Genomic DNA, 72,089 nt, shown 5'->3' with positions numbered 1-72,089 from the left:
CATTCAAACACAACACTGATTCCCATTTCACTCAAACCGAAAACAAACCCACCACAAAACAGTCAAAAACTTACTCTACCTGTTATACCACATACCTGTAAAAATCTTTCCATTTGTACAGGATAACGATTGGTCTGAGAGCACACTCAGGCAAACCTGGCTACTGTCCTCAAGATCATGGGATACTACAGTCCCTAACATTTTCACTCCATGAGTTAATTCCACATGCAACCAGTGGCGGCTGGCTTGTACCGAGAGTGGTGCGCTGGGGTGAGCATAAAAAAAAGAATCACTTCGCTTCGCAGGCAGTGCGACGTCGTCCTTCCTCGTGTGTCTTCCAGGAAGCTCCCGAAGCAGGAAACTGCACTACCCAATCCTGGCACTGCTTTCACAGCATGAGAGCAGTGCCAGGATTGGATAGAGTGGCCACTCTCATCGCTCCTAAGCTCTCTGGAGGCCTGTGCTTTCTGTAACCCAGCTGTCTAAGACAGCTAGGTTAGAGAACTTTAAAATATGCCTGGCTGGCCATCTCAAGATGACCAGCCAAACAGACATGCGCATTTTAAAGTGCACAGCTCTCTTCTGCTGCCACTCTGCAGCGCTGGCCCCGCCCCGTCCTGACACTTCTTTCAGGACTGGTTGCTGAAAAATAAAACGGCAATAAATAAACTTTATTACTGTTTTATTTTTCAACTAGCTCTGGGGCTTGTGGGTCGATGATCCTCCGCTCAAATGGAGGAGCCGCCCCTACATGCAACCTCTAACAACAAGGCACTTCTGTTCTTCCACATCCCACCCATGGGGTACTCCCCATTGCCCTTCTCATTCAGGATGCTCATTTCCCCAATTTAGCACACCATGGGCTACTCCCCCAACACAGTTTGTCATGATACGATACTAAACCCTTCCTACTTCCCATAAGGTTCCCCACCATGCAACCTCTTACATCATGGTGCAACACTTACCGAACTTTGCATACCATGAGGTAATTGCCTCACACAACCTCAAGAGAGTTCTGCTGTTTCCCAGTTACCACTAATGCACACACAAGTGTACTACACTTTTCTCTCTTACTACAGAGTACTACTCTTTTAAACATTCTCACTCCTTGAATATGCACAACAGCACACAGATGAGCACTAATGTGTATATTTTAATCAGATCCTCGTCGCCAAAATGTTTGTTAGCTAGTTCCTGTCAGGCCTCCAACCTCCCTCTAATTGTCTGAGCTTCTACTCTAGACCACATAGCAACATTCTCTTACATCATTAATTCTGTGCATTCCAAACAACCTATTCAGACATACAGGGATTGGGGATACACAGGGTACTATGGGGCCACTTTACCTCAGCCTGCCAGTAGATCCCGCCTCAGTCATGTTTTCACGAGGCAAGATGCTGTAGACATGGGATAGGGTCATTTCAGCTTCATGTGTTCCAGCCCCCTAGCTCCCTTTAGTCTTAGGTTTTGATGCAAAGCCAGGTTAGGCCACTACTGTTAATCTACCTTTGTGCCAAAACCTAAAGGTCCACCCCACATATTCCTCCTATGCAAGCATTAGTAGGGGGTCAACTCTTTATGGTGCATAGCGGTTTTGGAGCGGCGCAAGAATCCAGTTTAAACACTGAGAATCTTTGAGCCAGATGTACAAAATTTACATATAGAGAAAAGGGGTTGCAAATTGTGCACCAACGTTTCGCAAATGGACGAACGTTTTGGGAACTCGCCTATACACTGAGAGGTTGTTTAACAAAATTCCAAATTGTACAACTACGTAGTCCGTAACTCATTAATATTGGATGCCATCACATGCTGTGGTTAGCATGTGTGTGATAGTTATAGACGAGCCAGTTTGCTCCACTTTGTGTGAAGCAAACTGTTGTATTTGATCACGTTATTTATGGTTACAGTTTTTGTTCCATTTTCCCTAATTTCCTCCCCATTCTTATTGTTTTCCCCACGCTACCTTTTCCCCCAATCCCCCCTCCCATGTTGGACAAGTGGTATAGCTTTGGAATGTTGATGACTTGTTTATTCTATTACTGATGCCAATCTCAATGGAAGCCCACGTTAAATAAAGTACCCTGCTTTCCACACTTACCCGCTTCTAAGAACATTTTACTACACAAACCTTTAGTTTAGTGTTTCTTAACCTGTGGTCTGAGGGCCCTAGGGGGTACACCACTACTAGTCTGGGAGGGGGGGGGGAGGGGCGTGACTAGTTAGAACGTAAAATAACATTAACAGATGAGTAGGTCGTATATAAATAAAGGAACAAAATGTAAAATTGACCTTTTTAAAACGTTCTGTAAATGGGACTAAACATCTAAAAATTAATTCGGTATCGAGCAGTGCAAGTGTATCAAACAGAATATAATACAGATGATGGGTGGCTGCAATTGCATTTGGAAAAGCTCCATTATTCCCATTAAAATTTCGAAATTTGTTGTATTCGTTTTAGAATTAACTATTTAAATTGTTTTTTTTTTTATTTGTTTGCGGTTAAACATCAAACATTTTTAGATCGTGGTCCACGCATTTCAATAAATGATCGAGAGAGGAGGGAGACTGTGTCTGTGTTTTTTTTTTGTTTCCTCTGAAATAGAAAGATCTTCGCCACAAATCTGATTGGAATTGATTTGCACCCGGTAGTGTCGGGAGATGGTAGCGACTCGTGGAGTACCATGACATCTTTGAGGGGTTATAGTGTTGGAGGAGAACAGGGGATCAGACCAATTCATGTCACACTTTTAACATTACGGAGGGGAAGAAAGATTATTAAATAAACTAATTTTTGCCAAAATTCTTATTCTGAACGGGGGTGGCCCGTGTAGGTCTCTGAGGGAGTAGATCTCGAGTATTAATGTGACGTGGAAACTTAAGACACAGGAAGGCTGTGAAAGCTACGGAGAGTCAAACTCGAAAAGAGAAAGTACAACGGAGGTGCGAGAGAGGTGTAAATTAAGGAAGAGACAGATACTGGTCGGAGATGGGGTGGAGGGGGGAGAAAAAGAGGGCAACAGGGAAAGAGAAGGAAAAGGAGAGCAAGTATGAGAAAGAAAGTAAGCGAGAAGAACGGACAGAAGCGACAAGGAAGGGGAAATACTTTATAAATAAATAAATGAATGCTGAGATAAACGTAAAAGAAGGGAGGCGTGGCTCTGGAGAGAAAAAGACGGAAGAAATAGGGGTAAGAAGTGGAGATGAAAAGAATGTGGGTTTGAGAAAAGAGGAAATGAGTCGCCAATGTAAAGGTTATTGATTGCACTGGTATGTCTATCACGGAAATTCGGTACTTCCTGGGCTGTTTGTTTGGGTTTGTGATTGTATCATTAATAAGACAATGAAGTGCATTGTGCTGTGTTTAATGCAATGGATGTTTAAGTACGCACTATACAATTTCCTGCAGAAGAATTTATACAACTGTATAATCTGTACATGACTGTAGAGGGCAGCAGAGACGTCGTCATGTAGCCAAAACAGGGCAATCGTAGCATGACAGTTTCCGTAGTGTAGTGGTTATCACGTTCGCCTAACACGCGAAAGGTCCCCGGTTCGAGACCGGGCGGAAACATCACTTTTTTCAAATTTTTTTTTTTCAATTTGTGATTTAAAGTTTTATTTTGTAAATACATCCATCTGTCATTTAAACCTTTATTTTCACAACGAACCCTACTGTGAGCTGAGCTGCCATGATATATTTTTAATGAAATGTTGTGACTATTTTAACAATGTTTTAAACTGATTTTAATACGCCATTTATTCATTGGCTGATATGTAAATATTGATTTAAATGTATCCACAAACAATCTAGCATGCAGAAGGCTGTTAAAAAGAACATACCCTTTTTGAAATGGAGACAAACTTTTCATGCAAGGATAATTTGAACGGAGGAGGGCGCTGTAAAACCATCAAAGAGAAATGAAACCATGAATATGTGTATAAAGATTGATTTTTTTTAAACCACAAGAGCGTGTGAATCTTGCTAATGGAGTGTTATTCGCATACTTTATAGGTTTTATAGGTTGTCCTTTGAAACCCCATCTCACTGGACAATTGTTTTTTTGTTGTTGTAAAAAACCTCATACCTAATACATATAGGTAGAGGGGCTTTTGATCAGAGGACTTAATCCACTGGGCTGTTAAATTGGCTTTCACATATTTGCATACCTGCCAACTTGAAGAACAATCTCGCCGTGTGAGGAGGGGGCGGGGTCTCAAGTGCAGAGAAGTAACTAGGAGGCACTTTTGAACCCCACCAGCCCCAAGCCCCCCTCCTCCTAAAAATAAAAAGGTTGCTGAGGCTGTTGCCGATGTCCTGGAGTGTTTTTACACCCCTTAATGGAGTCGGTAGTTCAAAGCCTCGGGAAACGAGCTGGAAAACCACTATTTACAGTGGCTTTCAGCTCGTTTTTCCTGCCACCCTATAATATCGCCTCCTTCCCGGAAGACAGTGTGATGGGAGCAGATATCGTGTGTCACACGGTGGCACTAGGTGATTTGACAGGTATAATATTGCTTTCGTCCAGCACAGAATAGGGAAATGGGTCAGTCCACTTTACTCACTGGCTCTCGTGACTTTGAGTGACCACAAAAAACCTATACACATTGTTTACATCCTTCTAACAAGCATTGGAAAAGCCAAAAGGTCTTGCCTTGCTATTGGCTTTACCAATGCTTTGCATCGTTGGGGCCAAAGCAATTTTAATTTTCGCCCTGCCAGGGAGCATTGGCAAAACAAAAAAAAACAAAAAAATGATGCAATGGCATGGCCTCTGCTGTCTGTCATGTAATTTCACTTGCCCGTGAATACATGATTCATACCTGCCAACTCACACAATATTGGTTCCCATCACACGGTCTCCTGGTGAGAAGTGGATATCCAGGGTGAGGTTCTGGACTTTTAAGAGTCCAGAGGTGTCAGGGAAACAACACCCGAAGACCCCTGAGTTCCCCCTGTCCCGGTGTACAAATAAACAGAGACACGGGCTTCTCGATGGCGGCGTCAAAGACCAAGGTTTATTTACTGCAGGGACACAGAAATCATAGGAACCACACAGAGGCAGAATCTAGGAGACTGTTCGAATTGCATTAAGTGGGTTGTTTCTTAAATACAAGAAAAATGTCTTGGGGCAACATTACACGAATATTTCTCATGCCCAACCCGGTATCCCAAACAGATAATAAATAAATATCAAACAATGATTAATTGTAGGTTTTCGGTATTCGATCAGGCTCTCTTGTCAGTTCTTCATTCTCTACTCCCCATTGTAAAAGCCCAGAAAGAAAAGAGCAGAGCCAGGTGCAAAGGATTGAAATGTAGGATAAGAGGTGTTTATGGATCATAAACGGGCAGGGCAATCGTCTTCGGCCTTTCAGTCAGGACAACGGACACGAGAACCAGTATAGCAGGACTGGCCTCAGGCAAGGGAGGCAGCTTGATTCTGCCTAGTCATGTAGCGTCAGTCTTTCTCGGGGCTCGAGCTTACGTGTCCTTAACAAGGTGATCCTGCCGGGGTCATCGTCCGTTCATTGACTATGTGAGGGCAAGAAACAAAATGGATGCCGTAACTAAAATGGGTGCCATGACTTTAGTGACAGAATGCCCTATTTTCCAGTGAATTCATGCTAGTTGCGCAGCGAAAACACTGTCATGTATATAATGGATCATTTGCGGTTCATTGGTACCAAAATCGTGTCAGTACTACGATACCGAATTCACGGGTTCGGATCGCTACAGAACCTCAGACCGTCCTTTTGCCCTTACATAGGCAATAACTCACTCTATGTCAGAGTCCATTTCTATGTTCATTAGGTCACTGATATGTTGTTGTAGCATTACTTTATCTCGTGGTGCATCTCCGAAAACAGGTGGTCTTCTTACGCATGATGAAACACAAACGCTACATAAGGCAGGGCCACACTGAATAATGAGACAGCACGAAAATAAAAATACTAACGTAACACCAATGACCATTAGAACCTTCCACCCCCATGCAGATAACAGATTCCAGAACCATCCCATTAGTGACCAGTCACCTTCCTCTACGTGAATGGAGTCGGAGATTTTGTGTAACTTAGAGATGGCCTTGTATACTGTTGGCGCATTATCTGGGATAAAAACGCAGCAACTTGATTGGATCATCTTGCATACCCCACCTCGATCTGCAAGTAACACGTCAAGAACCATACGGTTCTGTAACGTCATGAGGCGATCCGCTTGAAGCTCAGCTGTCAGGTTACTAAGGGCACCTGTAGTTTCGATAATGGTGGATTCAACTACTCGTTTTAGTTGACGCAGGTTTCTACTGTTGACCATAGGCCCCCAGAACGGGAGGAAACCTTTGAAAAAGTCTCCTGCTTCTTGGCCAGCAGTATCCTCTTTACTGAATACACCTCTCACAACTCTCGTTTTGTGATAGTCCGGTGCAGCAGTGTATGTCGGAGGTAACAGTTGAGCGATATAACATGAGCCTGAGAAGTCAGCGGGCAGCCATGTATATGCTCTGTCTTGACAAACAAAATAGGTACCCTTAGCGGCTAAGAATGCAGGGGAAGATTGTGACGGGAACACGTATGTTTCAATACAGTCACTCTTCCCTAGTCGAGCTTTCGGATTCCTCCCATTTCCTTGCAAACAGACCTGACCTTGGTGGGGTACGACCCAGATCGGAGTTGAGCTCTTACGTTTGTTCTCACCCAGAGTAATGCCGTATTCTGTAATATTCCAACCCATGTAAACTCGCAACTCATCCTTGGGAATGTACGGAGTATTATTGACATCTCTCACCATATCAGTGATTCCTTTTACCAAGGCTCTATTAGCAGAGTTATACCGGGTGGAACGCGGAGGTCGTGGAGGGTAGGTCTCTAGAGCATAGGCGAACATGGTCTGAAATGCCCAGAATGATCCATTATAACTGAAAGGCAGAACCAAATAAGGGATGCCCTTGTCCATGGTATGTGGTATCAGGCCACATACCCAGCAGTTTGTTGTGTTAACCACTAGTTGATGTTGGTGCAAGAGCTGAATGAAGGTGTTATTTATAAACTCAGAGCGTCGAGCTTGCTCGTGGGCAGGAAAAGGGTGAAAAGAATGAATAGAACCAATAGTCGGAGAAACAGAAATATGGGGAGATACTGTAGACGTAACAGGTGCAAAGATCAATTGAATACCAAAAATAATTCCGCCTACCAGAGTTATAAAAACAATCAGAAGTGTCAGGGCACATTGCATTAGGAAACATTTACTATACAATATGTCATATAATTTTGTCTTGTGCACATTTATGACTTTAACCCGTCGTAATTCAGGAAGCTCCATCTTCTACAACCGTTCGCAACGGATGGTTTGTACCTGTTAAAAACTTACCTCTGTTTAACCTGGGAGTTCCCAAGACAAACAGAAGAAACCGACCTAATGTCTGATTCCCTGTAAATTAAAACAAGGCACACGTTACGACCCTACGGTAACCCAGACGGCAAGGTAAGAGGATAGCAAAAATAAAAGCAAACTTCCTGACTGTACGGGATGCAATACGATCAAAACAGTTTTACAGTTATCAAACAGAAATGTAATAATGCAATGTCATCAGTTCATCACATGAGAACGTAGATTATATCTGTACTTTCCAGGTCTTGTTTGGTCTTGAAATAGCTGGTCCACAGGTGCAGAAATGTTCGATTCCACAGGCGACAAGTGTTCACTTTGTACAATACTCGGTTCAGGATTCAAAGGAGCGGTTTCTGCTGAGGTGTCAAAGTTCTGCGTTTTAGTTCGTGGATGGTCCGTTAGGTATTCTGCATCACTGAATGGGATGTGCCTAGGAACAGGTTCTGTCTCGGATACACCAATTCCCTGTCTAACCCAGTTGTCATAGGGGAGTGGAAGAGGGACACGCTTCGTGTGGCTGGCGTGCACCCAATTTTTCCTGCCAGCTAGGCGTACTGCAGTTCTGGTTACGAGGAGGACCTGGAACGGGCCCACGAATCTTGGCTGAAGGTTTCGAGTACGTTCAAAGTTCCGCACTACAACCTGGTCGCCGGGTTTCAATGTATGACCTGGACTCTCCGGCAGTTTAGGCAAGGATTCGAATACCTGTTGATGAATAAGGCTCAGTTTAGCAGTCAGATCATGAAGGTAATCAATCAACATTGGGTATTCTATCTGTTTGAATTCCTTTGGCCTAGGGACTCCCCAAACATTAGCAGGGCGGCCGAACACAATTTCATATGGGCTAAGCCCTACTCGAGAGTGTACAGTCGCTCTGGTGGACAGTAAAGCTATAGGCAGTGCGTCTGGCCAAAAGAGACCAGTGGAAGCTTGAATTTTCGCAAGCTTCAGCTTCAGGGTGCCATTGTACCCTTCCAGCAAACCTGCTGACTGTGGATGATTCGCACTGTGGAATTTTTGTACGATTCCTAGACCTGCACACACACTCTTCATAACTTTCCCTACAAACTCACTTCCGTTGTCTGACCAAACAATCCGTGGCATACCATACCTAGGGAAGTATTCTTTGAGGAGGATTTTGGCAGTGGACATGGCAGTGTTATCCTTTAATGGGTATGCCTCAATCCATCTTGAAAAGGCACATACTACCACTAGGACATACTTAAGATTGTTACACCTGTCCATGTGGATATAATCCAATTGAATCACTTCAAAGGGATAAGAAGGGGGAGCAAAATGACCACTTGGGGTTGGGGTTCCCTTGCCAGGATTATGCATCAGGCATACCATGCAGTTTTTCACCACTCTTTCCGCACACTTAGTAATTCCATCATTCTTCCATACTGGAGCTAACATTTTACAGATCCCTTTCGAACTGATGTGCGCCGCTCCATGCGCCATCGTGACTACCGCAAGTACATATACGCATCAGGTAACATCCAACGTTGCTGCTCAGACAGATCAATCCAACATCCACTTGGATCCATTTTACCCGTTTTCTCCTTCCATTCATTCTTCTCATTTTCAGTTGCCTCATTTTGGATTGCTTTCACACTGTCAATCGTATTCTCACACATTCCTGATTCAGCAATCCATCTTGCAGACGTTGCAACATACATTCGGCTCGTCATGTTTTTGGCCGTTTCTTTAGCGACCTCATCAGCAAACGCATTCCCTCGGCCAACATCATCCGTAATCTTTCGATGTGCACTACACTTCACAATCGCAACTTCATTCGGTAGGGTCAGGGATTCTAATAGATCGTTGACTAACTGTCCATGTTGGATCTTAGTTCCATGGGACGTGAGAAAACCTCTTTCTTTCCAGAGACGCCCAAAATTGTGTGCGACGCCAAAGGCGTACTGGCTATCAGTAAACACATTCACTCTCTTTCCCTCAGCTAAAACACACGCTCTTGTCAATGCAATTAATTCTGCTGCTTGGGCAGAATTCTGACTCACTCTTGCAGTCTCAACAATCGTACTCAAAGTCGTAACTGCATACGCGGCCGTCACATCACCATTCTGTAGTTTAAAACAGGACCCATCGACATATAACGTGCCGTCTGGGTCTGATAACGGAGTATCTTTTAAATCAATTCTACCTTTTGTCTCTTCCTCAGTTCTGAAACAACAATCATGGGGCTCTGAATCACTCGACTCCTGAGTAGTCGGCAGCAGTGTTGCTGGATTCAATATGTTACATCGCTTGATCTGAATGTGACTTGCCAAAAGCGTCAGCTCATAGCCTGATAATCTAGCACTGGTGAGGTGCTGAGTTTTCGTTCGATTCATGAGTGTATCCACAGCATGTGGAACCATGACTACTAACATGTTGTTCATGACTAGTCCAGCAGACTGTCGAATAGACACTGCGGCTGCTGCCGTGGCTCTTAAACAACTTGGCAATGCTCTGGCTACCGGATCTAATGTGGATGAAAAGTACGCACAAGGCCGTTGTTTGTCGCCGAATTGTTGTGTTAATACACTTAATGCACAACCTTCTCTTTCATGAACATATAGTGTAAACGGCTTACTGTAGTCAGGAGTACCCAACACAGGAGTTTAACACAGCGCATCACGTAAGTCGGAGAAGCTCTGTTGACATTCATCAGACCTTGGCAAAGGGCTCAGAACACTTATTCCAGTCAGGGCTACCAATGGTTTCGCCATGAGAGAAAAATTAGGGATCCATTGCCTGCAGTATGACGTAATACCCAAAAACGCACGCACTTCTCTTTGTGTGCTTGGTACAGTCATCTGTGAAATTGCTTTGATTCTCTCTGGGGTCAACCTTCTTCCCTCCTTTGACAAAAGATGACCTAAGTAGGTCACTTCTTGGCAACAATATTGCAGTTTAGAAGGTGACACCTTGTGATGTAAGTCTGACAAATGACGCAATAAAGAAATTGTAGCTGCTTTGCAAGTTTCCTTGTCATCAGCAGCCAGTAAAAGATCGTCTACGTATTGGATCAGAGCAACACCATGAGGAAGTACAAGAGCGTCTAATTGACTTTTTAATGCTTGGCTATAAATTGAAGGGTTTTCACAATAACCTTGTGGAGCGCGTTTGAATCTGAAACTGCGTCCTCCTAAGGAGAAACCAAAAATGTCTCTACTTTCTTCTGCTATGGGAATGCTGAAAAATGCATTTTTCAAGTCGATCACCGTAAACCATGATGCCGATGCAGGAATCAACGTCAATAATGCAGTGATATCTGGTACCACTGGGAACTGTGGAATCACAATTTTATTTACCTCTCTGAGGTCAATCACAAATCTGTAAATTGGAGGTTTGGAAGGGTCAGTACGTTTCAGAATCGGCAGAACAGGACTATTGCAGACGTTTCCTCTAGTTTCCTCTATCACATCTTTCTGTATCAAGTCTTTTACAATCAGCAAGAGTGCTTGTTCACCTTCGTTTGAAATACGATACTGTGGGATTCGTGGAAATTTAACATTCGCTTTTAGACTTACCACGTAAGGGGGAATTTCCAAGAGGCCTACATCGTTGGGACCAGTTGCCCAAAGAGTATCAGGGAGAGAACGCAGCTCCGGTGGGAGCTTGTCCATCGATATGTACATCGGGGAGATGACTCCTTTACCTAATGTGAGCTGTACTCCCGAAGGAGAACAGTACAACGTCGCATGCAGGCGTTTCAACAGGTCTAAACCAAGCAGATTCTCATTACAACCGGTTGTTAAGATGAGGGGTGCTTCTAGCTCGCATGGCCCAACAGTGATAGATAAAGGACTGGACACAGGATTGTGAACAGGGGCGCCTGAAAAACCTACTGAAGTGTTCGTTAAGCCGGACAAAGGTGCGCCAGGGAGTTTCGCGCGCATGATTGAACTTTTTGCCGCACCAGTATCCAACAGAAACGGTTCGACCACGCCTGAGGTAACTACTGCGACATAAGGTCCACTCTGATCAACTGGAACTGATACTACTCCCTCTCTCTGCCTGCGGCTGTCCTATTGTTCGCTTCTTTGAATCTCTTCATTATGATCATAGTAATCTTCAACATGATACTGTGGAGATCTACCTGGTTGCGTAGGTTGTATATTCCGCTGGTCGAAATAATTCGATTGGCGATCAGCCTGTGGTGTCATCGTACCACGCCCTCTACCTCTAGGAGCTTGCATAAACCCAACATTACCTCTCTGAGCTGGGACACCACTAGTTTGTGGGTGTAGTACTGGACACTCATTCTTATAATGACCCTCCTTTTTACAATAGGCACACTGATTCCATGCTAACTGTTGTCGGGGAAAACTATAATTAAATCTTTGGGCCGTCCCTTGCTGGAATGGTGGCTGTTGCTGAAACTGGGGTCGCTGCTGTGATTCTGACTGATTCGAACGAGGCGGATATGCCTGTTGCAAAAGAACTTTGGTTTTTAAATCTTTCGTTTTCTTTTCTGACTTTTCCTTCTCTTCTTTCTCTCTATTCTCGTAATACTGAGCAGTTGCAAGTATCTGTGCTGTCGTCGACACTGCCCATGCACTTTCAGCATCCTTTAACTTGTTACTAAGCTCAGGTAGTAAATTAAACACGAACTTATCAACAAACAATCTCTGACCTCCCTCGGTACTCATATCTTGCCCACTGTGATCTACGAAGGTCTCTTCAAATCTAGTGAAGAAGTCAGAGACGCTTTCGTCCTTCTTTTGCTTGCATGCTGATAGTTTATCCCAATTTACTCGTAACGCTGGCATCAGCGTTTTCATCAGATTAATTATTCTGCCAGGTAAGTCAGCAATCAGAGGTTCAGGTTTAGCTCCACCAACCTGCTGTGCGTCTGCCGCTACGATAGCTGGCCAATCACCTCCTAAGGCGACTGGGTGGTTCTCTTGCCGAATCTTGGCCCATATAGGCTGTGGCACTACATTACCAAATAGCATTTCAATGTCTGCCAAATTCATGATACACGCTTGGACTGTCTGTGTTAATTATTTGTAATAACCAGCAGGATTTTTACGAGGGTCTGGTAATGCTTGTTTTACTGCTAATACTTCAGCCCGTTTCCAAGGAATGTGAATCCACACTCTCTAGAATTGTGCTGGAGCAGCTGCGATACCCAAGTTCCCATCAGCGGCAACTGCTTCGCGCCATATGGGCGGAACTTCTCTCATCGGATACTGACCTCGTCTTTTCCTAGTTATCGGTGTACCATCAGGGTCTCTTGTCACCCGAAAAGGGGACTCATCCCTATAAGCTAAAATTAATCCTATCGCTCTCCCTACTTCTGAACCTATCACCATTCCTGCGGCAAATTTCTACTGAATATTTATTAAATCAGAAGGGACGGAATCTAAGTCATCATCTTCCCATTCCTCACGCACAAGAGAACACATCACGTCAAAAACATAACGTTGAGTTGGTTCATTCCACTGCATAAATGTGTCTAACACTCTTCGTGCATCATACTTCGCAGCTTTCGACATCCACCTAAGAGCTGTCGAATCTAACGTCTCTCGGTCCTCGGGACCAGGAAGCTGGCTACGTCTCTGTATAGAGTCAGAAACGGGTGTCCCAATTAAGGACCTGTAAAGAGGGGTTAAGATATTAGTTACAGAGTCGGTTATTTTCCGACGAACGGAAAGCGGAGTCAGAATGACAGGGCTTGGGGACAGGGCAGCTGAAGCAGATGATACAGTAAGGGTAGGAGTAGTAGGTAAAGCAGTTTGCGAAACGATAGGCAAAGACGGAATAGGCGACCCAGGAAGAGGGGGTGCCGTAAGATCATTGATCACGGGAAAGACAGGAGCTGGATTCAAAGGAAGTGGAGCACCTATCCCAGGCTGACCAGCAGCTGGCTGTACAACAGGTAGTAACTGTGGTACTGTAATACCCTGTGCATACGGTGGAGGTGAACTCAACAGGTAAGACAACAGAGGATCCTTTTCAGGGTCCTCTATCGGCTTAGCAGGACAAGATGGCAATACAGGGTAACATTTATCAATTGCCAAATTATGTTTTCTATTCGCCATCTCCATTGCTTTCTCGGTCTCGTTGACATGCAGCTGCCTAGCAGACTCCATTAAAGTCAACCCTTTCTCTTTCTGTTCTTTCTTTGTTTTCCTAATTTCTCTCTGTTTGGCTTCTTTGCGCCATACGCGAAAAGAATCAAACATTGCCGGCCGGGCTTTTCTCTTAAACAACTTCATTTCTAAATTATCTAGAATTTCCGTTTCGAAACTACCATGCGGTGGCCAACTAAGGACACCATCTTTCTTGGTATAACGGACCCATACTTCATTATACGTAATAGGACCCACACCATGTTTACAATAGAGCTCATATGTAGGAGTCCCAATCGGAGGAACCGAACACGAATCCTCCAACCGTGAATCCCCGTTGCAACGTAACCAGGACAAAAAACAATTGTTACCCTTAGTCATGACAACAAAAACAAATTCCAACCAAAATGCGCAGAGAACTTAGGCCTACCAAAATGAACCAATACCAAATACAAAGATTATCTTAACAAGAGCAACCAATGATAATCTACAAATCCAAAACAAACGTATCCAAATAACCAAACTGAGCACAACCCACTTAATACTTAACTGAAATGTGGAAGACGTCACCAAGGAGAACCCGTCTACGTCTCGCCGTACTACGGTCTGCACCTCGGGTCCAAGACAGGGCGACAGTCAAGGCAGCGGTCCTCTGTAGCCGTCTGGGAACGGGAACCCTCGTGGAAGAGATCGTCGGGCCACTTTTACGACATGCAGGGATCGATGAAGCGGGGTACCTCCCTCCGGAATCTTCACACGAAACTTCTCGAACTTTTCAGGCTTTGGACCGGTACCGTATGACGTCGCCCCACGTTGGGCGCCAATTTGAGGTTCTGGACTTTTAAGAGTCCAGAGGTATCAGGAAAACAACATCCGAAGACCCCTGAGTTCCCCCTGTCCCGGTGCACAAATAAACAGAGACACGGGCTTCTCGATGGCGGCGTCAAAGACCAAGGTTTATTTACTGCAGGGACACAGAAATCATAGGAACCACACAGAGGCAGAATCTAGGAGACTGTTCGAATTGCATTAAGTGGGTTGTTTCTTAAATACAAGAAAAATGTCTTGGGGCAACATTACACGAATATTTCTCATGCCCAACCCGGTATCCCAAACAGATAATAAATAAATATCAAACAATGATTAATTGTAGGTTTTCGGTATTCGATCAGGCTCTCTTGTCAGTTCTTCATTCTCTACTTGATCCTCCCCGTCATAAAAATCGTAACCTCCCCATTGTAAAAGCCCAGAAAGAAAAGAGCAGAGCCAGGTGCAAAGGATTGAAATGTAGGATAAGAGGTGTTTATGGATCATAAACGGGCAGGGCAATCGTCTTCGGCCTTTCAGTCAGGACAACGGACACGAGAACCAGTATAGCAGGACTGGCCTCAGGCAAGGGAGGCAGCTTGATTCTGCCTAGTCATGTAGCGTCAGCCTTTCTCGGGGCTCGAGCTTACGTGTCCTTAACAAGGTGATCCTGCCGGGGTCATCGTCCGTTCATTGACTATGTGAGGGCAAGAAACAAAATGGATGCCGTAACTAAAATGGGTGCCATGACTTTAGTGACAGAATGCCCTATTTTCCAGTGAATTCATGCTAGTTGCGCAGCGAAAACACTGTCATGTATATAATGGATCATTTGCGGTTCATTGGTACCAAAATCGTGTCAGTACTACGATACCGAATTCACGGGTTCGGATCGCTACAGAACCTCAAGGGCACAAGTCCTAAAAAAAGAAGTGGGGAGACTCTCCAAGTTAGGCAGTATCACAGGAAGGGACATCACGGCACGTGGCATCGCAGGAAGTGACATCACAGGAAGTGATATCACTGCGTGTGACAGATTCCTTTACCAAAGGATTGACAAACTAACTCTGCTGCCAGCCTACCCCAAAAGGCGTAATATTCCATGCGCAGCAAATTTCCATGTATATGTGATTGCTTTAGCTGCCTGGTGGTTAACACATTTGATGGAAAGATCTGTTTTTGTCTAGTCCTAATTTTGACTTAAAGTAGCATACAGGGTTAATGCGCCTCCTGCAAAGCACATCATGTAACATGCAGATGGCAGATTTTATTTTATGTAGATAGGTAAGTGGGTTACTGCTTTGAACACAGAGATCCTTTTGTTACACGCAGTTGCATTGTAATCCTGAAGGATGATATGTGACTCCCACACCCATTAACCCTCACTGTCTTATGTAACACATCCTGGGCAATGATTTGCAAACTTGTGTGATTTATTGTCAATATAATGTGTATGTTTGCTGTAAAGTGATCTGACACCCTATATTGGGATGAATAGCGCTGTAAAACAAATAAAAAATACTGGTATTTAAATTGTTATTTTGCACTGGGACAGAGTAACACGTCTGACATTCTTACAGTGCATGAATATCTATTAGATGTGGGGGTCACAACAAAGTCAAAATCGTGCCTCTCATATGCCTCTTTGAAGTGTTAACAAGCTGCTGCTTTTGTTTCCCTTCCTCTGCATGTACATCTAGGTGTGAGGCTACAGGCAGCACCCAGCCTGGATACTCGGACAAAAGAAGGCTAAATGGGCCCTTAAGATTGGCCGTTGTTATGGCCCAGCAGGAGTCTTAAATGACAAAACCCCCCTCCCCGACTGCACGTTGCTGCTCGGAAACAAAAAGCAGATAATGTGCAGGCGCTGTTTAACGTGTCCCGGTGTCTCAAAATTACACCGGGACAAGTTCAGCATATTTTAGAGTGGGGCTCAACTTCTTGGCAGGGTGGACAGCGTCCACCCTGTGAAAAGAGTGGGTGGACGCCGTCCACCTGCGTGTACCCCTGACCAGTGGCGGCTGGTGACATTTGTAAGTGGTGAGGTGGAAAATGAATTTCATAGAGCACCCTAGCGAGCGAGCATAGCGAGCGAGCCTGAAAAAACAAAGGGGGGCTAGGGAGGGATCTCCCCCCAAGAAAATTTTGAAAAAAGAGTGGACAAATGGTGCATTTTCAAGCAAATTTGAGAAAGGAGGAAGGCCAATAAAGCAATTGTGAGAGTGCAGTTATTACATTATTAAAGAGAAGTCATATAACACAAGTAGGTGCTTATTCAGTATAACCACAGAGCTTCATAACAGACTTTGAGAAATCAGTGATTTGACCCTGCTCCCTTTAGGTACAGTCGAGTCGCTACCGCCCTGGACCAGAAAATCAGAAAATAAGCATAATCCATAAAACACAAGCACATACAGCAGAACAAAGAAACAGGGTCATAAAAACTAAAAGGCCTGGGACCCCAATAGTAAGCCACAGGTTAGATGCCACTGTAACTGTTGATTTTTAAAGAGGTTGCACGCTAATGGTTGGTCAGTTATACAGTGAGCCGCAGAGATGTGAGGATTCATGCAACATATTTTGCATGGGGCCACAGTTTTCCAAACCGCCTGTGCAGCATGTGCAGGGCAAGTGATGTGCACGGTCAATGTTACAATGGAATTGCAAAGGATGAACATGTGAACTGCCAGGTTTGCTGCTACAACACACAGAGACGGAATCCCATTGCTCCTTGAGGGAGTTTGAGTTGCAAGACCTCACGTTATCGTACATAAACATCATGTATGCCATCACCTTTTGCATAGTGTGCAACTTACTCAGGGCTTTAAGTGGGATGAAAAAATGGGGGGGGGGTCTCTCAAAAGGCGCAGCCAATGTATTTAAGGGCTTGGCATAAAAACACGTAAGGTAAAATTCTGTGCTTAGCATAGTGTGCTGCCCAACATGTATTTTGCTGTTTTTTTCATTGCATCCTGATATACGATACAACAAGTAACATCATACCAACAGCAAGTCTGGACTATTGACTTTGTCAATGGGTGTTGGTTGCATAAGATAAATAAGCAGCAACTGTGTGTTGTATATAGTATTGAAAAAGCTTCCTTTTAAAGCCCTGGTGACATCACAACAATGTTGCTGCTTCTGAGTTTCAAAAAGAGAAGGGAAATCCAGAAAGAAAATGACTCTCTTTAAAAGGATTTCCCTTCCCCTACAACGCTCACCTGGCATGACTTCATGCCGTAACTTCTCCACTAGTTAGAAGTGGGCAGTGTGAGCATGCGCACAGAATGTGACTGCAGCCCGGAAACAATGGACCGCCTGTGCCAGGGCACAAAACAGCCGTTTCGAGGCCTCCTTTAAAAAACTGCCTGTGCTCAGCACCGGTGAGACCCGGCCAACTTAATGCCCTGAAATTACTTATATCAAACAGGTATGTGCAGGTTTTTTGGGCAAATAACGCTGACATCTGGTGACCCATGACATGGAGAGCCTCTTAACACCCAAGAGGTACCCATCATATAGGAGTCAGAATGGGAATGGTAAGACTTTGTATTTGGCGTTTACCATCGTTCTGATTTGCTGCATTTAGGCAATATCTGGGTGTAACAATATCGATCCTCTTGTCTAATTTCGTTTAGATGTTTTGTGTAGCTTCTCGTGTGTTAGCAGTGGCTGCATAGCCAAAGTTAAGTGTCTTCACATAAAACGCACACACCGGAAAGGTAGATGCCCAAGCTTTGAATGTGCACTTTAGAGAGTGCAGAGCAACGTTAACATTATCAATTCAATATTTATATATCTATATACCTCTGAGTTTGACCAGCGGCCCCGTGTGCCCCTAGTAAAATGGCCTCACTAAATTTTAACATTATGCAAAAACGGCACTTCAACATTCTCCAGAAAATAGCCACAATTCAAATGTACTGTGGAATGTGTGCACGCGGGCAGTACACCTTTTGAGCAAGAGAGCAACAGGCATTTCTTGGTGGGTTTTTTTGGTGTGGCAGCACCACGATCTCCATGCATGTCACCGTGGTATCAAAAATATATTCCCAGATAGCGCTTTCCTGTATAAAAGTCCACACACAACAGTTAACATTTATTGGACGTGTGTTCATGCTCCTGTAATAATCCATGATAGTGGATAGTGGTGTATTGATTAGGTGGTCTCGGCGATATGTTAGCTTGAGGGATGTCTTTGATTATGATTACTGGGATTTGGGATGGAAGCTTGGGATTCACTACAGGGGTTTTTGTGATGTATGATTCGCTGAGTGATTCCACTCCAATTGTGGATAGGGGGTTAAGCGCTCGGTAGTGTCTGTGGAACAGGCAGCTCAAGGGAATGGAAGTCCAGTCGGTGTGCCGGCTGTCTCTTAGAGATCCTTTATTGGGAGTCCATTTCTCTATTGTCGGAGTGGGATTGCGTGTTGACTTGGTCTGCATCGCAAGGTTGTTTTTTTACATGAGGAATGTCGTTAGCCTGCAAATCAATTTGTTTTTCTATTTGGATAAGAAACAGGTTAAGTATGTTGGGGAGGATTCCCTTTCCATATGAGGGTGGACCGGCAGCAGGTCCCATGTCTATAGACAGAGAGTGGTCTTCAATAGAGGGTAGGCAGGTGTCAACGAGTTTGGAAATGGAGAGGGTTTACTTGGGCTGGGTGTGCTCAAAACTGGGAGTCCGGGAAGTGCTCGAGTGGGGTTCAGTGGTGGACGATCTTGGGTTAGAACTGGCGATATCATGATCAGTATGTACATCAGGGGGCTGTGTATCGGTGTGGCTGTTAGGGTATTTGCACAGGTGTTTTTCTGATTAAGGTGTGCATCGTGGGGGAGGCAATTGTGCAAAGTGTGGCAGTAGAGTACTGGAGGCAAATAGGTTCAAGGTTGAAGATCTGTGGCAGAGGGAAGGGGGTTGTGAGGGCAGCAGGATCATCTTGTGGCAATCAGGCAAAAGTGACGGGAAGTGTCGGACCAAGGTGGAGATATGATGGTCCATCACTTGAATTAGAATGTTCCCCGTCCTGAAGATAGATTTGACGATCTCCCTCTAAAATGCTGGGAGGGGCTAGTGGTGAGTTTGGTTCCATGGGGAATTTTGATTGTTTTAATAACTTGTAGTTGGAGAAGGAAGATTTTTCTCCAATTTGCAGGGCGTTTTGAGTAGAAAATGAAGTCAGTCTTTGTTTCGCTGTTGCTCGCGATGTAGTAGGCATCAGCTATTAGTTTCTCCGGAAGTTGTTTGAGTAAATTGTGTTTGAACTTTTTTCTTGGATTATTTGAGAGATTTTTTGGATAAGTTATGCTTCAGTAGTTGGGGCCATATCTCTCAAGTGCAGTGTCATGGGATTTAGGGTAGGAGAATGTCATCGTGGTTGATTCCTTATAATCTGGCCCCTGCAGAGATGAGATGTAGAACTATGTATTACAGTGTAATCTAGGAAATGCCCTGGTTTAGGGTCAGTGTCCTGGGATGTAGGGGGCCTGGGTAAGCAGCGTAAGAACAACGGGTGATTAGTTATTCAGATGGTCGATAGTGTCTTGAGATTCCTGTGTTTTCAATATCCTGTTCAAGTTATATTTGTAGTGGGATAAGGGTTCAATTCTATGGTTATAGATGTTAATTCTACAGGGTGAGAGCATACACAGTCCCTTGTTGGTCTTGTTTTATTTTCACTCCTCTTACTGTCGAGGGGAGCTTATTGAATGCAATGTCTATGCTTTGTTAGACCTTTTTTCTTTTTTTCTTCTTCTTTCACTACTCTACGCTGTGTGAGGCTTGGGGTAGTCCTCTTTTTCTTGATTATGATAGGTGTGCTCTTACTGTTGAGAGGGAGCTTTCTGAATAAGATGGCTGCCCCTTGTTAGTCTTATGTTTGTTTTCCTTCTCTTCGCTGTGTGAATCTTTGAGTAGTCCTTTTTTAAAATTTTATTTTCGCTAAGTTGGGCATCCTCTTTTGCAAGTGTAAATAGCGCAGAGGACACGCTCCTGTGGGTCAGGCATAGCTCCAAACCCTAGTCCCTTCAGCCACAATACAAGTGATGTCAATTGACAATGCAGTGCAGCAGCTGCATTGAGATCACCGTAGAGAGCAGCCAGTCGCTACACTGCCACTGCGCTCCCGTCAGTGGTTTTCAGCGATGGGCAAATTGTGTCAGGCGAGAAGGACATAGGCTATCATTTGATAGTGCAGCCTGAGAGCATCCCCACTCTCTTCTAGCCCTCCTGCTTGGCAGTCGGATGTCTAACTGTAAAATGGCAGTATCAGATGGATTTAACTCAATCTCATCAATTACTCAAATATTGAGTTAAGAGTCTGTTAGATTTGGGGGTCTCTAGTTGGCAGAGGTAGGTACCTCTGACAAATAGGGACCCTTGAATCTAATCAGGGTAAGGGGGTACACTCCAAAAATAACCCCTGCTCACCCCCTTGGTAGCTTGGCACGAGCAGAAAGGTTTATCTCAGAGGCAGTGTGTAAAGCATTTGTGAACACATACAGTAATCAAGTGACAACACTACAGATGGACACCACCCAAGTTTTATATCAAAAATAAGTATGCTTTATATAGACTTATCACAAGACCACAAACGACAAAAATCCACAATACTGTACTGAGTGGTAGAATTAGCTTAGTTCTCTTAAGATGGTAAATGCAATACTCAGAGTTCAATGTACCTTAAGATGCGTAACGCAAGACAACGAAAGTGTTGCAAGGACGGTGATGCGTTGAAGATCTGATGCAAAGAAACAAAGATGGCGCTTTCTTCTTGATGCGACACGGTACCCGGTGATGCGGCGGCATCTGCTGCAACGTTGATCCTCTTCTCTGGCGATGCGAGATGTTTCCACACGATGCGAGCCGCGACAGGCCCTGCAACACGCTTCCCAGTGATGTGGCGGCATCTGCTGCGACATCGATCCTCTCCCCTGGCGATGAGCCGCGACAGGCCCTGCGACACGCTTCCCGGAGATGCGGCGGCGTCTGCTGCGACGTCGATCCTCTTCTCCGGCGATGAGCCGCGACAGGCCCTACGACACGCTTCCCAGTGATGCGGCGGCGTCTGCTGCGACGTCGAACCTCTCCTGTGGTGATGTGAGGCGCTTCGGTGGCCCTGCTATGACTCAACGATTCTTCTGCGACACGCTTCCCGGTGATGCGGCGGCGTCTGCTGCGACGTCGATCCTCTTCTCCGGCGATGCGAGGCGCTTCGTGTTGTGAAGCGGCAGCGGCAGTGCGGCGACATGCTTCTTGCTCGTGAGTCGCGCTTCCAGCTCCTTGCGACACGCAGTCCCTCAGAAAGCCTCGCAAAACAGCAGGCACTTCCAAAGAACTCCTGGGGAGCTGTTGGGTGAAGTCTGTTGTTCCTGAGACTTCAGCAGGAGGCAAGTTCTTTTCTCAAGCCCTTGGAGATCCTTCACAAGTTGAATAAAGTACACAAAGTTCCTTTTCTCCTCTCTTTGGCAGTCAGGCAACCACTGCAGGCCTATCCCTCAAGCTTAGTCTCTCCTCAGTCTCTCTGGTTCCTCTCCTCAGCAAAGGTTTCTTCTTGTTTCCCAAAGTGATCTAAAGTTCTTGGGTTTGGGTCCCAATGTTTATACCCAGTTTCTCTTTGTTCTCTGAAGGCAGAGAGGCCTTTGCCTAGTCCAAACCAGTTCTGGTCAGTCATGGAGCACTTTGTTGACATGACTCCTTCTTTCCTTTCAGAGTGCAGTGCAGAGACATCAGACGTACCACAGGGGGTGGAGCCAGCATTGTGGAGGGAAGGACCAGCCCTATTCAGGTCCCAGGTGCAACTCCTCCCACCCATCTAGATGCAGATCTCTCTATTCAGCCCTGTGCTGACTCACCCTGTCTCCTGGAATCCCCCAGCCCCTATCACTCAAACTCCAGACAAGGAATACACAGCCTTGCAGAGGGAGGTTTGAATGGTTAGACAAGAAAATACCTACTTTCTAAAAGTGATAATTTCAAACGCAGAATGTTAAAACCAACTTCACTAGAAGATGTATTTTATCATTCTGAGTTCAGGCATACTAAACTCGAATTTCTACCATGTTCCCTGAGTCAGTTAGGATCATAATCAAATAATCCAACTGCCCATTCTGGCCTATGGGGAACAGGTAGCCTTGCAATAGTGAAAACCGAAAATGGCTGTAATTCACTATTAGGACATGCCACACACACCAGGGCATGTCCTACCTTATACTTACAATGCACCCTGCACTTGGGCCTTTCCATAGGGGTGTCTGATATGAAGACAAGGGAAGGGTTAGGGACTGTCAAGTGGGAGCACTTGCCCAGTCAGCATGGCAGTACCAGACTGCACACAGGCTCTGCAATGGGAAGCCTTAGACACACTTTAACAGGCTGCTTCTGTGGGTGGCACAACCAGTGCTGCAAGTCCACTAGCAGCATTTGGATTACCAGCCCTGGGCACTCCTGGTGCTCTGTACTAGGGTCTGACAGGTAAACCAAACCAGCCAATCATGGAATCACTAATCCATACATCAATTTACCATAGGGAGCACTTGCACTTTGGCACTGGATAGCAGTGGCACAGTGCCCAAAGCATCTAACACCAGCTAAAACACATGAGGCAAGAGCAAAAAATGGAAGGGAGACCCACACCAAGGTGCCAGGTCTAACAGAGTCCAAATGTGTGTTCATTCTCCATTCACTACATTGATTCACAGGAGCTGATTTACGTTGTATCTAATTTTATTCTTTGACAAGGAAATTACAGCCCTGTCAATGCGTTTCATCCTAACCAAAAAATCCATTTTTGCTTTCAACCGACTTTCCTATAGGCAAGTAGGCACTTGACATGAAAGGACTGGATCATGTAGGATATACGGATTGATTGGCACTAATTAAGTGAAGCCCTTATGAAGTCCTGTTGGTAAGGCATAAATGTGATGCAGGACGGTCATCCTGAAAATATTTATCTTCTATTTGTTCACCGTATTTAGATCCGGCTCGGTCTGTAATCTTGCTAAGAACATTTTTATGCACCAGAAATTGTGAACAGTAATTTCCTTTCTGCTTCTGTAAAAAGGCAACAGGCTCCTTCTTTCAGATGCAAGACACAGAAATGGCAAGTCTTTTACTGTGGAATCACCTGTGAAGGTGTTTAGCACCTCAATGCATATATATTTGTTTTGGTGTTCTGGGATTCAGTTGCACACACTCTCCAATTGAGAACCTCAGTGTAAAGAGTTGAAGCCTCCAGCTTCACCAAGAGCATCCCATCATCCGAGGACTTGTGACAGTAGCATAAATGGCTATGTCTGAGATATTGGCAGCAGTACATAATATCTGGGTGGATACCAAAATAATTTCATTTAAATTCTGTCTCCCATTTCCGGGAATACATTTCACAATATTTGCATAAATTGTCACAACTGCCCAACAAAGAAGCACCAGGCACTTCCACAAATGTAGAAAATAGGATTCCTGATTTTTTTAGCACTTCTGTGCTCTGTTTTTCTTTATCAGTAATGCTGAGAAAGAGGCTGAATAATATATTTTCCTGAAAGCTGATTTAATCATTGCATTGATGCGGAGTCTGATTTGGAGGTGACCAAGGAAAGAGAAATTTCCATCATCACCTAAAGCAATCCATGAAGTGGCACAAATGTTGTGAAATAGTGTAAGACACTGTAGTATCTCTAATAAGCCATCTGCCCCAAGTATTGGGTAGTTGGATCTTCATAAACTGCAGCTCTTATCATAGTAGCATCATCATTCATAAGGAAAGAAGGGTTTAATTAGTAGCCTTATACTCATAAGTAAGGGAGAATTACTGATTTGGTGATAGCCAGAGTAATGAAAATTGTTATTGTCCACTTAAACAGTCAAGGAGGAGAAGAGGGGAAGAAGACATAGTTTCAGATGATTTTACATGGTCTCAAAAATAACCAACAATCTGACCCAAGTCCTGATAGGGTGTAATGCCCTAGGCCACCTCTTATCAGTACATTATGAAAAGCTGTTTATGTGGTTGATGGATTTCAAAGCCATTGGTGACGTGGAAAGATATGGCTCCTGGTGTTTTTCTGGGGCCATATCTATAGTAATGGTACTTCCTCTCCATGGTGTATGAAACCAGTTTGGGATACTCAGTATCCTAGGTGTGCGTGAATGTTTTACCATTTTGGAATTTAGAGGAGGGGGGTCTACTCCTTCAATATTTCCTCTAAGCTTTTTTCTAGTGATGTAGAAACCTTCCATGGAGCATTTATGCCATTCAAGAGGTCGATATCGCAAACCTCAAAGAATTGTATCCTATGGATTAACATCTTCTGGCTTCAGATACTTTCCCAAGGAGCTTTTCCTTCTTGATGTCAATCATCATCAGGGCTTTAAATGTATATGCCTGAGACTTAAAAAATGCCCGGAAGTCATGGAGTTTTGACATTGGCTGTCAAAAACAGGCTTTGAAATATATCCCTGCAGCACGTAGAGAGCGCACCCGCTGTGGGGGAGGGCAGCAATGCGTGATTGCTCAGTAAATGAGGGGTGACAGTCTCAAGTCTCAGGCATAAACATTTAAATTCCTGATGATGATCCCCATACTAATACATGGGATCAAAGCGTCGTCAACATACAGTACCATAACTATCACAAATATTGTTGCTCTATAAGTCAATAGCATTGATACTTGAAAAAATTGTGACAGAATTTGCTTAATATTGTTACAGTCACTCTAAAAATGTATGAGTTGTAAGTATCTTTTCAGTTGCTTTTTGTTTCCCACTTTTATTAAAAAAATGTATGTGTTATGCGATTGAATAAATATATGTAATTTTCTAATTTAAAACGTTTTCTGACATAGAACTTATTTATCTTCTATGTTCATTGTTCTGTGCAAATTCATGTTAAGGGATCAACTGTTCCTTTACAAACATTCATACACACGGTCCCTTATATACCTTTCGGTTCCCTTGTCCTTGAAAACACGAAGATATTTTTAAGGGCGTTCAGCAGCATGCAACAGTAGCCATGTTTGCCATGGAGAAATCCTATACAGCTGCAGACATCTTAGAAGACTTTATCAGCAAGGTGTTTGAATGGCTGTGACCAAGAGGTCTCAGAATTGCTTTTGGTGCCAAGGACAATGACAGAAATATAGTTAAGGACATGGCAGATGGAAAGTATTTCAGGGTCCTGTATTTGGTGCATTGCATCAATCTCATTGTTCCAGTCTTTTGGAATAATCTGCACTCATTTCAGCCATTCTTTTAAAAGGCCAAAAGCAGTTGACGATCATTCAGAGTGCTAATAGAGTACCAGTTAAAGCCCACATATAGGAGGTGCCAACACGTTAGAACTCAACCTATTACATGTTGCAACGTCTGTTCGAGCAGTACAAACCAATCAATGAGTATGTCATGCAAAGAGGAAAGCATATAACTAAAAGCATGACCATTGGGATGGACAAATGGAAATTAGTCAAATGTTTGACAGAGATGCTACTTCCTTTTGAGGTTTTCACATGGGAAGTGAGCAAGGAGGATAGTACGATGGGTCAAGGTATCTCATATTATGTCTGCTAAAGGAACACGGTGGAACCTCATTAGGTTCCAACTCTAGCTGCACAGCCATGTTGCTGAACGAATCAAATGAATCAAATTCATGTTTCTTCATCTAAAGTTTATCCATGTTTTACTCTTTCACTCCACTTTTTTCTGTTTCTTTCAATTCTTTTCACTCATTCAACTGCAATGCGAAAATGGTCACAAAGGCACAGGTGAAGAAATGGTTTCCACATGTCACAACTTTTTTAAAACTTGCCCAATGCATTTCGGGAATTTTCCTTCATCACGGGCATCGTGACATGTATGTTAAAGGACCAGTTAAAAAGCGTGTCTGATAAGTTTGCAGCTGTGGACGATGAAAACAAAGATGTGTATACCTTGTTTCAGAGCTTAATCCTTTGCTTGACTGAGAATACAAGGCTGCAAAGAGACATTGCGTCATCCAAAGAATACATCGGTGCCACAATACTTGATCCATGTTACAAAAAAATATTGTCCACTTTTATTACTTTTTCAGAAGGGGTTGTTTCAGAATACAAGACGTGAATTGTTGGACGAGCCAGAGTCCTGGAAGAAGAATGGTTGGACCATAGAGTCCCACTCATGGAAAGAAGTTACTGGGGGCTGCCTTCAACCTCCAGAGATGGCAGCCCTGTTGTGTCACAGCAGCCAACACCAGCAACAAGAACACCGGTGGCAACAACATCAGGCACACAAGAATCCGTTACAACCTCTGCGGTGACTTAGTATCAAAGGGCAGGGCTTAAGTCCAGTGCAGAGTTGAAGGCAAAAGAGGTTGAGCACCAATGACCATTGAGAGGATGTTCCATGAGGATCTGAGCTGAATGTTTCGAGCCTCAGAATCCAGCTCACTGAATAGCCTATGTTGGGCAGAAATTAAGGCACAGATGGATCAAAAGCAATCCAACTCATGGGGCGCACACTTGGAAAAAGCCTTAGAGGAACTAGGCATTCAAGAGGCATGGGACAGCAAGGTGGACAGGGTAACATTTACTAGGGTATGTAATGCCACAACAAAGAAAATGTCCCTTCGGTAAGGTAAAAAAAACTCCAACCCAAACGGCGACCTGCATGGACAGTAATAAACTCCTATATCAACCTAAAGCTGCAAGGCTACATATCAGAGCACTTTTATCTAGAGATAAAAAGGAGATTTATTCAGTACTGCTTAGGAGTGCTCGACTCGAAGAATTTGCTGCCGACATGGAAAGACAAAAACCAAAATGTAAACTGCTGATTATGTGGATACTGTAAAGAATCCATAAGCCACTTGATGTGTGCATGCCCCACAGTCATGGATTTAAGAAAGACATTTCTCAAACCAATCTTCAACAAACTAAACATCTGCACCTGCAGGCAAGCCATAATCCGCTGGATGGAGGGCATATCTAACATACTCATCTGCCAAGGGGTAAAAAATGTTTACGCATAAGCAACCTCCTCAGAAAAGCGGATTCACAATAGCAAAGGACCACACAAAGGGACCGTTTTTACGAACTATAAAGGAATTAATTTATTGTGTAAATAGAAAAGAGTGATTTAATATCTATGTAAGACATGCAGGGATAAACGTAAATTATTTTATGCAAAAGACAAGTACCTTTTAACTTTTGTAAACAGAACATTTTAATAGGAACAAAAAGAAAACATTTCATACACTGTACTTTTTGGTTATGAGAAAACCAAATAAAGAATTTTTTGACTGATTGACAATGAGGATCTGGATGACCCAAGAGAGGTCTATGTGGATCAGAACCCATTGGTGCATTGGTATATGAGGATGCACCAATGACCACAGCTCAGCAGGCTGGCAATAAAATATCTGCCCTGTCCGGTAGCCAGGGTGTTTCCTGAGTGTGTGTTCAGTGAAGCTGGTGCAGTCATTATAGTGAGAAGGACCAATCTCTCGCCTCAAACCGTGGAGAGATTGACCATGATCAAAATGAGCCAACACTTCATACCACACAATTACATTGTTCCTGAAATATCACAGGAGGACAATGAAGGTGATTGGTCAGAGTCAGACTCAAGTGTGTTAGCTGACCAACTTCTGGGTGAACCACCTTAGTTTGAGGATGAACTCTACTTCTTTGACTGAGTAGGCCACCATGGAACTTTTCAATTATTTTTTGTCGAACTGCTTTGCCAAAAAAACAAAAACAAAAAAAGGATATCACTAGTGGAACATTGTTTTGTGTTGGACTAACATAGACCTACCATTTTCACTTTTAGGCACATGTGTGGTCGGATAGGGATTGGACCAGTGTGCAGTGAAGAAGCCCCCTGAGTCCCTTCAAGGAAATTGAATGCCTGCCTCCCTTCCATGCCTAGCGCTCTTTTTACATTCCTTAGCAGGGCTGCCACAGTAAAGATCATTTGATTTACAAGACTGCCATATTCCAATGTGTTTTTGCATCAAAGAGGACTTACAAATGTGTACCTACCTGACCTATGTACCACTGTACTTGAATTGGACTAGTAACTAACTATTGTACCAATGAGTGATATTGAATGATTTTGAGTGATGATTCATGTGGTGGCAGACACTGAGGGAGGGTGTTCCACTAATTTGTAAACTTGATTTCGATGATTTGCAATGTTTGGGCCCTGATGGGTGATCAGTTTTCCTGAAGGTGATTTGTTCTTTCGCAATTAGCAAGATTTACTTGCAGGGGCCACCCTTTTTTTTTTTTTTCCTTCTTCAGAGACCGAGACCAGACCAGTCACTTTAGTTAACATACAGAAATCTCCACAACAAAACTCAAATTCTGTTTCTCTTCTTGTTCTTCAACAACAGTTCACTACCGGTCTAGCTCGCTCGAATCTAAGACAGAGTTGGACTGATTCATTACTTTACTTGGAGTCAGCGGAAGGAAGATGGAAGGACTCAGGGCGGGACTACCTCAACAGCCAGAAGAAAGAAGGTATTGATCTAGTCTATCGACTCAAAAGGGAAGCAAACATGATGGACTGTGGACTGGAGAGAGGTGCTTTGATTTGAGAAATGCTGCTGAGTGTGTGCTTGTGTGTTGGCTCAAATGTGAAATTCCTCTTATATGGTTGTGGTCATGGGGGGGTTGTTGCTTGTGAGACAGACGTGTGTTGTGATGCCACATCATCATCCGATGATGAACGCACAGGGCTAATTGTTGTGAGTACAGATGTCAGATTGATCATCCCACATCATGCAGCTACTTGTCTGTGATTGGTTGTCAATTGCTTTCACTTCTCAGTTAATCGATCTGCCCCAGACTGATAAAATGAAGGATTGCAGCAGTCTGTGCTCTTGCTCTGCCTCTGAGTCTTGGTAGTTGGTGCACTCCTCATGAAACTTACCTTTTGTCCTTCTTCTTGACTCTACAATATAATTTCTGTTTTACAATCCGCAGGCCACTTCTTGACCTGCATGAAAGCGAAAGCTCCATAACACTCCAGCTTGCCTTACTGGACCGGTTCAGCCAGGCTCCCAAGACGAACATTCCAAGAAGAATGCAGATGCACTGCCCAATTTGGCAAAACAGTTTAATTTTTTTTACCAATCATAATTTATAGAACTGTGTGAGTTCACTAATTACAGAGGGAGCCAGTCTGTACAAAATTCAGTCTGGGTTGTACAGTACATTTTAGTAGTGACTTTGACCTCCCTCACTGTGGGATCAGGATCCTCAAATGTCTGTGCCTCCACCTTTTTTGAACTCTCAGTAGTACCCCATCTCATTTCCCCTCAACTATTCCCTCCTGCTACCCCAACTTTGGTAGTGCACCAATACATTTTCAAGCCTTTGAGTGACTCAACTAACACCCTTCCTATTTGCTCTTCATTTGCATTCTCTCAGTAACGTGGATGCACATTGCTCAGGTATACACTATCAAGGCACTTACCTCTCCGTACAGCCCCTCATCACACTCAGACTACATTTCTTATGTTTTCCCTACTCAATAAAGTGTGTTTTTCAAACATAGATGATAGAACACTTAGGTATATTAATAACTTGGGTTTCTGGGGATGAAGGACTGTTTGCAAAGCATTTTACTGAGCTGTCTTACTATGTTTGTTAATTTCCTTCCACAACAGAATGTTGATGATGTGCTACTCATTGCCCTGATGAATATTGTGTTGTTGTGTAGTGTTTGTCTTTGTCACATCTTTCTCCAAATCCCCTTTCTCATTCATTCTTCAAACCCGTAGCTCTCTTCTACCGGGCTGTGTGATTTATTGAGGTGTGACTTACTTTACACCATAAATGGATCACACACTTGATGAGGCAGATTTGATGAAAGCGATATCAACTCACTGCAGGATCTTCTATTACCTGAGCAATACCCCACACCCACGCATAAAAGGAATTAGATTAGATATAGAGAACATCATTTGTCAACATCATCTTTCAGGCCTTGTATTGCGTAAATGCTTAACCTTGTCAAAGCCACTGCTGATTCTGAGTTCACCTCTCCTCCTGACTTGAGGATTTCATAACTTTAGTTTTATTCTAGCTCCCCATTGCTAAGACGAAGTGTCGTGGATACGTCAGAATGTCAGCAGTATACACAACCCACTAACCTGAGCCAGCCAGCAGGAACGATGCGTGCGGTGAGAATCCCCTTTCTTCTCCCCTCCGCTGACGCTCTCCACCGGAAGACAACCAGAGCAGTGCGGAAAGCGGCGGGGAGAAAGGGGGGAACTAAAGAGGGTGACAGGAGTCGGATGCAGGTCAATAGACTGTATGGTCTGCAGGTCAGGGATGAGTTTGAGGCTGGGTCTTGCACGGGATACTATGGACAAGAAAACAGAGAGCAAGTAAGGCACTGTCGTTAATGGAATTCTTCCCCACCCCACCCCACCCTACTATATGGAACTCACTGTTCTCAGGGAGGATGTCCTCCAGCCAGTAGGCAGTAAATTTCCGCTGGGTACCAGGGATCGCCCGTTGATGTCCAGCCTCAAACGTCCTCACACTTGTGGCCTTTTCGGAAAGGGTTGGATCCCACTCCAGGCAAGGTGATGTAAGTTCGCCGTTGGGGAACTGCCCAAAAGGAAGACAAGGGAGGGCTCTCCGGCCCCCTACAATCCTGCGTCTTGTCTACCTCCTAGCATCTAGGATTCCCAGTCTGCAACGAAAACTATTTGGTGCTCTCCACTGTTCCTTCACAGCGGGGGCACCCAAGTACTGAGGAGAGACGTCGCTCCTTCATACAAGCGCTCACACAGCTGTTCAATCACAGCTATCGCGCTCCGTACCACAAGCAGAAAACTGGTGAAGTAAACATACGCGCTCCTCCACTGTTCCTGCACAGCGGGAGCGTTCCCAGAACTCAGGGGCCCTAGTGATACTATTCGGGTTACCTATCTCTGCAGGTAGACGCGGGAAGTCGTGAAGTCCAGCGCGGCTCCTCCGGTTCGTGGCGGGAAGTTGAAGAACGGGTGCACGGGTCCTCCGCGTCGGGGAAGTCAAGGGGGAGTGCGCACACGGCACTCGCGGCTGTGATTGCGGCGGGATCAACACGGAACTGAGGGCAAGATTGTCAAGCGCCTCCTCTCAGTGGAGGCGGTCCTTTATGGATCGGGAAATGCGTACCTTGATGACGCGAGTCCTTCCGGCCTGTCCCGGGGTGTTCTGGGTACTGTAGTTCATGGCCGGTGTTCGCGTGATCGCGACACGAAGTTACTAATGCTAGTTTTTGTTATAATATCAGGTATTCTTTTATTTACTGTGCAATGGTGGTATTAGTTTTGTCTCACTTTGCAAAGCTATGATTATATATAACCCTTTCAATTTAGTTGTTGGTGATGGATAGCACTTTGGATAAAACCTACAGTGGGTGCTCACCTAGATGGGAGTGAGACCTCGCTTGTCGTGATTCCTTTCATGTTTGCTCACTAGCCTGCTACTACTATCACCACCATTAAAAAGGCACCTTGGGAAGCTATTCAAGTAAGAGAACTAAAGAGTGAAGTGAACTAGTTTAGTTAATAAGTAATTAGCTTCTACTGCAGATATTACTGCTTTGACTTTCCTTGTTTGTCTAGGTTGACATATCAATATAGGCAATAGCAGCATACCCTGCCCCCTATTGTTCAATCAATAATATACTTTCAGAGGGTAGTAGGGCATGGGTATAACTAACTATAACTAACCGTATATACTTTACACATGCACTTTGAAAATTAGATTACAAAAAGGCAGCAGTGCAAAGTAAAGTAAAAACTACTTCAGACAAAAAGTAGATGAATATTTTTTCATTTAACCTGTCAACAATAAAAAAAAGTAAACCCACCCTCTCCACCCACAACAGGCCCACCCCACTTCCCAAACAAATGTCCCCATCCACAACCAAAGTCCAGATCGTAAATGTCCAACTAACAGTCCAAAGAAACAGTCCCGGTCCCAACTCCCATCCCATTTGCCACCCTCTCCACCCACAGCAAGTCCCTCCCACTAAAGCAAAGATTAAACACGGGGATAAAGAAGAGGGCACAACATGCAAGTCCGAAGCTCCTCGAGATGTTCCTCAATGCGTGCATTACAGCTTTCAAGCTGCACCAGCCTCTGCAGGATGCAGGGCTGGAAAAGGCGGTCTGAGTGGGAGAGGGGGGACAGCAGTGGTGTTGTGACTGTGATGGGTGGCTGCCAGCTGCATGCGGCTCTAGTGTTTTTCTTGCCGGGAAGCTGAAGGCTGGCTGTTGCCCTGGGCAGCAGCAGCTGCCTCCTCCTCCTGCAGGATCACCAGCCACAGAAATTCAACCCGTATGGTCTCCAGCCTCTGCTGCTGCAGCACGGCTGCTATGTGGTCGACCAGCAGGAATAGCTATACCAAGAAAGAAAAACACAAATTGTGGTAAACAATGCAATGTGCAAAGTACTTGTTTAAAATTATATAGTGGCACAGTAGCAGTATATGGCTTCTCCCCTAGGGCCATTCGAATTTGGTGTGATAGAGTCACAGCCATTTTTTACCCACATATGCCTCACATAAAAGCCAAATGCACTGACTGAAATTAAGGCAGACTAATCAGCACACCAGTTTTAAAAAACAGTTTATTTTTCTTTTGAAGGACTTCCTAGGAAAAAAAAACTACAGACACTGTGGAAAAATAAAAATATATTTCCTCTCATTAAGGAGTTAGGCATTATGCACTATGGAGTATCCCTGGGCGAGATTTGTTAACTACGCATTCCATTAAAACCACGGAATTCACATAGCGGAGTCTACACTGCACCCACAAATGCTTTGATAAAGCAACTTTACATGCTAAAAAGCATATAACTGATTCACAAAAGTGAACTTGAATGAAAAATATCAGGCAATGAGAGAGGTGATGATTTTGGGGTCCCCCCTAACCTAGGAGGAGGACCAAGCAGATGTCTTGAACACAAAGAGCATATCATGCTGAACGATTCAGTGGTGGTCCCATCCTCTCAGGACCACCCCAAGCACAGTTATGGGCAAAAATACAATCCCAACCAAAAAAATTCAACCAAGAGCTGCAGTTCAACTAGTCGTTACTAGGTGTCCCTCACAAGTCAAATGCAAAAGCATTGAAAGTATTACATCAAGCTGAAGTTCAACTAGTCGTTGCTAGGTGTCCCTCAAGTCAAATGCTTTTGCATTTGACTCATGAGGGACACCTAGTAACGACTAGTGGAACTGCAGCTTCATGAAAGGGTTTCAATGCTTTTGCATTTGACTCGCGAGGGACACCTAGTAACGACTAGTGGAACTGCAGCTTGATGTAATAGTCCAGGCAGTCGTGACTTATCATGGAAATACCCCTACAAGAGAACTGGAGTTACAGGTAAGAAACTGTTCCTTCTTTCTTTGTGTACGCACATTTATCCTTCATCCTAGATACTGTGTTGCTACACCACTGGTTACAGTGGCTGGGCGGTTATGCTGGGGAGCGTGGTGCAGAGACTCAGTTCGTGCATGCTTGCGGCTTACTCCCGGTACTCCTGCTGGGCTTCTGGGCAGAGGCTCGATTTGCTGGTGACTGCAGCATACCACCAGTTCTCCCGCTGGGCTTGGGATGGAGACTCAGGTTGCGCATGCTTGTGGTTTACTCCCAGTTCTCCCACTGTGCTCACCAGGCTGTCCTTGTTTCACCTCAGTGACTTCTTCGTGTGGATAGATGCCTTATATCCATGGCTCGAGTCCTCTTAAAAGCACCTTCCATGGCTTGGCCACTCTTGATCTTCCCTCCTTCTGTGCTTGGTTGGTCATCAGGTTTCCCAGAGTGAACCAGCAGGCCACATTTCCATCTCCTATTGCTCCTTGCTGCTTCAGCATGCACCTCCTTTCCACTTATGCTGTCGAGACTTCCCATTGCCTGCGCCTATTCTCCTGGGTGCAGTGGCATGCACCATCTTTGGGACTATGCGGGTGTGACTTCCAGTCGCTTGAGTCTCTTCTCCTTCTGGGTACACTGGTATGCTCCTCTTCATGGCCAGCCAACAAGGCCTCTCAGGGGTTGACTGTCGCTATAGTCCAGCCACCGGCTTCAGTTTTGGTCTCTGGCTTGGTTTTGAGCAGGGCCGTTAATGATCCAATCCACCTTGTCTCCGTTGATGCCGTGGTGCGTCTGGACATGTGTGTTGCATCTTCCCACTCCCGGGACCTTCTTGGAGCTCCCACTCTGGGGGTGCATGTGGGTGGTTTGCCCTCTGCCTCGAGGGTCTCTCTGCTTCCTGACACTTCTTTTCTGGGTTTTTGTGCCGTCATGACACGTGTCACATGGGCCTTCTGTGGGCAGCAGGGAACCTCCTTTCTCTGGGTGGCGCAAGGGATGTCTGACAGAACCACGCATGCCATAACCACGCATGCCATAACCACGCATGCCATAACCACGCAGTCTTAACCATGCATTAGTCTATTACAATGCATGTCTTTACCACGAAAAATGATACTACGCATATACCACTACACCCAGTGCTTTAAATGGGCCGGTACTCACCGGTACTAGGTACCGGCACCTCCGATTTTTTTTACCGTCAGTACCGGCACTTCTCTGTAGCCAGAGAGAGTACCGGTACCATGATCAGCACGGCAGGCGCAGATTAGGTTTTCCCTCTAGTGCAGGGCAGGTGCAGCTCTGCTTCCGAGGAGTTTGTAATGAGTTAATCTGTTTTAGTGACATGAACGCATTTCTCGTGTGCTTTGATATGTGCTGCAAATGGTACAGAAGTCATTCCCATTTAAAGCACTGACTACACCATCCTTCACAATGCCAGTGTAAGTATTTCGCGGGTAAATATATAGCCTTTTTATGTTTCTGTCTGTGTACATGAATGCATGTGAACACACGTGTATGTGTACACGTGTATCGGTAAATATGTGTCTGTACCTGGGTATGTGAATACATGTATGTATACCTGTGTATGTGTCTTTATACATGCTCACATAAATGTGTACACATACATGTGTATGTTTACACATGTACACAGGTATGTGTACGTGTTATGTACACCTGTTTGTGTACATGTACACATTTAGGTATACGTATACACGTACAGGTGTCGGAGTGCATGTACACATGTATGAGTACACATCACTGCAATTTTCTCCCAAGTACAGACAAAGGCTGCACTCAGAAACATGAGCATTATTTGTTTATTTGCCGCTGACCGCGGCCCCCGCAGGGGGCCACTCGGCGGTCGGCGCCACCCCTCCCCACTTCCTCCTTCGGGGGGGGCGGGGGCAGGGATCCTGACTGTTGCCCCCCTCCGTGTCGGGGGCCGGAAGTGACGCGCAATGCGCGTCACTTCCGGGCCCAGGTGTGAGGGGAAGGCTATTTAGCCTTCCCCCACCCTCACTGGCGACCTCTTTGTCGCCCACCTCGCCGAATCGGACGCCGTGTCGTTTCGCGGGGGTCGTCGTCGCCGTCGCCTTGCTGTGGAACTCCTGAATACTTGGGGTGAGTTGCCGGATTGCCCCCTCGCCCCGCCCTGTCCCTGGGCAGTACCAGGAGACGGGGCCCTGTGGTCGGAGTGCCACGGGCGGGGGGGGGACCGTGCACAGAGCAAGGCTCGTGTTTTATTTCCGTTTAACGGAGCGTGCGATCGTTGAGGGAAGCTGTGTTTTGCGTGTTTCCCGCTGCCACGGATGGCTAGCGCAGGTGGGCGCGAGGAGTCGATCGCGGGACGCAACCGGCCGGCAATCCGGCGTCCATCTTGGGTGTGGGGCATACTGGCTTCCATCTTGGGTGTGGGGCATAGCATGTTTCTCCTTACGGCGCAGGGGTCAGTGAGAGCCCCTGTCCGGCCCCGTCCTGTTCACTTAATCTCCCCGTGCCTATATGTATGTAAATGCGGTGCGACGGGCTCCAATACCTTCGGGTCGAGTTCGCGCTAGAGAAAGAAGTTATGCATAGGAGCGAAACGTATACTGGGTCCGAGGCTCTGGTCCTCAATCGGGTTGGTGTTTTCGGGTCTCCGCATTCGGTGATTCGGGGTAAATCACTTAATCTCCCCGGGCCTATATATGTAGGTAAATACGGTGCTACGCGCTCCAATACCTTCGGGTCGATTTCGCGCCTTATAAATATGCAACTAAAAAATATACCGGAGGTGAGCTGTGGCCCGCGCGTGCGCCAGGGCACCCACATTTCGTAACCGGTGCACATTTAAAGCGCTCTAATACCTTTGCGCTATATAAATCCACATTAAATAGGGTAAGTGGTTACTGAGCTATCCTTGCATAGTGTCACCATGTCACAGGGGCTCGCTGTGCTCCCCGGGTTTAGGCAGGGGGCCAGGCTTGCGATCTGCCCGTTGAATTCAGGAGTAAACCCACCTTCATGACCCCCGGTCCGGGGAGGTCGGGTCGCTGATCCGACCATTACCCTGCGACTCTGTCGCCGCCTCGATCGCGGAGCTGCGGGTGTCTTAACGCGGTGAGTCAGGGGAGAGGAAGGGGTTGCAGGCTGGATTGCCGACTATGGGCAGGAAACCAGCCTTTGATCCTCGGGGTCGCGTCTGCTCCGGCGATTCTGGGCAAACGATTTTATCTCCCCGGGCCTGAATGTGCTATGTGTCGCGTCTGCTCCGGTGATTCTGGGCAAATCAAGTATTATCTCTCGGGGCCTGAATGTGCAAGGTGTTGCGTCTGCTCCGGTGATTCTGGCCAAATCAATTATCTCCCCGGGCCTGATTGTGCAAGGTGTCGCGTCTGCTCCGGTGATTCTGGCCAAATCGATTATTATCTCCCCGGGCCTGAATGTGCAATGTAAATGCGGTGCCCACATGTAAGCACTGATTATACACGGGGCGAATTCGCGCTACATAAATATGCGATTTGTATTCCTCTTGCGGCCTGGCACTGCCCTGTTTGGTTTGTTTTGTGGGGTCGGGGGGGGAACGGCACCCAGCAAGCGTAGCTAAGGCCCGGCCCCACAGTAGGCTAGTTCGGGTGTCCCAGCAGGGAGCGGGTAGCCGCCCTCCCTCTGCTTTGCCCTGCAAGGGTGCGGGTAGTAAGTAGCAGGGGGCCGATCCCGGGGGCCAATGCATGGCGACCGAGAGTGGCACTTGAGCAGTAAAGGCTGATAAACACAATGAATACAATTGAGTAACGTAGTAACGTCAGTACATCGTATTTCATGCAATATTGAGGCGGCAACCTAAACAAAGGCATTTGTGTGCAGAAATGCCGCGCGCGCGTGGGTCACCGGCAGGGGATCGCGTAGTTGCTTTGTAGTCGAAATGAAATTTGTAACGGACATCCTAGGTCGGGGAGGCAGGCTGCGCCTCGTGGTCGCGTCTCCCTTTTTTGGGCAGCGCGGGTACTGTACAATTTTCACTTCCGGACAGTGAGTTGGCCCCCGTGCCTGAATATGTAATGTAAAGCGCGCCAATAATTTCGTAGTGCACGCTATATAAAGGCGAATGAATGGAGATTTGACGTGTTCGCTTCACGCGAGACAGTGATTTTGGGGCAAATGGGCACCAGGAAAGTAGTATGGGGGTGGGGCGCAAGCGAGCACCATGCTGCTTGCCAGGTTCAAGGTGGGGATAGGGGCAGACGCGAACAGGGTGTGCATGGCTAAAAGTGATTTGTATGAGCACCTGTGTCCTCCCCCCCCCCCCTCCCTTTTGTCTACGGTTCAGTCACGCCTTTTCTTGTATGCATATTTCTTGTGCTTATGCTGGTTTCTCTTTCAGTACATTCGTCCGCTTTCGGTGACTGGAGGATTATTAATTGGCGACAGAGAGACGCGAGCCAAACATCATCCGTATTCGGGGCTCGGACGGGAGTAAGTACGGGCAGGTGGGGGACGGGGGTACCGTTCGGAGTAGCATGTGGCACTCAGGAGCGAAGAATCAGCCTCAAAGGGGGCGAACAGGCGGTTAACTTTCTCTCTTTCCCAATTGCAGATAAGAGAGAACAACTGCTAAGTGATGGACAGCCAAGGATTATCCCCCCCCCTTTTCACACCAGGGACACAGGTTGAGGAGTCCGTGCCGGACACTTCGGAGGAAGCCCGGATTGCCGCATTCTTGGAGCTGACGAGGGCCAAGGGTTTAGCTTGGGCGACTGAACTATTGAAAGCCAGTACCCCCCCAGACTCTGGGATATCGATGGACGGTCCGGCTACGGATAAGGATGTAGGGGAGGTTGCGGGCCCGTCACGGTCGAAAAGAATCTGCCGCCCCACGAGCAAAGACTTTCCGGTTGAGCAACCACCGGCTCGAAATAGAGCGGCCCCCCTTCACAGGGCCTCAGCGACCCCCCAGGCGGCGGTTAGCTTGGGGACGGGGACGCACAACGTACTGCCTTGCCCGCCCCAGGCGACATTTGCCTCAGCAGAGGATCTGGGTAAGCTTTCAGACACTTTAAAAGACTTCATGGCTGAGGTCAGATCCGGTCTTCTGCTTGCCAGGTCACCCCTAGGGGTCGGCCCGTCCGCCCCACCGCCGCCGAGTGTGACCCCGGCGCCGGGGGGCTTCACGCAGGTCTGGGGTCAGCCGCCGGCTGCGTTAGAACCTCCTCCGCGGCCCCCACCCCCAGCTGCTGCTGTGGCCGAGAGCGCGGCAAGTGCGGTCGATCCTGCAGTAGTGGTTCCCCCGGTGGTACCGACGCCGGCACCAACACTAGCCGTAGCACCTAAGCCTCTAGTTACCACGGCCCCGCTAGTATCGGGCCGCTGTTCACTCGCTTGGATGGTCCCTTTAGTGGCCAAAGAAGGGATTTGGCGCAGGGAATTTATCGATATCTTCACCCTTCTCATGCATGGGGCGGAGGGGGTAGATACCAGGAGGATGGGCAACAAGGAAGAGGACAAGAGGGTGCGGTATCATTTATATCCCACCAAAAATATTGTGACTTGGGGTCAGGCCTTTGCCATTTTTGTGGCAGTAATAGTGGAGAAATTCCCAGATGAAGGGCCAGGTCTCTTCCACTATGCAAGCGTGATTACAGAAGAGGCTGCTAAGGGTGGGGGCATGGGATGGTACCACTACGACTGTGACTTCCGTAGACAGAGAGCAATCTGCCCAGATCTTGAGTGGGACCAGTTGGAGGTCCGTTTATGGGTAAAACACATGGGCAAGCATACTGAGGGGTCTACGACGAAGTCAGGTACAGAGAGCGGTGTAAAGAGCAAAGAGAAAGAGGATAAACAGGAGAGGAAATGGCAGAACAGGAAGTCCTTTCGGGGCGGTCGTGGGGGGGGTCGCAGGCCTGGCTTTCGGGCACGGTCTTCTGGGACCTGCAGGCTCTTTAATGCAGGGTTCTGCTCCTGGGACAAAACATGCCGTTTCTCACACAATTGCAGTGTGTGCGGGGCACCCCATGCCGCCACCGTATGCTCCAAGCGCGACACTCCCGACAAGCCTTCCTCGAGCAAGTAGCCCCGGGGGGGTTCCCCCTCCCGCGCTTTGGCCCCCCGCGAACACATCTGCTAGCGCGCATGCCCTTGCCCCACACGACCATGTGAAAGGGCCCTCTCCCATCAGCGTAAAGAACCTCCTCAGCGCCCTCCGCGGATACACTAGCAGGGAAGGGTCCCTCATTTCTGAGGGCTTCTTAGACGGTTTCCGCATTCCTTATCAAGGCCCCTTAGTGAGCAGGGATGCGGAGAATCAGAAATCAGCTACGGAGCACCCGGAGGTAGTGCGGGATAAAATAGTGAAGGAGGTGTCTTTGGGCAGGGTGGCGGGCCCTTTTTCCTCACCCCCTATGCCCCACTTTGTGATTTCTCCCCTGGGGGTGGTACCAAAAAAGGAGCCAGGGGCTTTCCGTCTTATTCATAACCTATCACACCCTGAAGGGGACTCCGTGAATTCCTGGCTTGACGAAGGTAGATGCTCAGTGTCTTACTGCTCCCTAGACCTGGCAGTCGACATGATCAGGAGGGCAGGGAAGGGAGCCTGGTTGGCCAAGTCTGATATCGAATCGGCCTTCAGGCTCCTGCCAGTACACCCGGACAGCCAACACCTTCTGGGCTTCAAGTGGGGGGACCAGGTCTTTTATGATAGGTGTATGCCCATGGGTTGCTCGGTGTCTTGTGCGTACTTTGAGGCGTTCAGCTCCTTCCTACAGTGGGCCTTAACAAACAGGTATGGCATTGAGGGAGTGACCCACTACCTGGATGATTTCCTGTTCATCGGGGGAGCTGACTCGCAAGATTGTGCACGGGCGCTGCAATGTTTCAAGGAATTGGCAGGACACTTGGGCGTACCTTTAGCTCCTGGTAAGACCGAGGGTCCGGCGCAGGTTTTGGTATTCTTGGGCATCGAGTTGGACACGGTAAAGGGCGTGTCCCGACTCCCTGCGGATAAGGTACAGGCCTTGCGTCAGGAGATCTGCGATCTACTGGGTAGGGACAAGGCTACTCTGGGTGAAATCCAATGCCTGCTAGGGACCCTGAATTTTGCGGTAAAGGTCATACACATGGGGAGGGTCTTTGCACGCAGGTTAGCAAGGGCGACCGCTGGTATAAAAAAGAAACATCACTGGGTCAAGCTGGGGACAGGTCTGAAGCAGGATCTGGTGGTATGGAGCGAATTCCTAGCCCGCTTTAATGGGACGGTAATTTGGAAGCAGCCCTGGATTGATAGTCAGGAACTTTGTCTTTTCACAGATGCCTCAGGCAGGGAAGGTTTCGGGGCTATCTTGGGCGAGGAATGGTGCGCGCAGGGATGGCCCAATGTTTGGCGCAGGCATAGGATCACCAAAAATGTGACTGTTCTGGAGCTCTTCCCGATTGTTGTTGCACTACACCTATGGCCGGCGGCGTTGTCAGATAGGAAGGTGGTATTTTGGTCTGACAACATGGCGGTTGTTCAGGCAATTAACAACCAGTCCGCTAGGTGCCGGCTGGTGCTGTGCTTACTAAGGGAGTTGGTCCGGGCATGCCTGCGCATCAATGTCGAGTTTAAAGCCAGGCACATTGAGGGTATTCAAAATGTGGCAGCTGACGCTCTTTCTCGTTTTCAGTGGCTCCGATTCAGGGAGGCCTGGCCGCGGGCGAGAGCGCAGATGACCCCATTCCCGGACCATCTATGGAGGATCCTGCAGTGGGACTGAGCCTGAAGGAGATGGGAGAAAGAGCTCTGGCCCCAGGTACCAGAAAGCATTACAGCGCCCACATGGCAACATTCAGAGCAACTTCTGTAGCGCTGGGTATTTCAGGGGCTGCGTTGGTGTCCCAGGTCCGAGCATTTCTGGTGTGGGCTAGGGGACAGGGGAAAAGCCGTTCATGGGTAGGCAGCCACTTGGCGGCCGTAAGCCACGACACCAAGTTGTCTGGCGGGGCGGATCCCACTAACTCCTATCCCATCCGGGCCGCCTTGAAGGGCTGGGCTAGGGAGGAGCCCAGGGCCCCTGATAATCGGGCCCCCATTGATTTCGAAATCCTGAAAGGCATGCTAGGGGCTCTCGAGCTAGTCACCTACTCTCATTACGAGGCCACGCTGTTTTCAGCCACGTTCTGCTTAGCATTTTTTGGGGCATTCAGAGTCAGCGAGTTAGTGGCTAGGTCCAAGGTCGACTTTTCAGGGGATGCGCTGGCAATTTCAGATGTGTCCATTTCCGGGTCACTGATCATTCATTTACGCAAGTCCAAGACTGACCAGGCGGGGCGGGGGATCAGGGTGGTTCTTCAGCCCCTAGGTGACCCCAGGTTCTGCCCAGTACAATGGGTAAAGGCGTTGTTGGAGTACAGACCGCCCGGCCCTGGTTATCTTCTGTTGCATTCAAATGGTACCCCCGTAACTAGATACCAGTTCGAGCAGGTAATCAGGGCCAGCTTAGCCAAGGCGGGGCTCGCCCGGCCGGACAGAAGGTATTCCAGCCACTCCTTCCGCATAGGCGCTGCCACCGCCACTCACCTGGCGGGATTAGAGGCCGCTCAGGTGAAGAAATTGGGGCGTTGGGAATCTGATTGCTATAAGATATATGTTCGCCCGTGAGGCAGCTTTTAGTAATGTGTTTGTGATTTTATAGTGTGTATCGTTGAAATCACCCTTTCTGATTAAATAACTTGTGTGTACACCATGTCTCCTCTTTATTAGGACGAGTGGTGTGGGTGATCGGGCATTCATTTGTCGCCCGGGCGGCCCAATGGGCATCGCACCGGAATTGGATGCGACACTTCCCTCAGACTGAAGTGGAATGGATGGGGGTGCCGGGGATGAGATGGTTCGAACTCAGGAATAAGATCGAGCAGAGACTAAGAGCACACGGGTCCACCTTGCCCCACCTGTTGGTGATACACCTGGGTGGAAACGACCTTGTTACCCTAGGGAGACGATTGCTGTTATTAGCCATGAAAAGAGACTTAGGGGAAATCTGCAAGCGTCTGGGCGAGTGTGAGATCGTGTGGTCGGAGATCATCCCCCGCAGGTCTTGGCGGGGAGCTAAATCCTTAGAAGCGGTAGAGCACTCCAGGAGGCGCATTAATGGAGCAATGCGTAAGTTCACATCCCAAAGGGGTTTGGGCTTTATTCGCCATGAGATGATTCGGGGGAATGTAAAGGGGTACTTCGACTTGGATGGAGTACACCTCTCCCAAATAGGCATGGACCTGTTTTTATTGGATTTAAGCGAAGCATTGGTGAATAGAGGGTGCAGGTAAAGAGCTAGGTTGGTGGGGGGCCCTGGCTGCGACGGTTAGCCGCCTCCAGGGCTGTGGCGGAGTTACAGGGCGATCTGGAAGCAGGCCGGTACAAAGGGTACCTCTGCGCGGCACCACGTGGTGCCTGAGCCAAAACGAGGAGCCTCCAGAGAGGTCCCGGAAGCCGGTCGGCGCCCCGCTAGGCCTGCGGGCGGTTGTGGGCCTGAACAACCGGGGGTTTGCTATGCGACGCTCCGCCCCGAGAGGGGGGGTGTGAGTAGAATTTCAACGGCACGTGATAGAAAAAAGAATCACTTGGGGGGCAGCACTTGCGGGTCGTTCCCGTGCTGCCCGGCTCATCAGGCGGGGCAGGTAAAGTAGATGGCCGCCTGCCCTTGGATCGCCCGTAAGATAACCCACCTATTACATATCCTGGAATTATGTAATAAATCCTGCAGCATTTGTTACCCACTTACAACTGTTTCTTGTGTCTTCTTTGGGTAACCTAATTTGGGGGAGGGGGGAAAGCGGGGTGCCCCTGGGGGTACTATGCCGCTGACCGCGGCCCCCGCAGGGGGCCACTCGGCGGTCGGCGCCTTAGTGGCCCCGGGGCCCCGGTCACCCCTCCCCACTTCCTCCTTCGGGGGGGGCGGGGGCAGGGATCCTGACTGTTGCCCCCCTCCGTGTCGGGGGCCGGAAGTGACGCGCAATGCGCGTCACTTCCGGGCCCAGGTGTGAGGGGAAGGCTATTTAGCCTTCCCCCACCCTCACTGGCGACCTCTTTGTCGCCCACCTCGCCTTTTTTCCCTCCCTACCGCTTACCCGGCGTAGGTGTGGTGGGGTGGGGTTTTTGGCTGAACGTTTTCATGTTTTCCTTTTCGTTGCAGGCGGAGTTACAGGGCGATCTGGAAGCAGGCCGGTACAAAGGGTACCTCTGCGCGGCACCACGTGGTGCCTGAGCCAAAACGAGGAGCCTCCAGAGAGGTCCCGGAAGCCGGTCGGCGCCCCGCTAGGCCTGCGGGCGGTTGTGGGCCTGAACAACCGGGGGTTTGCTATGCGACGCTCCGCCCCGAGAGGGGGGGTGTGAGTAGAATTTCAACGGCACGTGATAGAAAAAAGAATCACTTGGGGGGCAGCACTTGCGGGTCGTTCCCGTGCTGCCCGGCTCATCAGGCGGGGCAGGTAAAGTAGATGGCCGCCTGCCCTTGGATCGCCCGTAAGATAACCCACCTATTACATATCCTGGAATTATGTAATAAATCCTGCAGCATTTGTTACCCACTTACAACTGTTTCTTGTGTCTTCTTTGGGTAACCTAATTTGGGGGAGGGGGGAAAGCGGGGTGCCCCTGGGGGTACTATGGAGACAGTGCTTGCCACAGGAACGCGTTTCGCTGTTCACTCGGCCTTTGTCCCCCTAAGAGCCCCTCATTATCTCCACAGATTAAATTACTTTCACATGTGTGCAGGTAGGTAAACATAGAAGAAATACTATCCGTTTTCCGAAAATGAATAAAAATGGTTATTTCATTCGTTTCCACTATTTTACCTCCACACAGTAACAAGAAATTAAAATCATTCAAGGTGCTCCGCAACAATTCTTGCAGCCCAAAATGGAACGGTAAAAACATGTGCTCGAGAACTTCCTTTTATTTTTCCGGTGTCGATAATAAAATGAGACGGTCACTCTCACGATGAATTATTGCTCTTTTTCAGGCTCCATGCAGTGTCCAGTCCCAGTTCAGGAGCGCTATCATTGCTTTGCACAGTCACATACATGCGTTGCTTATCACTTTCCAGAAAACATCCTTCATGTTTTCAGTTATCCACACAAACTGAGAGACCGCTGCAACTCTCACAAGCACTGCCAACTGATAACAGTCTCTTGCTCTCACTGCTCGGCTGCTAGCTCCCAGCAGTGCCCGGCTCCGAGCAGCCTCTAAACTCAAGAATGCGTGGGCTTCCCGCAGAGCTGAGTCCCAGCCAAGGGCGGCCCCGTGACTCCCAGCGCCGGGCACGCGCTGCTGCGTTCTTCCCATTCCACCTGCGGTGTCCGGTGTGGTGCTCGGGGCTCACCAACTTGTTACACACACTCCTGGGTTCTGGTGAGCATCCGAGCCTGAAGGGCGATACCACCACGCCTTTTTAAACATCACTGCGATTTTCTCCCAAGTAAAGAGGAAGGCTGCACTCAGAAACATGAGCATTATTCGTTTCTTTGGAGACAGTGCTTGCCACAGGAACGCGTTTCGGCTGTTCACTCGGCCTTTGTCCCCCTAAGAGAGCCTCATCATCTCCACAGATTAAATACTTCCACATGTGTGCAGTAGGTAAACATAGACGAAATACTTTCTGGTTTTAGAAAATGAATAAAGTAGTTATTTCATGCATTTCCACATGTTTTTATGTACGTGTACACGTAATTGTGTACAAGTGTATGAGGGCATATGTTTGTGTACATGTATATGTGCACCCATGTATTTATATATATGACCGTCAATGTGTTCAAGTACACATTTGTGAATATGTATACGTGTTTGTGTACACATAATTTGTACATGTACAGGTACATGTGTTTGTGTATATGCACAGGTGTGCACATACACATGTGTTTGTGTACATGTGCATGTGTTTGTGTACATGTACACAATTCTGTATGTGTACACTTACACGCATAGGCATACTTGTACACATACACTTGCATGAGTACATATACACATGTAGGTGTACACATACACATGTTTGTGTACCTACACATAAATGTGTACATGTGTACACATACACTTGTATGTGTAAATGTAATGTATATGCGTACACGTATAGGTGTACATGTGCACACTTCTTTTTTGTATGCATGTACAAGTACACATATGTGTGTACATGTACACAAACAAGTCTTCATTTTGTATACATGTATACATACATGTGTTTGTGTATGTGTACCCATGTTTGTGTACATGCTCAAGTTTATGTGTATCTGTACACTTGCATGTGTTTATGTACATGTATTCATACACCCACATCTACATTTTTATGTACATTTACTGACATGTATTTTTGAACATGTACATGTAACACATATACATGTTATGCCTACATGTAAATGTGTATGTGTACATGTGCGTGTTTCTGTATAAGTGTTTTTGTATGTGTACTCTTACACGTTTGTGTACTTGTACACGTATACCCACTTCTATGTTTTTGTAGACACGTACACATGTTTATGTACGTGTGCACATGTTTGTGTACATGTACACATGTTTGTGTACATGTACATGTACATGTAGCACATACACAATTTTCGTACGCTTACATGTACACATTTTTGTTTATGTACACGTAAATGTGTATACGTACATGTGTTTGTGTATGTGTGCATTTTTGTGTAGGTGTACACATTAATGTAAATATATAAGTGCACACAAACGTGTTTGTGTTCATGTACATGTATATGTGTGCACAGTCATGTTTTTGTATATTTGTAAAAGGGCATGTATTTGTGTACATGTACATGTTTGTATACATGTACATGTCTGTATACGTCTACACATAAATGTGTACATGTACATAAAAAATGTGTGCATGTACACAGTTTTGTGGATGTGTACACATACACATTTGTTTGTACATGCACACATACACGTGTACAGGTTCACAAACACATACACATTTACAGTGGGGTCTAAACTCTGGCCGGTATCTAGACCAGGCTAGAGGCAGTATCAGTAGCATTTGTTGTTCCTTCGATACGATTCTCAATCTATGCTTCTAACTTGAGTATCGTGTTCAGGAATCACATTTCATACATGTGAAACTAGCAGCGCACTTATAATGCGATCAGTATCAGAGTGCAGTGCTGATATATAACTGTTTTAGGAGTCCCTGTTCCTTGCTTTCCTCAATTATTTACAGGTTTCATTTTTCACTTTTACCTCATTTTCCCAGCAAACATTGGTCTGGCGCTTTGTTATGAATTTATAATGGACTGCCTTGTTAGCCACATTATTATTGCCATATCTTTCTGGGCTTTTCCCTTTAGCTAAGTTTCAAGTGGGGTACCCTTTGGCTAAAGAGAGGTAACCTAATGCCTTTGAACAGGTAACATTAATTCTATTATGATACCTATATACATTGTTTTGTGGAGAATGTTCTGTGTATACATGATGGCCAGACTACCCCTGGCTCATGTTTTCTTTACAGATGAGACGGTGTACTCTTCACCAGTCATATATACTGGCTACAAACTCTTGACGGACAGTATAAATGTCTGTTCTTGTTTAAAACACATTTTTTCTATAATATGTTCTATATGCAGAGTGACTAGTTTGTCTGTTGGTCCTGACAAATGCCCATGAACCCTAGTTGGGGTCGGTGTAGGGCAGAAACATATTGACCTTTAACAGGGGCATATTTGCTGATAACCCCTAGTCCTCTTCGTTTTTAATCCTGTCCCAGGACACCGCATAATAAAGTTATAGGGACCCCTGGAGACAGTTTTAACATTTTCACTTCACAATTTCTTTGTTTGCACTCTGCCCCTCACCCACCGAGCACTTTGGTCCCCTCCTCAAAAAACACCCCAGCTCCTCTTCCAATTCTTGGAGAGTTGAAGCCCACACTTGGGACCCTGCGGCCCAGTGTGAAAAAGGAAGCCCTATGATGAAGCATGTCTCCCCCGGGTGAGTGAGGGTTCTCGTCCCGTATAACAGGTCTCTCCCTATCCTCAACAAAACACCTAACATTCTGATTTATGAATTCTCTTAGTAGTCTTAAGATTTCCCTATGACACTAACGATGGCACATCTTTTCTGAGAACGTACTATTTGTGAGTTATAAAAACAATAAGTGCCAGGGCCCTCACCGGGAGGCGACAACAGCTTGTGCCACCCATTGCCCCTGCCAGCGCTGCCAATGACAGTACCACCACAACTACAAACCAACACGCTCCTATAGGTATGACAGCTCAGACTATTCCAGGCCCCAAAGCTATCAGAATGGCTTTGTCTGCAGTATAAGTAATTCCTAATGTATGTTTAATTGATAAACAATCTCAGGTGATTAGCAGTGCTTTACAAATATTGATTGATTGACATGTCAAATAAATCCATTTGTGGCCTCAAAAATCGAGTTTGCTGACTGAATTGGGTTTGTTTGCATGTATGCTCCACTAATGTAACCATCACGAATGCCACCAATACAGTTGCTACCAATAATACCACCACCAATACCACACAACCAACAATACTACCACCACCACAACTACTAAGCAATGGCATAGCCAATGGCATGTCTTTAATATGCTATTGCGCGGAATCATCATTTCTGCATACACACATTTGCATACATTTTCACATTGAACACAGACCTATGGGCTTTGGCAATGCTTGTCTTTTCTTTCTTGCTCCTTTGTCAGTTTACCTTTAGCCTTTCTTTCCTTTCACCAAATGTTCCTTATGTGGACAAAACAAACAGTGGCAGTAATTGTTTGTCTGTTTAAGAAGTGCTGCAAGCTTTTCATGCAGTTACAGAACTGGAACACCAGAGCAATAAGTACAGCCCTCACTGAATGGGATAGTTACAGGATGTACTGCATGCTTGCCAAGGAGGCACTGGGCAGTTACAGAACATTTCTGTATACAGTACATTAGGTGTGAACTGTGCTAGCAAGAGTACTGGAAAACAATTTCCACTCGTTTGGAAATAACAGTCATAATTCAATGTAATTTAATGAAGCATATTTAGCGTAAACAGCCATATCATGCATACAAATCTGCATGATGACTTATTTGGCAGTAATTTGCTCACTTAACAATCTGATATCTGGTGAAATATGTCTTGCAGAAGGAAGGAAGGAACAAATGATGTCAATAAGAAAGAAAAAGATAGAAAGAGAGTAAAATAGAATAATGCCAAAATCTTGTGAAAGGAAAAAAGCAATAAACCAATCAAAAGAATATAGAGGCGAAGAAAAAATGTTGTCCCATATTTGCAACAATTGTTCTAGACTTCAAGAAGGACAACATAGACAATCTTAGAGGCTACCATGTTATCTTCCTGCCTGAATGGTTCCACGGCTAAGATAAATGTAAGACTATACCCATCTCAGTTGAAAAATAGCTGGATGATGAGCGAGCTTGTTATAGCTAATGTCCACAGGAGCTCTGCTACAAGCACTTTTCACAGATAAGTACAACAAACTGAATAAAGGGCTAATTTTACAGAGTTCATGGATCTTCTGTCTTTCTTGGATGCAGTGGATCAAGAAAAGTCATGATCAGTATTAGAATACTGTTAGACTGGCCCTTTTTTGCGGGGTCTCCATCAGATGCGTGCCTTCTGCTGCTGAACCCATTTCTGTTAGCATTAGGACTCTGATAACCAGTTGTAAAGTGATTGTGCTCTCACCCTAAAGCATGGTACAATTGGCTTACACTTAATTGGCACATTTAATGTATTTGTAAGTCCCTAGTAAACGGTTCTACATGTCCCCTGAGTCTGTAAATTAAATGCCACTCGTGGGCCCGCAGCACTCGTTGTGCCATCCACTGAAGTAGCCATTTAAAACATGTTTCAGGCCTTCCACTTCAGCCTGTAGTGCAGTTGTAAACTGCCAGCTCGACCTGGCAAAGCAAACCTTTATCCAGGCACAAACCTTCCTTTTTAATACATATCAGTCACTCTAAGGTAGACCCTAAAGGCTCATAGGGCAAAGTGCCTTGTATCTAAAAAGTGGCACATGTGGTTTTAACGTGTACATGTCCTGGCAGTAAAAAACTGCTAAAGTTGTTTTCTGCTACTGTAAGGCCTATCTCTCTTATTGCCTAACATGGTGTGACCTTATTACATTTAATAAACCTTTGATTGGGGGCAGATAGACATATACTGTTTACACTCAAATGAATTGTACTTTAAACTCCTCTTTAAGGGTAAAGCCCAATTTTAAGTCACAATTCTTAAAATGCATCTGAAAATGCACAATTATGAAAAATGGGCTATCTTGTCATGATGGTTGAGGCTGGAGCTGTGCCCAGCCCACTTGCATTTCAAAAGGCTTTGCCTCCTGCACATACAAAGGAACCTGACACTAGTCTTTTGTCACCCCAGACTTTTCTGAGCCTTGATAAAGAAAAGGAAAAACTTTCCAGAACCAGATGTGGGGGTAGTATAGTGAATCATCCTACTTTAAAGCCTGGCACCAGGAGTAATTATTGGTCCTCCAGAGCCATTTTTCAGTGCACTCCTAGACTTGCAAACATTACAAGAGAAAGAACAGACCTGCAAGCCTTGTTATGGTCTTTGCCTTCTCCTTTCCTGTTTTCTGAAATTCATTTCTCTAGGTCTAAGGACTGTGTGCACTTTACCACTGCCAGCTAATGCTACAGTGCTTGTGCTTGCTCATTCAAACATGGTGAAATTTGCTTCCATCCATTTGGCACATTTAATTTACTTATAAGACCCTAGTAAGTTGATTCCACATGTACCCACGGCCTGTAAATTAGATGATACAGTGGGCTGCAACACTTATTGTGACACCTACTCAAAATGAGCACCTCGATACACTGTGTATTCAACTCGGTGGCCACACAACATTATCTATAACTCGCGCCTTCTCCATGCACTGTTTATACCCTTTCATATTATATTACTTATACCATGTAAAATAAAAGCAGTTAGGACATTGCAAAACAGATCTTTTTTGAAAACACAGTGGACGATAGAGTGGTGATGCATGTGGTATATGTTATGTAATTCTAAAATAAAGCAAACACGTTAACAGTTGATTTCCCATTAACATTTGTTCCTCCAAAGTAAATGATATTCCATTGTATGCCAGCCCTTTCTAGAGGTCCTTCCAAATCTGAATATATTGGTGCACTTTATTGCATTAGCTGTCCAAATTCCAACCTATTATTTTGGGAGACAGTTAGATGTTCAAGCAGATGTAGAAAATGAATGTGTTTAGTTTTCTGAATACCTCAGTAGTCAATGTTGTGTGAATGTTCACTTAGTTTGCATTATATGTCTCTGGCCACTCCACTTACAGAGCTATGGAACTGCCCACTTTTATACTGCAATGTAGGTTGGGCAAAGTGTGCATCAGTTGTATCTGTTATACTCTCATTACTCCCTGCATTTTTAATGTTGCTTCATGAATTTCCAGAATATTTGAGCGTTGTTTAATTTAAGACTTAGTTACTAGCATAAGTCACACCTAAAAAGAGTTTTGTCACACTGACTATTTCCTCATGTTTTGCAATTTCAAATGCATTTATACTGTACTATTGTTAAAATGAACAATTATGAACAGCTTCTGCACAGAATAAGTTAACGCGGCTGAGTTGCTTTAAATATTCAGACATTGAATTAATTGGGACTTTCACAGAACTTTGAATGCTGTTCACTTCAAGGATGTACAAGGTAATAACTGACAAATATTTCAAGAATTATGATCAATTGGATTACCATGAATTACAAATGCTGACTTGTAATATTAACTAAAACGTGAAACTTTACAAAACTACAATGTGTAAAATCGATATGCTATGAACATCACTTAAATGGGGAATAGTATGTTTACTAGATGGTTAGGATGAAGGAGACCATTTGGGTATTCAATATGAAACAAGGGAGGTCATTGTGACGGAAAATCTAAAAAGAATATTGCATAGGTTGCATGGATAGCGTGATACGCGGTATTGTACATTTCTTTTTAACTTGAATGGTAAGAGGAACGTGTGACTATCATAGATGTAAAGCAGTAAATATGAGGGAATTCAAGACACCTATTGTAAGGAAGATGACCATAAATATTAACAGAAAATAAATAACAAAAATATGAAAAATAAACTGTTGGTTATTATCAGGATAGCTGCAGAATTTACCTAAAGTATAAATAACAGATATCAGTATTCTATGATGCATTCGAGAATCTGCTTAATATGATTGTGCAAAAACTCCACATTTACATAGATGTATAGTGTGTAGTTAACTATAGGCAACGGGACATAATAGAAAATTATTAACTGAAATTTAAAAAGTTGGAGATCAACTACTTTTTTTTTGCCGCACTGAGCTACAGTTTAAGACAGGTGGGAGGATGGTGAGTAGAAGAAAGATGTTGAGAGCGAGGAATGAGAACGTTTGGAATGTTTACCTCTTGAAAAATGTGAAAAATTAAAGCAAAACCATCTCTCCCCAAAGAACTAGAAAAAATACTGATGTAAAAAAAACTTATTTTTTCACAAATATATAATTGTTTCAAGAAAATGTACTGAATACAAAATGTAACATATTTACAATAAAACAGATGCATTTATTTACAGTTTAAAAAAGCACAGCAGAAACAAATTACTATTAAGTTATGTAGATCAAAGACCCAAGGGTGTTTCATCCATAAAACACCTTCATGAATTGAATTTAAGAAACACTGGTAACGATAACTGATTTCTCGTGGTGCTCAGTCCTTCCTGGTTGCTTAGGATGGAGGAAGACCATTTGGGTATTTAACATGGTACAAGGGACGTCATTTTTACTGAAAATCAGAAACAAATATTGCAAATGGTGCATGGGTAGCATGATGGGTGGCATAACCTAAAGTAGAAAATACAGACATCAGTATTCTATGATGCATTTGAGAATCTTCCTAATATGATTGTGGAAAACTCGACATCTACATAAATGTATAGCGTGTAGATAACTACAGGCACCAGAAGATAACAAAAAGTATTAACTGAAAATCTTAATAAACTCTATGACTTTATGTGTATTTAAAAACCTGGCGATCAACTACGTTTTGCTTGCCACACCGAGCTACAGCTTAAGACAAGTGGGAGGAGGACACAAAAAAATTAAAGAGGTTAAGAGTGAGGAATGAGATAGTTTGGAATGTTTACATCATTGAAAATTACTAAAAATGAAAGCAAAATCATCTCTCCGTAAACAACTAGAAAAAAACATGTAAAAAACTGTTCTTTTTTTTGCAAATTTATCATTTTTTCAAGAAAGGTCACTTGAATACAAAATGTAACATATTTAAAATGAAAAGATATGCTTATTTACAGTTCAAAAAGTCACAACAGAAATACACCACTATTAAGCAATGCAGATCAAAGACCCAAGGGTGTTTCAACCATAAAACACCTTCATGAATTGAGTTTAAGAAATACTTGCAACAATAACTGATTTCTTATGGTGTTACTGGCCAAAAAGATGATATTGGAAATAAATTAGGCCTGTATCCTCCAACTGTCAGACCCATATTGTAAAATCTGCTTCCACAAACGTTTGCACAAAAGTTTGTAAACTAGTTGGGTTTATCTGTGCTTGCTTCCATTAATGCTTGACATGCTGGTGGCCTCTGTTTGCCAAGTTGATTCTGTCTCTTCTTTGAAGACCTTCTCAAATGCCTGCTTAACTGTTATCCCAGGACCCTGCTTCCTCCATCTCCCCACAAATATATAAATGTAGGGGTTCATACTGCAGTGGATGGAGGTGAATATTTCAGTTATATAGAAGAAAAGCAGTGAGTATACCTCAGTAGGTAGAATTTTGAAGTAAAGCAGGAGTCCAATCACTCTTGCGGGTACCACATTCAAGAGAAAGACCGTGACGGTGACTATGATGACGATGTAAAGTCTGAGTGGACGGCACTGTTTGGAGGTTTTCCGGATCTCAAGGAGCAGGGTCAAGCTCGACAAGACCATGAGACTGACCGTCAGTAGAAACAGCCCTGAGGTAAACAAGTAAACAGCCGTGCATTTTCCAGAACCAGGCTCTTGGTATTTGTCACTGTTCTGACAGAGAAAGGTTTCTAGACCCGTAACTAGAACTGACAATGCCCAAAGAACAGTTGAGACAGCGGTGGACTGCCACTTTGGTCTGTGGCATCGGTGCCAGATAGGAAGGAGGACAGACACAAACCTCTCCACGCTGATGGCTGTCAGTACAAAAGTGCTGGCGTTGAATCCAATGTCATAGAGTAAATTGCCAGCGAAAAAGACTTTCTCGTTGTCTGATTCTGTCACCTTAGCACCGCATAGATAAAAAAGAAAAAACATCAGGTATATGGCACATCCGACAAGGAAGGTGAAGTCTGCCACAGCTAAGTTGAGTATGTACACCGTACATTGATTCCTTTTCATTTTGATGAACAAAAACCAGAAGACAATGGCATTTCCAACCAATCCGATCATGATGATAATGACAGCTAGAATGTTCATGGTCAGTTGGGCCCCAAAAGGAAGCATGTTGCCCGTTGAGTTCTTAAGTGTTGGGGCTGTAGTGTTGATCAAGTTTTCAAATTCTGTCATGATGACAGCAGATTGTGATGTTTGTGGCTCTCTTCCTTCAGCCTGAAAAATAAGACCAATTCCATGTTAATTGTTTGACTAAAAGGTATACATAGCACCTGAACTGCACCTGTAGCTAACAACATTTCATTATGCATTTCGTCACTGTTTTACTTGTGTTGACAGGGCCAGACTGCAAACCCACAAGCAGCCCTGAGAAATTAGCTCAAACCAACGGCGCTAGCTTCCTCTCCTCAAGGTCTCTTTCCATCCATCCATCCATTCTCTCTTCTCCATCTCTTTCCTCTCTTTCTTTACCCCCTTCAACTCCTCACCATCTCTCCATCCCACCCTATATGTTCTTTATCTCTTAATGGTGACAAGGGTACCAGCAGCACCCTGGGCTTTCAAAATTGGCCTCTGGTGGCCCGACCACCTGTGAAGATACCCAGCGGAATAAAAGGTGAGTCCATCCTTGTATGTAGGGAAATGAGGAAATCAAAAGGAAATATGTATAGAAGTAGAAGAGCTTTATTAGAGATGGTGGCACTGCTAATTACCTCACATATTACAACACTTGTGACATGCTCTATCATTGATAACATCACTGCAAAATCTAAAATAACATAACTGATGACAACATTGCATGACAAGGGTGTAAGTTACTTTAGAGCACGAATTATAGTTATTTGGGGTAACTATAGTGAATTTCTGTGGTTCGTTTGCTTAAAATAGTATGTTTTGACAGATATTTTCAACTAACTATAACGTCCCATTAATCTTTGCTTTTTCAGTGAATTTCTACGTTTTTTTTAATGCAAAGTAAGATATTGTTACCATACCTAACTGTAATGTCACTTTAAACTGTTTTTTCAGTTCACACACACACACACACACACACACACACACACACACACACACACACACACACACACACACACACACACACACACACACACACACACACATATATATATATATATATATATATATATAGATATAGATATAGATATATATAGATATATATAGATATCAAGTGCAAAAGTCAGGCATATCTTGTAATACTATGCAAATTGTAGTCGGTAATGCTGGGTGCTTCTGAGAACAGAAAAGAATCATATATCACATATGTGTATGTTTCATAAATGCTTGAAAGATATGAACTGGATATATTTTAGGCACATATAAGGAATTTCGATTTTGGAAATGGTCTCATCGAATCATCGCCAAATGTCAAAGGTTAATTTCTATCTAAACCAAGATTGAACATCTAAAAGTTCTGTAATCCGCTATTTGAATTTGAAAATTGAACAGAGGACATTAAAAAAATCATTAATTAGTTTTCATTTTTTTGTTACAAAATGCATTTATGTTCTTGATGCGAGACATGTGAATCATTTAATAGTAAATTGTAAATATACAAGCCAAGGGTGGACAATTGTTATCTAGAGCAAGTCCAAGTAATATGAATTGTGCACTGTAGTAAAAGATTTTAATTTGGAGAACATACAAGCAAACCACAAACTGTGCCAGTGGTAGAAAAAAAACAGACTCCTTATTAAAAAAACTATTTCTGTATTTTTAGCTAAGTGGTAAGAGTGTGAGCCAATTGAACATAGCTTATAGTATGTATTTTACCAAGGCTGTAGATGACAAACATGCTCTTTCCACAAAAGTGGTCTCTAATTCTTTCCAAGATGGAGTTTAGATTATGGAGCCTTTGATTAAATAAAAAAGTCATGTATTTAAAACAAATTCACGGTTATGGATCTAGCTTTCATCAGAATCCAAACTTAAGGCACATGGAAAAAATACATTCATGAAGCACTTGAGAAACAGATGAGGAGTGTAACCCTGATTATCTTAATAATTGCCTCAGAGATGGTGACAGAGGATTGTTCTATACCACGAACATCTTGAAAGAGCTCTATGGTCTATTGCTTCAAGTCTATGTCTGGGACTTCCTTTGTCTCTTGCATCGTGCATTCTGTGGAGACAATTTTTCAATGCTGCAGCTCCTGTTTCACTTTAATAAATCTATCAGGTGTCATGAAAGTACTATATATATCGTATATCACATTTCAACGTGCCAACTGTGCTTAGGAGAAAGTTATGTCTATTATACCTTGTAAGCGTACTTGTGATGACATTTGACTGAACTCAGTGCATTGCTTTGTCTTTACTAAAATGTTAAATAAAGTTTAAAAAAAAAATCTATCAGGTGCCCGGCCTCCCAAAAATGGGTTCACTAGGCGGAGACCACCGATGAGGGGAACTAGAACAATCTTCCAGAGATTACACCCTGGAGGATAAATAAATATATTAGCTCTAATAACAAGTTAAGCGGAGCAAAATTAAGGACTTTTTTTGCGTTCATTTATCTCGGCCAAATTTGAGTTGTTAGGGTTTTATCAGGTGTGCGAGGACCTTACGCAGATTTTCCAGCTGGAAAATTCCACATGGAAAAATATCATTAAGCTTTAGCGTCAGCAGCAAACAAGTCCCATTCTCCATTCTTTTTCTAACGAGGTTGCATACAGTACTTTCCCTTGGTAGAAAAAAAACTTCCTCTTTTCTGCCCTCTACCCCTACCTCCTCCCACAGTGCTACCCCGCTCAGAGCTGGAGGCGAATGTACGCGGTAAAACCCCATGGAAGGGCGAATTCGGTAGGTTTTATGTCTGGAAAAATGCAGGAAATCCCCTTTCCTTGGAGTTCTTCTCATAACTTACTCATATTTTACTGGGTGGAAATAGTATAATCACATGCTATTTTAATGTGACCCCCCCAATACCTTGCTCCTCCTAATCAGGGTCAGTATAACGTAGAATTTAAATCCTGTGTTAAGTCACCACCTAGTTTCAAATTTGGATTTTTCCATTGCATTTTGAAACAGTACTAATTGTGCTCCAGGGAGCCATTTTTTACTCTGGACATTTATACATGTGGGTGAATGCATAACCATTCTTTTTTGCCAACATACAAACATAAATTTGCATGTATACAAAAAGCCATAATAATTTCTGCTTTATTTCATATTCAAATTCATTTCAATGAATTCGTCATAGAGTGAAGGCTTCTTTTATACTTTCTGTAGTTGTTTTTGCACAGTGTTAATTAAGCACTAATTGACCTTTCCATTGGGTAACACAAAGAGTTTGTGTGTGAAAAACCCAGGGCAAAATGGAAATTTGCTAGAAAACTGTAATGCGTGCTAACGGTAAGAATAAAAACAAGGGAAAAATGTTCACACTCGATTTCACTATTACCTACCCTTGCATTAGTTGTGAGTTGGGTGATTTGTGTCACTTTAAATCTGAAACTGCTGGCTGCTGTTTGACAAAGAATTATAATGGCGCCAAGAAAAAGGGGGGGTCCAAAAACAGCCCTTTTACTATTTCATCACGTTTGGTATGAAGTAGAACTTTACTCAAGTAATGAGGCCGCCCGCGGCGCATGCAGTGTGCCAACCTAAAAGGGCGGCCACCTTAGTCCCGTATTCGGCACATCACTACGCGTTAGCTGTGGGGACCCCGGTAGTCCCCCTGAGTCCGGCGCTGAGGCCGCATCACTTCCAGCATGCAGAGGGTTGGGGCGAGGTATTTATACCTGTCCCTGCCAATTGGCCTGCCTTTTTGTCCCTCTTTGACCCTCCTGGCCACGCCGTCTCCCTCCATACCGCATGCCCAGCATTCTGGCTGAAAGATGCGGCCAGGTGGGGGAATATGTTTACAATATTACTTTGTGTTGCAGGTGGAGTTACAGGCTGATTGGTACATAGGGGTACTCTCTTCAGGAGCACAACAGGGGTGTGGTATGCCAAACCGTCTCTACGGCAAGACCCTGGATGAAAACGTCGGCGACCCACTAGTCCTTCGGGCTGTTGTAAGCCTGAGCAACCAGGGGCTTGTCTTGCAATGCTCCACCCCTAAAAAGGTGTGAGTAAGGTCATGGACTGGGGGCCCACGGTAATTATCAGGGCAAAATCCCCCAGGTAGCACCTATTGGGTTGGCCAAGGTGCAGTTTGGGTCATCTAGCGGGCAGCTCAGGTCAGTCACAGCTGCCTGCCCTTGAATCGCCCGTAAGCTAACCCACCACGTTGGCATACTTCTTGTATGAAATAAACCTGCATCAAACTGTTTTCTAACAAACCTGGTTTTGTGTGATTATTTATTGCAGTGCATGCAATGTTAATCATGTGTGGGGAGGGTTGCCTATATTGGCACTAGTGAATTTGCATGGTTTGAAGTAAATTATTTCAGTAGTGTAAAGGTCTGTGGATCTTACGAGGATCAGTGGATCAAAATTAAGAAATAAAGGCACTGCATTGGATGACAGAGCTTTTTCTCCCATCCTCCTGTGTGGATTTGTGAATTGCAGTGTTCTGATTGGCTGGACGTCACTGCATTATTTCTATTCTGGTCACCATTATCCAAAATTAAGCCTAGGCAAAGCACTACGCTACGCTCGCGTAGTTTGCGAAGTTTGTGCTACTTCGCACTACGTGAATTGCACGTAGCACAGTGCAAACACACGTAGCGTAGTGTAGCGTAGTGCCACGGTCATTTTTTGCTTGCTCGCGGTCCTCAACGTCAAGTTGGCGACCGCGAGCAAGCAAAATGACACCCCGGCAAGACTTTTTCCTTGTTCGCGATCAGCAACATCAAATTGCTGATCGCGAGCGTGGAAAATAAACCTTCCGGCAAGATTCTCAATGCGGGGAGGTCAGGTTTCTCATTGCGAGTGGTCACGTGTGCTCGCGACCGCTCGCGATGAGAAACTACCAGTCCGTGTTGAGAAAGCTACCGCTCGAGTAAAAATCTACTTGAGCGGCAGAAAACTACAGCTCGCACTGTGCAAGATGCTGTTTTCAATGATTGCACAGTGCCGGATGTATGTCCGCACTGTGCAATCACTGAAAACGGCATCTTGCACAGTGCGAACAGGGTACTACGCAGTTCGCGAAGTGCTACGCGTAGCTCGCATAGTGCGAAGTGCACTTTGCGTAGCTACACGTAGCGCTACTACACGAACTACACCCAGGGTTTTCCAAAATGCCGCACTTAGCACTGTGTTGGGAAAAAGAAAAAGGTCCTAAGGGGGAAGCTGAGTACGCCCAGACCACCAGGACAGTGTGGGGAAGCCCCAAAATGATCCACCCATCGATAAAAGAATATTTTTATTGAGGGATTCGCAAATTCAATGATAGACTGTTGGATCCTGGGATTATATTTAACAATCAGAAATCCGTCACAGGATTTGCAAATCATGTAGAATTTTTTTAAAGTATTTAGGGCCTCATGTAGGTAGCTAAATACCGGTCGGTAACGGTCGAAATTCGGTAAATATCCCGTTACCGACCGGTATTTAGCTATTTGGGATGTAGGAGGCATAATTCAGGATTCGGTAAATTACCGAATCGGTAAAATACCGAATCGGTAAATACCGAATCCTGAATGTAGGGATCACTCTAAAGAGTGCAAATTAGAATTAAGAATTCGTTATTTACCACCAAATACAGGTTGGTGATAAATAACGAATACCTTGCAAAACGCAATATTTTGCAGATGTAAGAGTGCCATGTGGCAGACATACATGCCCTTCGGGTATGTATGTGCGCCACATGTGCACACATGCAAGAATCAGGGGTGCAACAGGGTGTCAATGTGACACCCTGCCACCCTTGTATATGCTCCCCCCATTACCGAATCGGTATTTACCGAATGGGTAATGGTGACTGGCTTCCCATTGATTCCTATGGGCCTCCAGGCCCATAGAAATCAATGGGAAGGTATGCCCCATTACCGAATCGGTAAATACCGATTCATATTTACCGAATTTTTCCGATTCGGTAAAATTTACCGAATCATTACCTACATCACATTTACTGATTCATAAATACCGAATCGGTAAAATTCGGTATTTATGAATCGGTAAATGTGTTGCTACCTACATATGGCCCTTAGTGCGCTATTGCTGTGCTTCTTCAATAGTCACAAGTGGCGTCGGCCAGTGCCGTCTTAACGCATGGGCACGCTGGGCAGCCTAGGGGCCCCACGAGCACAGTGGCCCCAGGCAGACCAGAATGCAAAACTAATTTTCCGTGAAACATTTTTATTCCTGTGAGTGCTTGTGTAGGTAGGTGGTTAAGATGGCCCTGAGGTTGGCTAAATCTAGCCGGGTGGGAGCAAGGTGGGTCCACCCCACAGGTAATGGCTGGAGAACACCTAGCACACAGAGTGTTGGACACAGGGCCTGGCCAAGTGTCGGGTCCTGCAGACACTCCTTAAGAAGAGAAAAGGGTCATACGCTGAGGGTGTCGGCCACCCACGCAAGGTCATGAGCGAGGAGGGAGGCCCAGTGGCCAGACCTCAGCTGCAGATCGCTGATGGCCATGCATAGCTGGGGCTGATCACCCATTTAGGGTTGGGCGGCAGGAACTCTTGGACGTGATATCGGATTTTTTGTTTTTTTTAAACAATTCAACTTATGTTTTAAGAAATCTCGGGAATTTGCACCCAAAAAAACCCTGTTGATGTGCAGTTATGGTGCTGAATTAAAACCAATAAACTAAAGAAATTCACAAGTTATGGTTGGAAGCACAATCCACAGCAAGAATGCAAACAATAACTCTCAGAGCAAATTCATCTAAACTACCTGGAAACTCCATCTGTGGAAATGCAGGGGAAAAAGTACGAATTATTAGGGGGAGTTGGGACTAGAGTTACCTATTTCCCCTGTAATTCCTCATTTCTCAGAAGTAATTCAGGTTCTTTTTTTGTAATTCCTGTTAATAGTGATAAAAGTGGAGATAACGAGGACCTTGTAATAAGGCAACAAGTATCTAACAGTTGGTTGTATTCCCATGACATGACGCACATTTAATTGTGTATTTATTTGAAAGGAGTAAAAGTCCCAGCTGGCTAGTATTAATTATTCCAGCAAGGTAGAAGTACTTGTTTCGAGTGGCGGCTCGCTTAGAGAGTGCTGCGGGGCGGTGGGGCGGGGCGGGGGAGGGGCATGGGCTGGGGTGTAGTGGACTCGGACACACGACATACAGGAGGAAAGTAAGTAATTAAATAAACAAAGCTATTTAGCTTAAACCTGCTGCATCGCCAGCTCAGCAATGCAGCAACCGCAAAGGAAATAGTTTTATTTATTTAATTACTTACTTTACTCCTGTCTGTTGTATGTCCGAGTCCACTACCCCCCAACCCTGCCACTCTCCCGCCCCGCCCCACCACCCCCCTCCACTCCCTCTTCGAGCAGCAACTGCTGGCCAAATGTTTGGGTACCAACTGCCATGCTTCTCCCCTTGACTTATGGAAGAAGATCCTAAAAGAAACCCAAAAACCTAGGGGGCATATTATCAAGCCCAGCATTAACATTATCGCCGCTTTAGCGGCAGAAAACTGCAGCTAAAGCGGCGATAATGGGCTTGATAATATGCCCTTGAGAATTCCCATAGAAGCCCATGTTGACACCAGAACATGGGCTTCTATTGGAATTCTCTGCGGCATATTATCAAGCCCATTATTGCCGCTTTAGCGGCAGTTTTCTGCCGGTAACGCAGCGATAATTTTAACGCCCTTTCTTGATAATATGCCCCATAGTATGGCCCTTGTCAAAGATTAAATTACTTTTCCCCCCACCTAGATGCTTCAGTCACATATAGAAGGATGTAGGTGGAATGGAAGCCCGCTTCCCAAAAATCTGGTCTTCTCTTTATGTGCTTTGAGGCCTTTAAATAATCAGTATGCTCTAGATAACATAACAAATAAACACAGAATGTCCATTATATGGTTATAACGCCAGGTTTCCATTCAACGTTTTCTTGCCTACCCACCCCCTTGGTAAGTCATGAATATTTTATATATTTATTACACTGAGGATTTTTTATAGCATAGACGCCGTACACATTTGTTAGTGTCTTGTTGGCATCAACTAATGTGATAAGTAGAAAGCCGGATGAGATATAGAAACCAAAGAATATTTCACCACCTAGGAATTGTGCACCCCAGGAAAGTTTATTTTAATTTTCTCTGGCCCAAAGAAAGTACGCTTATGGTTCTAGTATGGGGCGGCTACATTGATTGCCCATCAATAAAAGATTCATATTTACGGCTATGACCATCGAACACAAAGAGATTTACACAAATAATCCATATGATTTCCCCCAAAAATATATATATTTTTTTAAACCAGAGAGGCCCCTTTGCTCGGAACACAAATTATCCAAATTAGTACCCACTGACGTCTATGGCGACAGATGTTCCTTCATTATGGCAGCAAAAATGGGAAATTTTGTACAATCCAACCTGTATACTCTCCCTTGTTGCAATTCAGGAATGCACAAAAAGCTGATCTTTTTTATTTGAATAGCTAAATCACACTCCTTAAATCATTAGTTCATATTCACTATCTCCTTCAACAGCATTCATACCAGCGCCAAGCTACTTTGGGAGTCATGCACTCTATAAATACCAAAGTACAAAAACAAAACTTTAGGGAGTACATTTAAGTGACTTTATTGGTTCAGTTACAAAGGTCTAGTTAATGTCCCCTCTCCGGACACTTGTCTCGTCATCTGTAAGGGTGTGTACTATAAAAGTTCACCTGAGCTTGTCTTAAAATGATGTAGATTGGTCATAAAAGTGAAGCCCGTCCAGGGCACTGAAAGTGTGAAGATTGAGCTATCATGTATGGCCATTCAAGGACCTCCTCCCAATCTGACATACCGTTAAGCTCCTTAAGCGTATACATGGGTTATCAATTGATCAAGTATCAATTATTTGACTTTATTAAATTTGAGCGCTTTTTGAATCAAGCTTCCCTTTTTAAATTTAGTCTGTTGGCTTTTATCTTCAGAAGTCGAGGTCTACAGTTCCTGAGTTGCAGAATTGTTGCTCTTGTGCATTATCCCCGCCCACATTTGTAATACATGACGCTGACCGTGGTGGTCATTACACATCAAACATGGAATCTTCAGTGTAGTGTTACCTTCTATATATTTACATTCTGCACTGAGTTTTGGTCTTGCCCATAGACTGGTGGCTCGCTCGATTCACGTCTGCTATTTTGCATGGGCGCCGTTGATGGCGTGGTAACTTCCCTCGATTTACATCTGACGGTGGCGAAAGAGGATGGAAACTGTCCACAGTGAAGTGTCTGCCCATGTTTACACATATGGTGCTGTGAACTTTCCTCCATGTAGATTTGCTGCTTCACATGGACAATGTACTGTGTCGTAAATCCTTTTACATCTGACTCTGAATAGTAACACCGCCAATGGGGATTTGCTTTTCCTCCATTTATACACTTTACATGGACACTGCCAAATTGGGGGAGCCTCCCCTGGCTTTTCACAATACCTGTACATTGGCACTGATAAGGGAGATGTGCCCTCATCCATTCACATTTACTATTGAAGATGGACGTTGTCGAATATTGGGGTGCTACGCTCCCTCATTCAAAGTCGCAGACCATACCTCAGCATTGTCGAGAGTTCACTAATACCTCAAACTTCCTTTGGAAATACAACAACCATATATTGGTACAAATATACATTTGCATAAATTCATACCCGCTCCTATTATATAATATATCGTAGTGATAACGTATGTCGATTGCAAAGGAGTATCAGACATAGCGTAATTTGAAAAGGGCGATCTTAGAATCTGGATCCCATATTCAGATCTAAATGTTTGCTTTAACTTGAAGAGGCTGGTGCTCTGGGCATTGGGCCATGGGCTCAGTAGTGCATGTCAGGCTGGGAGAAGCCATTGTTTGGCTGATACATGTGCCAATTTGTGCGTCATTATCAAAGTAATGTTTAATAGAACTGTGAATAGTTTCACGGTATAAGATCCTGTTGGCAAGGGTTGAGTTATTGGCTCTATATTTATTTTCCTTTATGTTTTTCTCAAACAGTTCAGGTTTTCTTTTTAGTGATTCTGACCCTATAGGCGGCTCCCCTATTTATTGAATTTTCTGAGAAAGAAACAATTTAAGACTACAGTCCCCATTATATAGTCGATGAGTGCAATCTAAATATATATTCCTCGGTAAGGGAAATTTGCAACAGCTGAAACAGTCACATAGCTGCATATGACACTATACGAAATTAAATGAATAAAGAAACCTGCTCTTTAGAATCTGCTTATGGGTGTGTATGAATAGATAGTAAACATAGCAGATATTTACAATATTTCTACATTATTATGATAAATTAATCAATTGTAAATGTAAATTCTGTAGACACCAGACGTGAAAGAACAAACTGCTTTGCAGAACAAAGCAATCCTAATGTGAAGAAAAAATTAAATTAAATTATACCTGTGCAGCTACTTCCATTCCAAGGATTTTAAAATACTTGTGTGAGTCCTGCTTGAGAATCATTCACGTGGGGAACACCAGAAATTAAAGGTTTTTCTTACCTCTTGGCTACCGCTGGAGTGGATCCTGGCTTCTACAGGGGAAGATTAGCGACTGCGTGTCTTCTGCTCCGTAGTCCAACCAGTGCTGTCGGGCGCGTACGCTTCAGATACACTCTGAACCTTGGCTGCTTGTAAAGGTGCTCCGGGCCAGCTTCGGTCTTATAAGGAACCATGAGGGCTTGGCCAGAGGAGCGGCGGCGGTGCTTAGCTTGAGCTGTCAGTCAGAAGCTCTTACAGCTGAGGATGCTTGCCATGGGCAAGGAAAGCAACAGCTTTCAGGTTCAAAACAACTAAATAATTTAAGATCAAGCTGCTGTGTCAGCAGCATATTTTTGGCAGAAACATGTCGCTCTTTTTGGAGTGCGAAGGATCTGTGAGGATGACACGAGGGATGGCTGTTCATATCCTCGCAAAGATGGTTGAAGCTTCGCGTCATTCCTTGAGAGATACACATATCAATTTTCGTGGATTACCAATCAATAAAAAAAAAGTGAATTTTCCTTTTAAGGGCACATATTGGTGCTACTATAATGTGCTGAAACTTATGAAACAACTTTGTTGGGTGAACTTCGAACTCTATATATGACAAGCTCCAAGGGATCAGTGAGCCCTGGTATAAAATATGTGGAGACCACCAACCCTGATAACCATGTTACCACCACATTAAAGGGTGGTCCGTATATACGTCCACCTACTTTCTGTCGCAGGGTTGGGTGCAATGGGGCAAACCACATTCACTTTCAAGCCAACAAAGTCATGTAATTTTGGAAGGCTATGCAAGGAGATTCATTATATAAAAAATGTGATGGATAGCCAAGATTACTTCATTGATTGAAATCGATTTCATTTAGGAGATGCTGCCACAGAACCATAAATGTATGGCAGGAGGTATTTTATTCCTTACAATTCATGGTGACATCAGCACCCTTTCCGCAAATCACTTAAATCCTTGTCATCTTGCTCATTGGATTAACAACTAGATCGCCAGCATTTCATATTCAGGAAAAATGGGTGCCATGTTGCAGAATAGGAGATGTTGAATTTAAAGCGTTTACTATAAAGCAGGGTGAGGTATATCTCCCTTGAGCCGTTAATGCAGATTTAGAACCATCTGTTAAAGTATGTGAGGAAAAGTATGGATTTTATTGTATAATATATTTTGAAAGTGTTAAAAATCATTATTGAGACAGAGAACCCTACCTAAGTCCAGCAACCACTTTGAAAATGTGTTTCCTCAAACAATGTATTCTCTCTGTTGCCTAATACCACCTTAATTTTACAATAATAACATTTTGATGGACACAAATTATTTTTAATCTACCATATAAAGGTGTGGCATCAGATTTTTAGAGCCGCAGGAGGCAATTTTAGACTGTCTCATATTTAAAATGAATAAAGTTGTGCTCTTATGGGTAGTGAGGTCCTCCGAATTAAACGCTATTAGGATATACATATATATATATATATATCCAACAAAGCAGGTTTCCATTCAAAATAAGGCCGCAGGAAGATAAGTATCTTTCACAGGTTTTAATAGCAGCATGCAAGCAGATGATTCCACAGAGACCCACATCAGACATAATCCATACACAAGACGGGTTTCGGGAATCTAACAGTCCCTTTTTCCATGGCGGTTGTTAGTAGAGCATGATAGCGCTGTTGCATAGCGCACAGTTTCTTTTTGACACCTGCCTCAGTGGGTGTGGCCGAATGCACAGCCTTCTGGGTGTTGTAGTGCGCTATTTGTCATCCACAGTGGGCGCGCTACATTTGTCAACATTTAAAACCAAATTCTTTCCCCAGTGGGTTTGGTGCGGGAACCTGCTGCCACCTGCCCCGCTTTGGTGCTGTCATTTGTGGATGTGCTGGCACCACCCTGCATTGGCGCCAGTACGTCTTCCTTCCTGCTATTCAAACACCATGTCGGCACTTGTAAGACCCGCCTTTAACTCGGTGGGCCTAATATCACGACCGGAGACAGCCGTTAAAAATCCAACAAAGCAGGTTTCCATTCGAAATAAGGCCGCAGAAAGATAAGTATCTTTCACAAGGTTTAATGGCAGCATGCAAGCATATGATTCCACAGAGACCCACATCAGACAAAATCCATACACTAGACGCGTTTCGGGAATCTAACAGTCCCTTCTTCTTTGGCGTGTTGTTAGTAGAGAATGATAGCGCTGTTGCATAGCGCACAGTTTCTTTTCGACACCTGCCTCAGTGGGTGTGGCCGAATGCACGGCCTTCTGGGTGTTTGTTCTGCTTGGGTTTTCGGATCAGGTGGAACCCGCTCAACAGAGCCTTTCTAACCCAAACCAGAACGCTACCCCCCTCCCTAGGGTCTTTTTACACCTAAATAACCACATATATATGTACCACCTAGGGGCAGGGAATTCCTATTATATATATATATATATATATCAAGACCTCACAGCCTCGCGATCTCAAACAGACCCAGGACTTCCTACCCAGACGGCAGCCTCAGCCTCGCGGTCTCAGACAGACCCAGGACTTCCTACCCAGACGGCAGCCTTAGCCTCGCGGTCTCAGACAGACCCAGGACTTCCTACCCAGACGGCAGTCTCAGCCTCGCGGTCTCAGACAGACCCAGGACTTCCTACCCAGACGGCAGCCTCAGCCTCGCGGTCTCAGACAGACCCAGGACTTCCTACCCAGACGGCAGCCTCAGCCTCGCGGTCTCAGACAGACCCAGGACTTTCTACCCAGACGGCAGCCTCAGCCTCGCGGTCTCAGACAGACCCAGGACTTCCTACCCAGACGGCAGCCTCAGCCTCGCGGTCTCAGGCAGACCCAGGACTTCCTACCCAGACGGCAGCCTCAGCCTCGCGGTCTCAGACAGACCCAGGACTTCCTACCCAGACGGCAGCCTTAGCACGAGCTCATCCTATTATTACCAGAATACACGACAGGGGAATCAGGGTTACCATGTATCAGATCACACAAAGACTATTAGTTGAGCACAACCTGTTCTTTAGTTCGAGGGGCTCTTTTCTCCCTCATTCAGTTACCACTTACCTGATCAGGATTAACATCTGTTCATGTCAAGTTGAATCTGACTAGAAGAATAGGCTATCCTCCTATACAAGGATACACGACACATGCTGACTCACAACAAGCTAAATACTTTATTTAATTGCTACATGCACACTCACAGAATAGATCATATATACAACCTGCAAGGAAAGTAAAAGGTTAAGTTATACACTTCAATAAAAAGGGGTCGACATCACCTTAGTCGTATGTAGCCTGTGCTCAATGGTCATCTAGGTTCCCTTCTCGTCTGTGCCTCGGCTTCGCCTGGAAGTCACACCTCCGCAGTCGCGGATCTACTCCCTTCTCCCTCTCCGAGTCACTGGAACCTCTTCCTCATCGGCTACTCTCTCCTCTTTAGATTCAAGTTCATCATCTGTCTTCCCTGAAATAAGTAGTAGCTTTTCTGCTAACGGCCAGGTGCCGCCTATGGACTAGAAGCAAGTGCCAGTATCTGCCTCAGACTTTCACTAATATAGAGGTGCATTTTCTCATGGAAAATTCCAGCCCGTAACCTGCCGCCCACCAAATTCTTGTACCTCCCCGTACCAAGGACACGTTCCCAGCCGGCCGGCCTGATGTAGTGTCTTCGGCATGAAGAAAAATACAATCCTTCGATAAGGGCCGGCCTGAACCAGTTCTCTCCAAGCGAACAACACCTCATAACTAAAACATCACCCTCGACCTAGAAACTTTCCAAGCTGCCGGAGCGGAAAGAAAGATGGAGTCTCTCCCGTTTAAGGCCTACCAGGCCTGGATTCAGCACGGCTCCATGAAATACCCTCACTATAGGGCAGGTTATCCTTAATACTAACGAATCTATCCCCTAGGCTATGTATGTAAGCCCTGATCTATGGGGAGGAGCACAGGATCGTGTCAAAGTGTCTAATAAATAGGCTCTATTCACTACTCTAGTCCTTAGACTTGGATGGAAAGAGACTGAAGTCATATTAATCGCTCTACAACACAAGAAGGCCGGGAAAATCGAGCAGTACATTTCACCCTTGACTTCAGTCTATTATACATCCATTAAACAGAACTAACATCGGTGGAAGAATAATATGAAACAAAACTAACTGATCTATGTCTAGTACCGAGTGTACAGAAGTGAAGCAGTGAAGGGATACACTGAATAAAGCAACAGATAGAAATCAAAACAGCGATAGCAATCAAAATGCCACCTAATGTGTGGCGTAACATATGCACGTCCGGTAACCAATTAAAGAGCCAGTCAAACCAGCCCTGATCAATGTGTTTTCTAACTTCATCCGTTAAGTCATGCAACTTATCTAGGTGTGCACGAATGGATTGTGTATGATCAGATAAGTTAAAACAGCAGAGACCTTCAAAGTCTGAGCAACCATGTCCATGTTTAAGCAAAAGATAATCAATGGCTGCTCTATTTTGCAAAATGGCCCTACGTTCACCCTGGGCGTCCAATAGCAAGTCAGACAAGACTGTAGAAGTATGATTAATAGATTTCACCATCCAGCAAGCCATTTTCCCAATAGATTTGGCATTATAAACCGCCAAAGCAGGAACACCAATAATTGAAACAGCTAGGCTAAGATATTCAGACTTGGAATATAAATGCAAAGATGAGTCACAATCCTCCTGTAACATCATAGTATCTCGAAGCACACGAGAGTTGGCATTTGGATGTGATGAGAACATCAGCAAACTCAGTCTGGTAATGGCACACGGGCCTCCGGAAATGTTTGCAGGGACATATGGCCAGGAAGTGTTACCACATGAGAAAAGCCATCCGGCAGGTAGCAACATCGCACGATAGTGACTGGGAGTAACTACCAAACTATTGCAAGTCATATTGTTCTGGACTGAGACACATGTGGTCGGTGTCCTCTGAAAACACAAAGTCCGTTCGTGAGTTGTGAATGAAGTGGCGCCTCTTAACTTGAGGCGTAGGCATTCAGAAATTGCATTAGGATTACATGTAAGAAAGAAGCATAGGTCACCTCGTGTGATATTATACGTAATTATGTGGGACTGGATGGGGAGTTGCTCATTCGGCAGTTCAGTGCACAAAGGACAATATACATGGGTAGCAAAATCACCCAGGATAATATTCGGACGAGCCTTCGAAACGTTAAAGATACTAATTAAAGTCTCCAGTGAGGCGGGGACAGCAACTAGACAAGTCGCTAGAATGTCATGCACAGATCTCATCGGTGTCAAGCAGAAGTGAGGGGCATCAGTCACTCTCTTGGCCAGTAATGTCCAAAAGTTCGATGACGAATCCCACGCATTGAAGGAACGCAACACTCGGGTTCTCAGTTCATCCCGGGTTGACGGGATCCCTTCTCTCTCTCCGAACCAATCCAAAAGGAGTCCAGTTCCGACACATCCTGCAGCAACAATCCAAAGAATGATCTGAAAAAGAACCAAATACAGGCATTAATCATTCTCGTAAATAACATTTATCAGCTGGGACAGCTTCCCAGCTATCTTTCCCTGGCCTCATAACCAAAATGGTATTGTCCTGACCGGTGGCAATAACCTCTGCTTGTTCAGGGGGATTCTTAGGCGATTGCACCCAAACCCTGGCCCCAGGGTTATCCGTAGAGCCAAAGCCTTTCTGGCCACGTACAGTTAGCAAAGTTGGGGCAGTGCCTTTCAATATCTCGCCACTGAAAACAGGCATAATGAGTAATTGGGCCACTCGGTCAGTGCGGTGTATTAGTAAGTCAATCTCACTGCTATTTAGCAGAAGTACCTTAATCTCTCCCTGATAGTCACTGTCGATGACACCTCCAAGTACCTGGATGCCTTTCACAGCCAGCCCCGATCTAGGGGCGATCAATCCAAAATTCCCAGGTGGTATATGAATACCAACACCCGTAGCAATGATGACCCGATTCTTACTCTCCAGAACGGTGTCATCCATGGCGTGCAAGTCTAAACCTGCCGACCCTGGGGTAGCTCTGCATGGAGTCAGAGCTCCGGGAGTAATTTCCCAATACATCACAGTTTCACTGATTACATTAGGCATAGTCTCAACATTTGGGGGAAACAAACGCATAAGTGGAGATTCAGCATTTAAAAAAGGACGATTATTCAGAATCAATAGTGCTTGTGGTAAAAAGTCTCGCCAGTCTTTATACTTGTCATCTGTTAACTTTCGTAATTGGTCCTTTAACAGGCCATTCAATCTCTCCACCAGGCCCGAGGCCTGCGGGTAGTAGGGTATATGAAATATCCATTCAATATTATTTTCCACACAGAATTCTTGTACCAATCTTCCACGAAAATGGGATGCATTATCAGATTGAATTTGGAATGGCACACCATAATACATCATAATTAATTCTAATGTTTTTATGGTATTCAATTGGGTAGCTTGCTTACATGGAAGAGCTACCAGCAAGCCACTATATGTATCGACAATTGTGCAAACATATTGACAATTCCTACTCATGGGAAGGGGTCCGATATAATCAATCTGCCAAATTTGAGCGGGCAGTTTCCCGCGATGTAAATGGCCTCTAACAATTTGGGGTACCTTACGCTGTCTGATATGTTGACAGACGGGACAATGTAAAATAACATTTTTGATTAGATCCAGGGGAATATAAATTCCTCTATCAGCAGCCCACCTGCTAGTGGCCTTCTCTCCAAAGTGTCCTGCCTTCTGGTGTGCCCATTTCGCCAATCCCGCAATATCAGGATCTTGTCTGTCCACCACTGCCTCAGCAATTTTAGATTTTTCATCTGCAATGTTATGAAAAAATTTGTCAAGGGAGTCTATTGGAGTGTGAGCATCCACATGGAAGATTGTAACAGTACTCTGTGGGAGCATCTCCCAAATCTCTTGCCATAACTCTTTTCCCCACAATTCTTTGGAATGTAACTTCCAATTATGGGAATGCCAAGTTGGCAACCAAACAGCCAGTCCATTGGCAGTTGACCAAGAATCGGTAAAAATATGACATGTACCAGGTAATTCTTGTTTCAAAACTTGGTAAACAGCGTAAAGCTCGGCAAATTGGCTACTCTTCCCTTCACCAGTTGTGCTCAACAGTTTCTGTGTGACCGGATTATAAGACACCGCCTTCCAGTGCCGTGTCGTCCCAATAAACTTTGCCGACCCATCTGTGAACCAAACATGGTTCCTGTCCTCAGCGGACAAATCATCAAAAGGTCTACCCCACTTAACAGGAGACTCCTGTTCTAAAGGTACGGAACACTCACTCTCAGTCTCAGTCGACGGTGCTTGCGCCACTTGCTCATGTAAAGACGCAACTCCTTTCGGGCCCACACGTGCCCTGTCTTGTATGTACCATTTCCATTTAATCACGCTCGCCTCTTGAGCATGCCCAATTCGATGAGTTTTCGGTGAACTCAGAACCCACTGCATAATAGGAATTTCAGGACGCAAGAATATATCATGTCCCAAAGTCAA

At 44.9% G+C, this 72,089-nt stretch overlaps 1 protein-coding gene and 1 non-coding gene across 2 annotated transcripts; one reads left to right on the top strand and one right to left on the bottom strand.

Annotated features, from left to right (window-relative positions):
* The first annotated feature begins 3,501 nt into the window (after positions 1-3,501).
* TRNAV-AAC (transfer RNA valine (anticodon AAC)) lies at positions 3,502-3,574 on the top strand. The gene has a single exon. It is a non-coding gene; the product is annotated as a tRNA-Val (tRNA).
* Positions 3,575-52,335: 48,761 nt separating this feature from the next.
* Positions 52,336-64,723, bottom strand: LOC146772606 (mas-related G protein-coupled receptor member H-like). Its single transcript, XM_085637632.1, has 2 exons — positions 64,619-64,723; positions 52,336-54,245 (listed from the first exon to the last, which is right to left on the bottom strand). The coding sequence occupies exon 2, from the start codon at positions 54,201-54,203 to the stop codon at positions 53,208-53,210; it is 996 nt and encodes a 331-aa protein (XP_085493758.1). The 5' UTR covers positions 54,204-54,245; positions 64,619-64,723; the 3' UTR covers positions 52,336-53,207.
* Positions 64,724-72,089: the final 7,366 nt, after the last annotated feature.

The sequence above is a fragment of the Triturus cristatus genome, chromosome 12 (genome assembly GCF_964204655.1).
Source record: "Triturus cristatus chromosome 12, aTriCri1.1, whole genome shotgun sequence".
Taxonomy (NCBI): Eukaryota; Metazoa; Chordata; class Amphibia; order Caudata; family Salamandridae; genus Triturus; species Triturus cristatus.
Note: the sequence above shows the minus strand (reverse complement) of the source record. Positions and strands in the feature narration are given on the sequence as shown.

Bases quoted from the DNA above. Each gene is read 5' to 3' on its own strand.
- LOC146772606 (XM_085637632.1), bottom strand. From the start codon at position 54,203: ATGACAGAATTTGAAAACTTGATCAACACTACAGCCCCAACACTTAAG.